At 40.0% G+C, this 71349-nt stretch overlaps 5 protein-coding genes across 8 annotated transcripts; 4 read left to right on the top strand and 1 right to left on the bottom strand.

Annotated features, from left to right (window-relative positions):
- Window positions 1-25221: 25221 nt before the first annotated feature.
- On the bottom strand, window positions 25222-29510 carry LOC147864958 (uncharacterized). Its single transcript, XM_087317633.1, has 10 exons — window positions 29338-29510; window positions 29083-29212; window positions 27292-27430; window positions 27007-27219; window positions 26788-26926; window positions 26399-26549; window positions 26197-26303; window positions 25935-26032; window positions 25789-25858; window positions 25222-25548 (listed from the first exon to the last, which is right to left on the bottom strand). The coding sequence occupies exons 1-10, from the start codon at window positions 29428-29430 to the stop codon at window positions 25456-25458; spliced, it is 1233 nt and encodes a 410-aa protein (XP_087173759.1). The 5' UTR covers window positions 29431-29510; the 3' UTR covers window positions 25222-25455.
- Window positions 29511-31430: 1920 nt separating this feature from the next.
- Window positions 31431-32661, top strand: LOC147864957 (uncharacterized). Of its 2 annotated transcripts, none has more exons than XM_087318617.1 (2): window positions 31431-31936; window positions 32620-32661. In XM_087318617.1, the coding sequence occupies exons 1-2, from the start codon at window positions 31450-31452 to the stop codon at window positions 32628-32630; spliced, it is 498 nt and encodes a 165-aa protein (XP_087174743.1). In that variant the 5' UTR covers window positions 31431-31449; the 3' UTR covers window positions 32631-32661. The 2 variants fall into 2 exon arrangements, with proteins under 2 accessions (XP_087174743.1, XP_087174742.1); XM_087318616.1 differs by having other exon boundaries at window positions 31431-32263.
- Window positions 32662-46687: 14026 nt separating this feature from the next.
- LOC147864956 (cell wall integrity protein scw1-like) lies at window positions 46688-50304 on the top strand. 2 transcript variants are annotated; one of them, XM_087317632.1, is made up of 10 exons: window positions 46688-46872; window positions 47535-47597; window positions 47708-47792; window positions 47886-47960; window positions 48166-48212; window positions 48379-48432; window positions 48875-48990; window positions 49082-49151; window positions 49451-49533; window positions 49944-50304. In XM_087317632.1, exons 1-10 carry the CDS (start codon window positions 46714-46716, stop codon window positions 50032-50034), a joined length of 843 nt encoding a protein of 280 aa, XP_087173758.1. In that variant the 5' UTR covers window positions 46688-46713; the 3' UTR covers window positions 50035-50304. The 2 variants fall into 2 exon arrangements, with proteins under 2 accessions (XP_087173758.1, XP_087173757.1); XM_087317631.1 differs by having other exon boundaries at window positions 48166-48217; window positions 48381-48432.
- A 2715-nt stretch (window positions 50305-53019) lies between these two features.
- On the top strand, window positions 53020-62878 carry LOC147864955 (ubiquitin carboxyl-terminal hydrolase 7-like). Its single transcript, XM_087317630.1, has 18 exons — window positions 53020-53101; window positions 53244-53389; window positions 55473-55508; window positions 55588-55698; window positions 56620-56720; window positions 57490-57613; window positions 57730-57792; window positions 57865-57935; window positions 58978-59028; window positions 59627-59735; window positions 59836-59924; window positions 60015-60084; window positions 60167-60247; window positions 60345-60419; window positions 61982-62030; window positions 62181-62294; window positions 62378-62452; window positions 62533-62878. Exons 1-18 carry the CDS (start codon window positions 53092-53094, stop codon window positions 62589-62591), a joined length of 1434 nt encoding a protein of 477 aa, XP_087173756.1. The 5' UTR covers window positions 53020-53091; the 3' UTR covers window positions 62592-62878.
- A 1566-nt stretch (window positions 62879-64444) lies between these two features.
- Window positions 64445-71124, top strand: LOC147864954 (GPCR-type G protein COLD1-like). Of its 2 annotated transcripts, XM_087317628.1 has the most exons (13): window positions 64446-64753; window positions 64868-64968; window positions 65658-65765; window positions 66035-66155; window positions 66662-66791; window positions 66891-66969; window positions 67326-67414; window positions 68562-68654; window positions 68781-68807; window positions 68911-68997; window positions 69320-69391; window positions 69468-69598; window positions 70585-71124. In XM_087317628.1, exons 1-13 carry the CDS (start codon window positions 64539-64541, stop codon window positions 70736-70738), a joined length of 1407 nt encoding a protein of 468 aa, XP_087173754.1. In that variant the 5' UTR covers window positions 64446-64538; the 3' UTR covers window positions 70739-71124. The 2 variants fall into 2 exon arrangements, with proteins under 2 accessions (XP_087173755.1, XP_087173754.1); XM_087317629.1 differs by lacking the exon at window positions 65658-65765 and having other exon boundaries at window positions 64445-64753.
- Window positions 71125-71349: the final 225 nt, after the last annotated feature.

The raw sequence follows: 71349 nt of genomic DNA, 5'->3' as shown, positions 1-71349 counted from the left end.
GACATCAAATCTGTTCGCTAGATCTGGGCTATTAGTACTATTAGGACTATCAGATATCCCTACTGAAATAGGCTCGGGTTTAGTACAATTAGAACTAGCGACTATTTGGTTTACTTGTCTTCTTGGCATATGGGGGCAATTTATTGCAATATGTCCTGGTCCACCGCAGTAAAGACATAGTCAATTTGTACGGCGTCGCTGCTTTTCTTCTTCGGATAATGGCCCTCGACGACGTGTAGTGTCAATCTCCATCGGAGTCGGAGTATTCGCTGGAGGCGCATTATATGACTCCCTCGGAAAAGGTCTTGCTACCACTGAGGCGTAGGTGGGCTCTGATCTTGCCCTCGGCATCTGTAATTGTCGTTCCGAATGTCGCTCAAAGAGGCGGTTGTCACATCTCACTACGTGACTGATTGCTTCTGTTAAGGACTTTGGCTCTTCGGGGAAGGTCAAGAGTAAATCATTGACGTCGTTGCGTAAACCATAACAGAATTGCTCCATCAACGCTTGATCATCCCAAGGGATATCAGCGGCGAGTAGGCGAAAATCTGCAGCATATGCGGAGGCTGGACGATCACCTTGGCGTAATCGCCGAATTTTGTTGATTGCGGTCCTAATGTTGTCAGTATCTCCGAAACATTCTTTAAACTCACCTAGAAACTCTTCAAAATTGTTGAGTAACGGGGATTCCTTTTCTAATAGTGGAGCGAACCATGCCAACGCTGAGCCACTTAACAAAGGGCCTACTAAACCCACTCGTGATGCATCGGTGGGATACCGGGAAGGATGCATTTGAATAACTAATCGTACCTGGTTAAGGAACCCTCTAAACTGCGATCGCGTTCCATCGAACTTCGTGGGAAGGCCAATCTTGGGTTCTTTATGAATCCCTTGTGTTCCAGGCCCTTGTTGTTGCATCGCTACGATGGTTGCTTCGAGTTGTTGCACGCGTAACGCAAGTTCCCCATGCTGTTGTTGCGTTTGCTGCTTTTCTAAGGAGATTTGCTGAAGATCCCCTAGGAACCGTTGGTTTTCTTGTTCCAAAGCATGGAACTTCTCTTTCAAGCATTGAAATTCTGAGAAAACAGATTGATATTCTTCAGCGTTAACAGTGGCCATGGGATGAAAGAAAAGAGGAATAAGAGATTAGTAGGAAATGAGAGAGACAGAAAGTAGGAAAATCGGTTCAAATTGTCAGGAACAGTACTAAGACAGAGAAGGAATTAGTACTAAAAGAAGTATTAGTACTAAGAGAGGTGAAGAACTCTCGAGAGAAGGAAAGAGTGAGTGAGAGGGAGAGAGAGAGAGAGAGAGAGAGAGAGAGAGAGAGAGTGATGATAAGAAAAGATATATATTATGTGAAGAAAATGTACAGTAGCTAGGAGGCTTAAGACTGGCGTTGAACCGATTTGGTTCGAAATAATTCCTTGTGCCTCCTTTTATAGTGTTCTAAGGAATACTCCTGAAGTTTCTAGAATGTTCCAAAGAAATCTGGAATATACATCAATTTTCTATAATAAAACATAAATGAAAATAATATTCTACGTATTACAATGTATAGTCTAATGGTCAAGAGCTCGACCCATGCAGCATAAGGTCATGGGTTCGAGTCTTGCCATATCATGACACATCGTGAGTAGGGACATAATTGCTATTGAACCGGATAAAGTGAAGGCCATCTTGGAAGCTCCAGCCCCGGAAAACGCTAAAGCATTAAGTCGGTTTTTAGGGCAGATCCAGTGGCACAGCCGGATGTTCTGGTATTTGGCTGACTTCGCCACCCTATTACATGTTGTCGTACACCGAACTCCATTCCAATGGACAGAGCAAGAAGATAAGGCATACCACGTGTTGAAGGTGATGTTGTGCAACCTCCGGATTGGACCAAGGATTTTCATGTGATCGTGGACGCGTCCGATATAGCTATCGGTAGTGTTCTCATGTAGCTTACCGAACCAAGACGGCACTGGCTGGTGTACTACGCCAGCCAGAAACTCTCGAAGACCAAACGGAACTACTCGACTATGGAGAGAGAGGCCCTCGGGATGATCTATACCGTAACAAAGTATCGTCATTACCGCCTAAGACAGAAATTTTCTTTTCATGTGGATCATTCGGCGCTACTATACTTGATCTCGAAAGAATCCTTAATCGCGAAACTAGCGCGGTGGACATTGTTACTACAAGAGTTTGAATTTGAGATACCATTGGCCAGGAGTGCAACATGTGGTAGCCAACTATTTGAGCCTATTAGAGTCCGGTGAAGCAGGAGACAGAGTCTGGGATGAGTTCCCGAATGCAGAGCTATTCAAAGTCACCGCGGACCCAGCCATCGACGAAACGATGGCCAGTGACGATAAATGCCTCACTAACATGCAGCAGTTCTTGAGCACCAGATTGCCTTAGGAAGAATTGAACCGGGACAAACGAAAATGGTTGGCAGTCCAAAGCCGTCATTTTTGTTTATTACAAGACACGTTGTACCACAAGGGAGCCGACAGAATATGGCGACGCGCAGTCCGGAGCGACGAAAAGGACGCAATCCTAGGGAAGCCCATTGCGGAGTGACGAGAGACCACTATGTTGGGGACGCTACAACAAGAAAAATTTGGAGAAGTGGATTATGGTCGCTGACAATCCTGAAAGATGCGATCCGGTATGCCAAGGAATATGAACTCTGTCAACGGATAGGCCAACCCACAAAATAGGCACGGATGCCTCATCAACCTGTCTTGCCATTGGACCCTTTTCAAAAATGGGGGTTTGGATTCTGTAGGACCATTCAAGCCATCGGCAATGCGAACCGGCAACCGGTATATTATTGTCGCGACCGATTACTGTTCAAAGTGGGTAGAAGCCAAAGCTCTGAGAAACAACACCGCAGCATCGACAACAAAAATTTTATATGAATACATTTGGTGCAGATACGGTTGCCCGATCGAACTTATCAGTGATTAGGGTGGTCATTTCCTCGGCCAGGTAGTGGAAAGATTGACAACGTTCTACGCGGTTGTACATAAACAGAGCACGCCGTACTATCCACATGCCAATGAACTAGCAAAATCCACCAATAAGACACTCCAGAATATTCTCCGGAAGATCATCAATGAAAACCGGACTGACTGGGACACAAAGTTACAAAATGCGTTATGGGCATACCAGACGGCGTACAAGACAAGTATCTGGACAACACCGTTCCGGTTAGCATTTGGGTTAGAAGCGGTCATGCCGATGGAATTCCAAATTCCTAGCTTATGAATACAAGTTCGACAACGGTTGAGTGAAAAAGAATCGGAAAAAATCTGGCTGACGGCATTGTGCGAATTGGAAGAGCACCGAATAGCGAGTATCTTACAACTAGAACTTGAGCAACGACGAAGAAAAGCTTTCGTGGACTGGCACCGACGGGGAAACGAGAAAGATTTCGGGATCGGCAAAGCCGTCTTAGTATTCCAGACCCAGATGGGGAAAATGTCGGGGAAGCTACGGTTCCGGCAGACCGGGCCATATTGGATAAAGAGAGTTTAAAGGGTCCTACCAACTGGGCACTTTAGCCGATGAAGTACTAGAAAAGTGGGTTAATGGGTTCCGGTTAAAACCCTACTACGGACCAATGCCAAGGAATCTATTGGGGCAACAGAAAAAGAAAACGGAAGACTGTGAACTTGCACCAGAGTCGGCATCGCCGGTTACTACAGACAAATAATAGTACTTTCAACAGCATGGAAAGAAAAAGAAGGAAAAGGACGGTCACCACGAAACGACGTGATGTCAGTCATTTAAAAGTGCACCATGCAATGTACAAATACTATTATGGTACACGACGTGCATGCGGAGGAATCAAGAAAAGGCGGCTGGATAAGATGGGGGCACAAAACATCCAGTTAACAGAGGCATCGTCATTTCATGAAAATAGGATATTCAGAGAGCAGAGACGCTTACAAATTTCTGAACGAGCGCGGGCAAGCAAAGAAGAAGACACGAGACCAATGGCTCTATCCGATGCGACGAAAGCTTGGCTCAATAGAAACGGATTGGAGGGATTCCTCCGGATAGGAGAGGCGCCACCACATGAAGAATCGGAGAGGGTCTCGTTACAAATCGACCTTGAGGAAATCACAGAGAGCATGGTGTAGGCCCTTACCGGTCTACCGGCATGAGGCCTCTACTCCATTGAGAACCCCTCCACTGAGACACTGACGGAGTACTTTGGAGAGTACTCCATAGCCAGCAAAGCATACCATACACAAGCCAGCGAGGACCCTCTGCGGGAGGTGGCACGGGTGTTAATCGAATATGGATTTGTGCATCCTCGTCCACCGGCCATGCCTACAAATAGAGCTGGTTTTATCATTGCGATGTACGAAGGCGTCAAGGTGGACTAGCCGGTTATAGTGGCAGATTCCTTGCGGACGACCGTTCACTCAATTGTGGACGAGAAGAAGGCCTAAACCGCGGTAGCGCAATGGCTCACCCTACTGGTGCCCTAGCCACCAACCATTCAAGCAAAGAAGCGGGGCCAATCGGTAGAAAGAACGCCGAATAAAACAACAAAACGGCAGTAGCTCCTCGCCAAGCACACCCCCGGTTGGACAGAAGGGGGCTCGTCTCAATAGGAAACGGAGCAATCGGACCATAAGAAGCCGATGGAGAAAGTGGTGCCGGTGGAAAAGCAAGCCAAGCCCATCAAGATCAAGATGCGCCGGCAAGACCGAGAGATGAACACCTTGGTCCAAAGAATGAACCAGGAAACCGTAGAGGAAGACGCGGAGGAAGAACCCGCAAAGACCCTCCAACGTCATCAGAGAGACGCGATAGGGAGCAACACGGTGAAGGATCGGGCCCAAGTCTGGACAGCACCCCAATTCTCCGCTCCGCGGTAGAGGACACAAGGTCGAAAACCGTCTTTGTAAGACTAGAAATGGTGGCATTGGTTCTGCAAGAACCAGTTATGACAGACCATATCTCACCGGGTCAACAGGCACAACCAGACGAGGTACGACTTCTGGAGTTGGAGGCACAAGGGCTGCAAGGGAAAGATCCAATGCCGGAGCCAATGCCGGAGTCAGTGGCACTGAGACAACACGACACATGTAGTCAATGGTTGAGATGGCTAGGGGAGTAGGTATCAGGAGTTGTGAACCGGATGGAGGAAGAAGAAAGGATGCAAATGGACCGGTTGTTCGCCATAACTGAAGAATTAGGAAATTCCCGGACGAGGATCTAAAGCTTAGAAGAAGAGTTGGAGAAGGCCAAGGAACACGCAATCGGCATGGCCAAGGTAGGGCCAAACAAAACCACAAAGCCGGTGGCACCGACTAACACACAAGCACCAGAGGAACCGATGGCTAGCATAGCCCCGGTCAATAATACCGAGCAAGAACAAGAACTATCAACCTAGAAAGAGGAATTGGTCGCTCAAGAGGCCCTAAGGGGCAGAGAAAGAGAGCAAAAGAAAGTAGCTGAGGAGGAGAAACGGGGAATAGAAGAATCTCTCCGGAAGAGTCAGACCACTAACGACTGGCTGAAAGAGGAACGCGACAAGTTGCTGCAGGAAAAGGACAAGCTCCGGCGTAGTGTGGAAGTAGAAATAGAACGACTGGTGGAGAAACTCTGACAGTAGAAGGATAGGGAGGATCACGCTCGCTCTCAAATCAACCGCAAGCTAAAACAGAAAATGGAAGACTTCGATAAACTGCATCAGGACCACAAGCAACTAGCGGAGCACAAAAAGCTTGGGGCAGAATTGGACCAGCAACAAGAGAAGTTGAGGGAACTCCATGCGGAGGTAGCTGAAAAGTCAGACACATTGGTAGAAGAACAGCCAAAGGCGGTTGAGTCGGCAAAAGTGTTGGAGGAGGCGGCGAGAGAAAGGACGCAACTAACCCGGCAACACTATGAGGAAATGGAACCAGCCAAAATGGCTCTGAATAGGGTTCAGACGACTTATTAGACCCAACTAATTGAATACGGGGTACATGCCCAGGCTACTATGGCATTGATTAAGAAGCTGAAAGAGGAGAAGTAGATAGCGGAAGATAGCACGAAGCTGGGAGTAGGCTCGATCCGAGCAATACTGGCGGCATGGAAAGAACGGACGAAGAGGAATATTGACGAAAGCTCGATGGAACTCAGTGGTCGCGGCAAGCGGCAGAATTACAGGTCCTTCGAGTGGACGCCGAAAACCGGAAGAAGGACGGGAACAATTTCTACAAAATGGACAAGGAAAGCATCGTCACCATTTGAGAAGAATTGTCCGACTACTTCATGTCCTTAGCGGGAGCTCATCTTAGTGCGGTCTGACAGTTGATCGAGAGACTAGATGACGATCAACTCAGCACACAACTCCAATTCGAGCGATTCGAACGAGAGCGGTGGCGGCTTGAGGCAGATCGAATGATGGTGGCAATTAATATTAGTGATGAGGAGTCATCTATGAATCCATAGTCGCAGCCGGACCAGCCACCGAAGGAAGTCGGAGGAGAGCAGCAAGAAGAATCTGGTCCGGAGCAGACTAGGGATGCCAGGACGGAGTTACCAGCTAAAGTTGATGGAGAAGGGCATGCGGAACAGCAAAGCGAGGGACCGCTTGAACCCCTGGATCAGAGTATATTGGACTTACTCAATGAGGATTAAGGGAGCTACATGTGGGTTCGACGTACAATGTACTATCCCACGGGCGTCCCATGTGTTGGCCGATGGGACAGTACATGGCTGAATGAGGAGTTGAGTCAAAACGGCCAACCATTTGTTGGCCGGTGGCCAAAGTATGAAATGTAGTCTGGGGAAGAGCCGGTTTCGTATTTATTAAGATTGGTATTAATGAGAATTATAATAGGAACAGGCGGATCCGGAAAAAATGTACCGATCCGGATCCGGACCGGTTCATAGCCGGTTGCCGATTGCCACCGTTTTGTAAACAGAACCGGATACCTATAAAAGGATCCGAAGAATGATGTATAAGGGTGTGAATTAATATAAGAGAGTTTTGTTACTATTGTGTATCTGTTCAATTCCGTTTTGTGCTTATTGTCTTTACCTTACGTGTGTAATCAACTATATGTGATTATCTATTCGGAACCGATCCGGAAGTGTTGGTGATGAACAAAGTGGAGTCGGATCCTTACCCCATAACCACCCTTTGGTGACGTGATCCGGAAGGACACCCTATGTTAGAGGCTAGTCCAGCCCGGGAGTAACACCATTTGACATGTTGGCGAGCAATGAGGACTCGGTTGTGCAATCCCCACATACATAGCCGAAGAGATGGCTAACACGCAAGGAGAAGGGGACAAAGAAGATAAGAAGATGCCAAAATACGGCATAGAAACAAGCATGGATTGGAGTGAATCCGATGGGGTCGTGACTGATGGAGGTCCTCAAGAACTAAGGACAGATTCGGCCAAAAATGCCTTGAAGACAGCCAACAAAAGGTTGCACCGGTCAACTCGCGGTAAGAACCCCGTCATCCTGTACGAGTATAATGAGTACATGGCCATCATTATGCATACATGAAGAAAGTGGCAGAGATACGCAAGCCGGAGAGCTATGCGGAGGTGGCACATGATGCCAATTGGATATCGGCTATGGAGAAAGAAATGCATGTGTTGCCCGAAAACGAGAGTTGGGACTTGGTTGATCCCCCCAAAGGTGTGAAGTCTATCAGTTGTAGATGGGTATTCAAAGAGAAGTACAATGCTGATGGCACCATCAACAAGTAAAGGCCCAATTAGTGGCCAAGGGTTACACACATCAACACAAAATAGACTATGATCAGACATTTGCGCCTATATTGTTGGCCATTGCTACATGGCGCCTGCATCAGACGGATGTAAAGAACGTGTTCCTGCAAGGTGAGCTTGAGGAAAAGTGTACATCGTACAACCCCCGGATTTCAATCTGAGATGAACAACTCAGTAGTGTACCGACTAAAGAAATCCCTTTACGAACTCAAGCAAGCCCCCCGAGCTTGAAACATCAAAATTACGCAGTGCTTGCGTAGATGGGGTTTGCTCTGTCAAAGTCAAACTTGTCCTTATTCATCCGGCCAGGTTAGAATAGGCCGGTTAGAATTTTGCTATATGTGGATGACTTGGTCATCGTCGACGCTGACCTAAAGGAAATCGGTCACGTGAGGTCTCAGTTGGCAGCATCATATACTACTTCCTCGGGATCAAAGTGATACGCACCTCGAAAGGCATATTGATCAACCAACAACACTACGTGTTGAATATGCTCTTCAAGTTCGGCATTACGAATTGTAAATCCATCTCAACTCCTCTTCACAAGAATGTCAAGCTTTGCCATAAATCAAGGACAGCTTGCGATGTGACATGGTTCCGGTAGATTGTGGGAAGCCTTATCTATCTGACGATCACCTGGCCAGACCACAGCTATCACAGTCGGCTTGATCAATCAATTCATGTCGCAGCCAACGTCTGATCACCTTCAATGTGCATATCGGATATTGTGATATGTCAGCGGCACGAAGGATTGTGGGATGTTGTATCAGACAAGTGTAGCCAAACATCTAGTCAGCTACACAAACATTGATTAGGCCAAAAGCACAAGTGATCTTCAATCGACATCGAGATATGCATTCTCCTTAGGGAGTGTGGCAGTCACCTGGTGCAGCAAGAAGCAGCTGATATTAGCATTGTCGAGCACCAAGACCGAGTACAGAGGAGTGATTGTCGCAACATGCGAAGCCATTTGGTTAAAACGGCTATTGAAGGATCAATGGGTGGAGGTTGCTGATCTGACGACGATCTATTGTGACAACCTGAGCAGCATCCAACTTGCTAAAAATCCCGTCTTCCACGCTCAAACAAAGCACATTAAATTGCATTACCACTTCGTGCGTGAGCATGTTCTCTCTGGTGGAGTGGAACTAGTGTATGTTCCGACAAATCAACAGATGATCGAGGTCTTCACCGAACCTCTAGGACTTGACAAGTTGTGGCAATTCCCTGGTATGCTTGGTCTATAGCACCTTGACTTGTCGAACTTTAGGGGGAGACACGAAGTGAGACTTTATGAGAAAGCCAAACACGAGAGAGCCAAATCGGACAAAAGAATGACTAGAAGAAGATCAGCTAATGGAAGACAAGTCGATTGTAGGGAGAGCATCCAAACAAGCGAGCAACAACCAACTGAACATAGGTGCATAGTCGGAATGGAGAAGAAATCCGGGAAGACTTGGGCTGAGATAGCCAAAGGTTGATTCGAAGATGAATCGGAGACAGCCGATTCGCTTGAGGGGAATAATTCGGACGAGACGAGCTGAATCATATCAAGGCCAAACGTATGAGGGAGCTGAACCCGAAGCCGATATGGAGGAGTTGACAGGTCAAAGGGCACTAAATCCGTAGAGGCAAGGAGAACCTCTAGGACTTGACAAGTTGTGGCAATTCCTTGGTATGCTTGGTCTACAGCACCTTGACTTGTCGAACTTTAGGGGGAGACACAAAGTGCGACTTGATGAGAAGGCTGAACACGAGAGAGTCGAATCGGACAAAAGAATGACAAGAAGAAGATTAGCTAATGGAAGACAAGTCGACTCTAGGGAGAGCGTCCAAACAAGCGAGCCACATCCAAGTGAACATAGGGGCATAGCCGGAATGGAGAAGAAATCCAGGAAGACTTGGGCTGAGATAGCCAAAGGTCGATTTGAAGATGAATTGGAGACAACCGATTCGCTTGAGGGGAATGATTCGGATGAGACGAGCTGAATCATATCAAGGCCAAGCGGATAAGGAGGGAGCTGAAGCCAACGCCGATATGGAGGAGTTGATAGGTCAAAGAGCACTAAATCTGTAGAGGCAAGGAGAAAGCCGACAAGGGCCTTGAGAGCAGACAATACGACGGGGCAGGTTGAGGAGCGCGGGACCAGACGGGTCATGGAGCACGAGCAACGAGGCATGAAGCCATGAGAAACTGAAGTAGTCGACCAACTGAAGCTTATAAGCAACCTCAAGTTGAGCTTGAGGGGGAGTGTTGAGAGACAAGATCAACATGAGCCAGATCAGCTAAAGGTCGGGAGGTCGGATCGGTTGAAGAAGTCGACAGGCCGACAGAGTTGTTAGGGCCGAACATAGTATTACGAATATTATCTTCAAATATTGTCTGACACTCATTTATGAGCATTCAAGTACTTGTCAGTACTTGTGTCAATTTCCTGTCAGGGATTGTATTTAAAGTGCTCTGTAAGCACATTTGTATGTACTCAGTGTTAGGAATCGACCGGCCACAACCGGTTACATGTTCGTATTCTTGTGCAGAAACCAAGAGCTAGTACGCAGACGAAAAACGTGAGGACACAGAGAAATCGATATTTTACATGGAAAACCCGAAATGGGAACAATCATGGGGGTCCACAAACCTCGAGAAAAACAGATCACTATAGTAGAGAGGAAGTACAAATACGGAACTCAGAGGCAACGACCTCGAGTTCTCCTTCGTCTGACACAAAGTTATGCTCTCAATCTCTCACTCACGATTACAGAGGCAACTACCTCACTCTAACATTACAATAATGATCAACTACACTTACTAAAGTTTGCCCTAGTTGTTTATAAGCAAACGCAACTTTCTGGCTATTTACAAGTATAGCCCCCAAGGAGCATTTTAGACTATTTGCAATTATAGTCTTCCGAAACGATTTCGATTTTCGATTTCGATTTCAGTTTCGGCCTCGGCCTATCAACCTTGGCTGAGATACTCACCAACACGATACTTCTCTTCCCATCCAGAGGGACATCTTTCCCAACAAACTCCCCCTTCACTCCAGCATGGGGTATTTCACCAAACCGACTCTCTTTCGGCACGCGTTTAGCTTTTCAGCTGACAGCACCATCGTCAACATATTCGATCCATTTTCAGTCGTGTGGATCTTCACTAGAGCCAACTCTTTTTCTTCTACTCGCTCTCGGAGCCAATGATATCTTCTCTGGATGTGTTTGGTCCTCAAGTGGTAGGTGGCATGTTTCACAAGGTGGATCGCACTATGGTTATCACAATGAAGTTGGAATTCCTCCTGTCGAATTCCCAACTCACCGATGAACTCATTCATCCATATGATTTCCTTGTCGGCTTCCGTTGCGACCATATATTCGGCTTCCATGGTCGACAACGCCGCAACCTTCTGCAGCCTCGACCGCCACAAAACAAGTCCCCCTACATAAGTCATTACGTACCCAAACATGGATCGGCTAGTATCCACATCAGCCAACATGTCTGAGTTAGTATAACCTTCCAGTGTGGGGTTACCCAAACTGAAATGAAGACACACGTTCGAGGTGCCTTTTAGGTACCGAAGTATCCACTTCACGGTAGCCCAATGCTCTCTTCCAGGGTTGCTCATATATCGGCTAACCACGATGACTATGTATCATATGTCCGCCTGGTACATACCATCACGTAAATCCGAGGCATAAGGAACTTTTGACATTTCGGCCTTCTCGGTTTTTGATTTCGGACATTGTTCTTTGCTTAGCTTGCAGTTCGTCAACAGTGTCGAGCCGACTGGTTTCACGCTTTCCATGCCGAATCTCTGGAGCACCTTTATCACATATTTTTCTTGTGACAACCACAACAATTTCTTTGTTCGATCCCGAACAATGCGCATCCCCAAGATTTGCTTTGTCGGACACATATCCTTCATCGAGAATGATCAGCTCAAAGCCTTCTTCAGCACTCAGATCTTAGTATGGTCCCGTCTAACAATCAGCATGTCATCCACGTACAATAGGAGGATGAGGAAATCTCCTCCGTCGAATTTCTTCACAAATATGGAGTGATCCGCCAGCGTTTTGTGGTACTCGTTGTCGGTCCTGAAGGATTCGAATTTTCGATACCATTGCCGAGGTGCTTCTTTAACCCATACAAGCTCTTCCTTAATCGGCATACTAGGTTCTCTTTACCTTTCTCCACAAATCCTTTCGGATGGTGCATATAGAACTTCTCTTCGATATCACCATGTAGAAACGTCGTCTTAACATCCAATTGCTCGACTTCGAGATCCATGTTGGCCGTGATGCTCAGCACAGTTCGGATTGACGTCATCTTTATGCCTGGGGCAAATATTTTGTCAAAATAGACACCCTTCTTATTCTGAAAATCTTCAGCCTCCATTCGGCACAGTCGGTTCTTCTTCGACTTCTTCGGTTGATTCAAATTACGTTCCTTGTTCAATTGTTTCCCTTCATTCTTCAATCAGTTCTCGATTTTGCTGAGTATTAACTCGGCCGACTGGCCCGGATTCGATTTCGGTCGATTCGGCTTCTACTCGATTTGGCCGAGCGTCGACTCGGTTCGATTCGGTAGTTGGAGACTTACTCTCAATCTCCTAGTCAACATTGTCTTTTCCACCATGAAGACAATGTCACAGCTCCTAATCACTTTCTTCTCGGCTAACTCCCATGGCCGATAGCCAAATTCATCATTGTCGTAGCCGAGAAATATGCATGGCCGAGATTTCGGGTCCAACTTCCCCCTCTGGTCCTTTGCCACATGCACATAAGCAAGACAGTCGAACACCCTCAAATGTCGATACGCTACATCTTTGCCACTCCACACTCTTTATGGAATATCACCGTCCAAGGTACTGAGGGTGATCAATTTATCACGTATGATGTCGTCATCAACGCCTCAGCCCAAAACAACTTCGGTAACTTAGCATGCACAAGAATACTTCGGACCCTTTCCATTACAGTCCGGTTCATTCTCTCGGCCAGCCCATTTAGCTCCGGTGTCTTCGGCACGGTATACTCGAGCCGGATTCCTTGATTTCAGCAATATTCCTCAAACGGTCCACGGTACTCTCCACCATTGTCCGCTCGGACTACCTTCAGTTTTCAACCGGTTTCTCTCTTGGCCCTCACTTGGAACTCTTTGAAGACAGATAACACTTGGTCCTTCATCTTCACCACAGAAACCCACAACTTCCAGCTACAGTCATCACCCATGTCGATTCTTCGCCTACGAGATTCATTTTGTTTGCTCACTGATGAGCAACAACTCCTCCTCACTCACAGTGATTGTTGAGGTGTTCTTCCTGTCCGGGATTTTCTTCGGATCTACACCATCAGCTTCCCCTTTCTCCTTTCGAAAGTGTCGGCAGTTTTTCTGGAAGTGCCCCCACTGTCCACAATAGAAGCACGTGGGTCTCCCCCTCGACTTCAACATGGTCCCTGACTTATCTCGGTTTTGAGGACTTCGATTTCAGCCTCTTCCCCACATCGTGTCACCTTCCGTGACTAAGGCCTTTTGGTCGGTATTGGACTCACGATCCTTCCGGCGAGCTTCTTCATTTAGCAAGCTCGACTTCACCTACTCTAGGGATAGATGCTTCCCTTCCGGCCCGGCATTGCCCAAAGTGACAACGAGCGTCTCCCAATTGTCCGGAAGGGATCCCAGCAACAACAATGCTAATACCCTGTCGGCCAAAGGTACTTCTAGAGAGGTGGTTTGGTTCATCAATCCTTGGAAGGCATTGATGTGCTCCGCCATACTGGAGCCATCCTGATACCGGAGCCTCACGATTTTTCGAAATACTAAGTCTCGGTTCACGGCGTTCTTGTTTTCGAACATCACGCCGATCTTCTTCCATAGGATGTCTGCTTCTGATTCTTCGCCGAATTTGTTGTATAAACTCATGTCTATAAAACACCTTATGTATGTGGCTACCTTCAGATGCAACACTTCCCATGTCGCTGCATCGATCTTGTCTGGTCTTATATTTCCGAACTACACCAGCAGCCAGAGGTCTTTGCACACGCGCATGTCTCTCATCTTCGGCTTCCACACTGAGTAGTTGGAGCCGGTTAGCTTAAACATGGCGTCGAACGAGTCTTCCATCGCTCTGATACCACTTTGTTAGGAATCGATCAACCACAACCGGTTATGTGTTCGTATTCATGTGCAGAAATCAAGTGCTAGTACATAGACGAAAAACGTGAAGACACAGAGACACTAATATTTTACGTGGAAAACCGAAATAGGAAAAACCACGGGGGTTCACAAACCCCGAGAAAAACAGATCACTATAGTAGAGAGGAAGTACAAATATGGAACTCGGAGGCAACGACCTCGAGTTCTCCTTCATCTGACACATGACTATAGAGTTACACTCTCACTCTCTCCCTCACGATTATAGAGGCAACTACCTCGTTCTAATTTTACAATAATCATCAACTACACTTACTAAATTTTGCCCTAGTTTCTTATAACAAAAAGCAACTTTCTGGCTATTTACAAGTATAGCCCCCAAGGGGCATTTTTTTATTTGCAATTATAGTCTTCCGAAACGATTTCGGTTTTCGATTTTGGTTTCGACCTCGGCCTATCGGCCTTGGCTGAGATGCTCACCAACACGGTACTTCTCTTCCCATCCAAAGGGACATGTTTCCCAACACTAAGAACTATTATTTTGAATAGTAATTTTTTGTTATCTATTGTACTTAGTCTCTCCCTCTCTTTCTCCCTCTCTATGTATACCTAATTGTCTTGTGGTGTCAGGCTGAGTTGGTTGTGTCTTGTGTACTAGCTTCCGCACGCTATTCTTTTACAATGGTCAATATGATGATCTATAGGGTTCGGCCAATGTTCCATGGCAACAACAAGTGGCCTTTAAGAATTGATGGCAAGGACTTCACTTATTTTCAGATACAACTTCGGGTCTATAGTGGAATTATGTCATACCTTCTTTTATGTTGCAGAGCTAATATTTATTTTTCTACTTGTTTAATATATGACATCATTTGTTTGATCAGATGCTCATACTAGCCTTTGTATCACAATAGAAGTGAGATGAAATTTCTTGACCTTCTGTTTTCTCTATGTACAATTTTCAAGTAATATACTAAAGTGCATCTTTCTTTGAAAAAAAAAGTGGGAATTGACTAATCATAAGATTTGAAGCAACCCATAAGGACATGGCATAGAAAGCAAGATGTGGCAATCTTGGAGCCTAAGGATCAAGCTACATAAAAGCAACTAACAACACTCTTGAGCGTGACATCATAGAGACTTTGTTGATGAATCGAAATTTTTGTATTTTGGGTCTGTATTTTGATTGACTCCCCGAGGTATAATACAAGGCTATATTTGGTTGTATGGGATGCCATGGTGTTTCTTATTCGTCTCTTGTCCTTTTCTCAAGGGTGAATGGCTTAAATAGACACACTTAAGCCCAATGTTTTCTTTGATTTCTCTAACTTATTGTTAGTCCTTTTTTTTAGTAACACTTTTATTACTAGTGGGAAACCTCAATGAGAGATGAAACCCCACAAAGAATAAAGAGAAATATACAAGTGTCAATCAGACATCAAAGAACTTCGAAGCACTCAAATTAAAGAGTGTAAATTTACAGTGTGATGTCTCTAAGTTGCAGACAATCTATTGAGCGACAAGCTCAATTGGAGCCGGATCGGCTGGATAAGCCTGAGCTGGTGAGCGAGACGGATCGGTGAGCCAGTGAGCACCCAGTGAGCAAAAGAGTCAGTGACTTGGGTAGCCGGTTAGCCGGATCCATCAGTAACCGGAAGCCTAGTAGCAGCTAGACTACTAGGGAGTTATTACTCTCGTAGTTAGTGTCAGACGCTCGAGTGAGCATTGAAGTACATTGTACTTCTATCAGTCTATATGGACTTGTATAAAAGTGTTTGCTAAACACATACGATGTACAGAGTGTTGATATAATTTTTGAATAGAGATTCTTGCTCTGCTCTCTCTGTCTCTCCCGCGTACTGTTAAGCTCTCCTTTAAATTTGTTCTCTGTTTTCTGTTTTTTATTGCTTCTGCACGCTATTTGTTTTTACATGGTATCAGAGCGCGAGGGTTGAGAACCTCTGCAGCCGATATTCGCTTTCCCAAGAAGAAAACCTAACCTTTGTAAAGAACTGAAAAAAAAAAACCAATGGATAGAGGAATGGCTAGCTCGCTTCCGGTGGAGAAGCTCGACAGATCCAACTACGCATCTTGGTCATACAAGTTGCACCAGTACCTGCTTGGGCATGGTTAGTGGAGCTATGTCGACGGAGCTAACGACACAGCACCTAATGTGGCACACAAGGACTTCCCGGTGTGGGAACAATCGTTAAGCAGAGTGATGTACTACTTTGCGTCCAGTGTCGAAGACCAGCTGCTGAGCCACGTCCGAGATGCCAAGATGCCGAAAGAGGCTTGGGGAAACCTGAAGAAGGTGTTCGCCGCAAGCACTACAGCCCGGAAGCTGCAACTCCGACAGGAGTTGAGCAATGTCCGACAAAAGGACATGTCAGTGGTTGATTACACGGCCCGAATCAAAGAGATCTGTGACTCGCTTGCCTCTATCAACGTCACTGTAGAGCAAGACGAGATGGTACAGGTCTGTCTTGGGGGCCTGGCATCTAAGTTCCGAGCCTTCCGGACAGCAGTATGTACGAGGGAAAATACGCCGTCATTTTTTGACTTACAGTCGATGCTCCTTGTAGAGGAGAACCACGCCGGTGCGTCAACAAGTGCACCCACCGACAACCGGATGTTGTACACGGAGGCGGATCGGCCCCGTGGGCGTGGTGGACGAGGTGGGTCGGCACGCAATGGAGGCAGCCGGCAAGGGCAAGACCGACGGCACAAAGACCATGCCGACAGCAGTTTTGGGACTTCCACAAGCAGGGGAAGTCAAGGTGGAGCCAAAGACCAGCAAGACAAATCCACCACGAAATGTTGGTACTGTGGCAAAAAGGACCACAGAGAAAGCGAGTGCTGGAAGAAGCGTGCCGATTCGGATAGATCTGGATCTGGCAAAACCAATCGGGAGAACCGGCAAAGCTCGCACTACGTGCAAGGATCGAAAGGATCCGGAATCGGGAAGACCGGTAAGGGGCCAGCCTTGGTGATGAAACACGAGGCAAACTCGATGAAGAAGACCACTTCCAAATCGGAGGAAGTGTGGTACGTTGATTCTGGTGCGTCAAATCACATGACGAGCCACAAAGAGTGGTTCTCCTTCTTGGAGAAACCGGAACAACCAGGAGTTGTCGAAACCGGAGACGACACTCCTCACCCAATCATGCATGTCGGAGAAGTTCTTCGAGCCACGTTAGATAGAGGGGGAAGCTGATGAACGTATTACATGTTCCAACTATCACAAAGAACCTAGTGTCGGTCAGACAGATCGTCGACCAAGGAATGCAGGTGCGGTTTACGCACCTCGGGTGCTTCATCGAGGAGGAGGGCCAGATTATCGCTCAAGAGCGCAGAGATGTGAGGATGTTCATCCTCGACACCAATGACGTCGGCACCGCTTTGTTCACCAAAGGACAGAAGGTCGAATCGAACATCGACCTGTGGCACAAGTGGATCGGCCACGTCAATTACCAGCGGCTTCAAGACTTGCAAACGAAACAAGTTGTTTTCGGTTTGCCGAAGTTTAGTGGCCGGAAGGCCCAAGTATGTGAATCATGCCAACTCGGGAAGCAACACCGGCTTCCATTCCCCGCCGAACAAAATCGTAATCGTAACAAGCTCAACCTTATTCATTCGGATGTATGGGGACCAGCACAGAACGTGAGTCTTGGCAAGAGTCGATACTTCGTCTCCTTCATCAATGACTATAGCCGGCACACATGGATCTACCTCATTGAGCGAAAGAGCGAGGTATTCGATTGTTTCCAGAACCTCCAAAGCATGGTGGAACGGGAATCGGAGAGGAAGATCAAGTGCATGCGGTCAGATGGTGGAAAAGAATATTTTTCCAGCCAATTCAACAGTTATCTGCAGCAAACAGAAATTTGGAGAGAGTTCAGCTGCAAATACACTCTGGAGCAAAACGGTGTGGCCGAAAGGAAGAACCGATCGCTTGTCGACGCGGCAAGGGCAATGCTGGAAGAGAAGAGCATGCCCCATTTCTACTGGGCGGAGGCGGTCCGGACGGCCGTCTACATCCAAAACTGGATCGGTGACAAGGTGTCCGCACATGAGCTGTATTTCGGGCGCAAGCCGAATTTGAGACACCTTCGGATTTTCGGCAGCATAGCATATGTGTATGTGCCGGATGAGAAGCGGAGGAGGCTGGATGCAAAATCAGAGAAATGCATCCTCGTTGACTACTCACATGAGCAAAAGGGGTATAAGTGTTATAACCCCCGGACGAAGCAGGTCTGAGTTAGCCACAATGTTGAGTTTGATGAGACGGCATCATGGTATGCCTTACCTGCTCCGACTTCTGACCCCGACCCGATACCGGAGGATGAGGCTAGTGAACCTGAACTGGTCCAGTTAGAAAATAATGAATCTGGGACTCAAGAAGAGAGTCCGGAAGCGTTTCGGTTGAGTGGGCCGAACGAGAGATTGGGTCAATCCGACCAGTCAGAAGAAGAACCGGCGAGTAGTGAAGACTCTGTCGTGCTCTCCCCGCGCAAGGAACCGAGGAGATGGTTCACGCGCAAAGAGAAGGGGAAGAAGAAGATGTCGGATTATGAAACCGGTATTGATGAGTCAGATCGGAGCGGATTCGACTCCAGAAAGGAAAATGACGGTTCTTCGGCACCGAAGACCGAATTGGCCAAGAAGCGCCTCAAACCGGGTAACGGTGGGTTACGCCAGTCAACCCGCCAGAAGGAACCTGTTAAGCGGTACGGGTACAATGAGTACATGGCGCATCACTATGCGTACATGACCAGGGTGGCGGAAGTACGTGAGCCAGAGAGCTACGTAGAAGCGGCAAAGGACACACATTGGCGTGCCGCTATGGAAGAAAAGATGCGGGCACTTGATGCCAACGATACATGGGACCTGGTTGACCCTCCCCATCACAGCAAACCGATCGGATGCAAGTGGGTGTACAAGGTAAAGTACAACGCTGACGGTTCAGTTAACCGGTACAAGGCCCGATTAGTGGCGAAGGGATACACACAGACCCACGGAATCGACTACGACGAGACCTTCGCTCCGGTAGCCAAGATGACGACGGTTCGTGTGGTGCTGGCGGTTGCAGCGGCAAGGGGGTGGCATCTTCACCAGATGGATGTGAAGAATGCATTTCTTAAGGAGATCTTGAAGAAGAGGTCTTTATGATACAACCCCCCGGTTTCCAGACGGAGATGAACAAGTAAGCAGTATGCTAGTTGAAGAAGTCACTTTATGGCCTGAAGCAAGCCCCCCGAGCTTGGGATGCGAAGATCACACACTGGTTGCATCTTGTTGTATGTTGATGATCTAGTCATCACCGAACCCGGACTCGATGAAATCAGCCGAGTCAAGTCCCAGTTGTCGGATGCGTATGAGATGAAGGACCTAGGGGACCTTCATTATTTTCTTGGGATCGAGGTGATCCGAACCCCCGACGGCATATTGCTCTCACAAAGGCACTATGTGTTGAATATGTTGTACAAGTTCGGCATGACAAAATGCCGACCTGTCTCTACACCCTTGGACTGGAACCGGAAGCTCTGTCCCAACTCCGGACCGACCTATTATGAGAAACGGTTCTGACAAATTGTCGGAAGCCTTATATATTTGACCATCACCCGACCCGACATAAGTTATCCGGTCAGTGTGATTAGCCAATTCATGCAGAAGCCGACCGTAGAGCATCTTCAATGCGTGCACCGAATACTGCGGTATGTGAGCAGCACGAAGGACCGGGGATTGTTATACCGGCGAGGTATAACCGAAGAGCTGGTCGGTTACACAGATGCCGACTAGGCCGGCGATGCATCAGATTGCCGATCAACCTCCGGTTATATGTTTTCCCTAGGTAGTGCGGCTGTTGCGTGGAGCAGCAAAAAGCAGCCAACAGTTGCTCCGTCGAGCACTGAGGCTGAGTATCGGGGCGCTACCATTGCCACCTGTGAAGCCATTTGGCTTCGGCGACTGCTACAAGACCTATGGATTGAGGTACCGACCCCAATTCTGATCTACTGCAACAACATAAGAAGCATGCAGCTTGCCAGGAACCCTGTATTCCATGCTCGCACAAAGCACATAGAAGTGCACTATCACTTCGTGTGTGAGCATGTCCTGAGCGGTGAGGTTGAACTTTGGTATGTTCACACGGATCGGCAAGTTGCCGACATCTTCACCAAACCACTTGGATCGGACAAGTTGCAGCACTTCACCGAAATGCTTGGTGTTCAGCATCTTGATGTGCCACACTTGAGAGGGAGAACGGGCAAAGACACCGGAACGGGCAAAGGCAAAGAGACTGCCGATTGCGTCGGTGAGGGAAGAACCAACGAAGGGAGAATCAAGAAGAAGAAAGGAGTCGAGTCGACAAAGGAAGTCGACACATCTGAACAAGTCGGAACAAGCGGCAGCGGCAGCAGAGTCAAGAAGGACAGAGCCGACCGGAAGAAGAAGGCCAAGACCCGGACATGGTCCAATGTGGTGAAGGGCCTGGAACCAAAAGACGAATCGGGAGCAACTGATTCGGACAAGAGCTAGAACAAATCGGAGACAGTCGATTCGGTTCAACAGACAGATTCGGAAGAACCGGATCAATTCAAGGCCAAGAGGACGAGAAGGCAGCAAAAGTCAACGCCAACATGAAGGAATCGGCGAACCGCCATGCGCCGAAGTCACAATAGCGAGGGAGCTGAATTAGGCATATTGAGCAGACAAGCCGACCGAGGAGGACGAGGTGCGCAGAACAAGAGGGGTCGCAGCAAACAGAACCGAACCGAACAAGGAGCGCGAGCAAGGCGGAGTGACGCCAAAAGGTGCCGGGTAGAAGGACCGGTTGCCACAGATGTTGACACTACGACGGGACCTCAAGTTGAGCTTGAGGGGGAGTGTTGAGTGGCAAGCTCAATTGGAGCCGGATCAGCTGGATAAGCCTGAGCCAGTGAGCGAGACGGATCGGTGAGCCAATGAGCAAGACGGATCGATGAGCCGGTGAGCACCCGGTGAGCAAAAGAGTCGGTGAGTTGGGGAGCCGGTTAGCCAGATCCATCAGTAATCGGAAGCCTAGTAGCAGCTAGACTACTAGGGAGTTATTATTGTCGTAGTTAGTGTCAGACGCTCAAGTGAGCATTGAAGTACATCGTACTTCTGTCAGTCCGTATGGAGTTGTATAAAAGTGTTCGTTGAACACATACGATGTACAGAGTGTTGATATAATTTTTGAATAGAGATTCTTGCTCTGCTCTCTCTGTCTCTACCGCGTACTGTTAAGCTCTCCATTAAACTTGTTCTCTGTTTTCTGTTTTTTATTGCTTCCGCACGCTATTTGTTTTTACACAATCATATAGAGATTGCCTAAGGGATTGCTCAAAGAAGCTAACTTCATGTAGTTGGTTTCGATCAAAGACCTTACTATTGTGGGCCATCAAAATGGTCTAGAGTGACCAAAATCTTGTCCATTGGAGAAAATAGGCATTGTTGGATACGGTGCTTCCCAAACCTTTGGCCAGGAAATCTGTGAGAAAGAGATGCACTTAGTCTTTGTACAAATGTTGTAGTGAATGAGCAAGTCCATAATAACTTATTGCTAGTCATCATCAGTTCCTCATTACAATAAGTTGCATGACTCTAGAAAAATCTATATAAAGTCTCCAATCTCGCATGATTTCCTAAAAAGGGAAAACCATATAATAATAGTAAACAATGGCATGCCCGCAAAAGAGTCATTAATCCCAAAATCCAATATCATTAAGCTTGCATGTTGGGAGCAGGTGTAGGGGCATACACATATAAAAGAGGCAGGGATCAAGCAGGGGCAATTAGGATGTACGGATATCGAAGAGGCACAGACCCAAGAAACAAACGTAGCTAGCTATTACAGGGGCATGAGATGATGATGATGGTGGTGGTGGTGATGAAGATGAGCGGATTGAGAACAATGTGTGCGGAGCGGGAGCATTTGAGATAAGAGTCAGAAGTAGCGCTCTGATCGATGCAACACGAACCCAAATGGCCTCTCATGGGCCAAATTTGGTCTTAGAAGAAGTTAATAGATCTTTCTTTCTTTCTTTCTAATGACCCAAGTGTTAAAGATGTGTGGAAACGATGTTATTGGGCAAGGAGGGGCTCAGTGTGAAACCAAATCGCTCTGCTCTACTCTGCTCTGCTCTGTTTCAGACGGATATGGCTTCTGCTCCGATCCTCTGCTCGCACCAGCTCACCCCTTCTTCTTCTTCTTCTTCTTCTTCTTCTTCATCACTGTGTCCCTCCGATCGACAAGATTATATTGCTCTCAGATCTTCTTCCTCCTCTTCTGATCGACGACATCTCCATCAGATTAAACTATCATGTGGAAAAGAGGAAGACAATCCGCTCCCTCCCCTTCCTCCTCCTCCTCCTCCTCCTCCTCAGAATAAGAAGAAGAAGACGACAACGAAAGGGAAGACGATGATGATGAAGAAGGGTGGGTTTCTCATCATGCTCAAAGACCTCATGGCTCCTCGCCAAAAAGGAGATATACAAGATGTCATCCTCATGAGCATCTCGTTCGCGCTCTATATCTACATCTCGCAGAAGCTCGTATGTGCGTACTGTGTCTGGCAATCCACGTTCAAGCATCACTGAATAAAGGTTTGTATGGTGGACAAGTAGCGTTGGTGCCCATGGCTATGGTGAACAGGTGAAACAACTCATTTGCATTCTTTATATATATAAAAAAATGTATATATGTACTCACTCTATCCTCATTATTGAGGTTCATCGGAAATTTCGTATTGTTTATGTATGTACTCATTCTAATTCATTGTCGATGCGATGCCTATGTGTTATTGCATAAATTCTTCTCACACTCCCAACATATATGTATGTTGAATGAAGAATGTTAGGATGGAATATTGTTTAAATTCCTTAAGGTGTTATTCATGAGATTAGGATGGAATAGCGTTTAACTCCCATTGTCTTTATGGATCAGTTTTTTATCTTTCCCTGACACCATTGTTCTAATGGATGTGTTTGGGAGAGTGTCTTCGGGAGTGATTTGATTTCTTGGAATTCCATTATGTGTTGTTGGACTGCGTCCTAACTGACTTATTCATTCCCCGCGATGAAAAACATTCAGTTTTTGTGGCATAGTTAAAAATCAAGTTATCTGAATTCTTTGCATAATATATATATCAATTGATGAGAGAAAGCTGTGCTTCATACTGGGACACTGCCATCATTCATTCCCGATTCCAACTGGTATATTTCATGGTGATCTCAACTTCTGTCCCAATGTCTTTGTTACTAATGAATTCCATTGCTGAATTTATCTATTTATTTGTAGAAGTCTTGCATAATAACTTATCCATCTTGATGTAACAATGATGTGAATGTGTAATATTTATATCATCTTGTTTCGTCTATATTCATATATTCACTCGTCACCGAATCTGGAAAATAAATTACAAGAGTAAGGGGTATTATGACATGAGTCACATGTATTATTTGGTAAAGGCTCCTCCTATGTGCAAGTTGAGAGTGTATATATGTGCAGAGATAAGAATGGATATATCCAACTTGAAGATGTGCTACCCATCCTTGACAGCGTCTAACTAGAGCAAAGTGTGGTAATGTGTACCACAAGCAGTTCATACTTCCAAGATCACGAGTACAAGTGTAACTGTCCTTTCAAGAGTATGAGGATGGCAAAACGTGGTTGGATGAATCCACCTTTTCATTTGCAAGTGTCCGAACATGTTAGGTTATATGGCTGCAATGGTATTGCAATTGGCTATTTGTTATGGTCGCTCACTTTGGTTGTCCAAAAAACAAAGATCAAATGCTTCTCGTCAGCATTTCATCAGTCGATATGTCAAGTCAAGTACATTGTTCAAATTCTATCTGTGAACGCATCACATATAATATTGATAACTCCAAAGCCCTTCTTTAAGAAATCATGTTTAGCTTGAATTATGTTCACATATGTATAGAGTTTAATTGTTCTTCTGTCCCAGCCATTAGCTTGTGGAACCATTCCGCTGTAATTCTTGCTTTATGAGCTGCTCCAAATTATATATTTGGATATTGGAAGTAAAGAGCCAATCAATGGCTAAGATTGAATTTGCTGTTAGTAAATTGATCAGTAAAATTAATTGATTCTTGTGTAAACAAAAAACTTACAATCAGATTAAGATTTATATTCCCATCAAATGACGCATGGAAGATGGATTTCACTTCAAAGCAAAATAATAAACCATTTGGATATTGGAAGCAAGGAGTCAATCAATGGCTAAGATTGAATTTGCTGCTAGTAAATTGATCAGTAAAATTAATTGATTCTTGTGTAAACAAAAAACTTACAATCAGATTAAGATTTATATTCCCATCAAATGACGCATGGAAGATGGATTTCACTTCAAAGCAAAATAATAAACCATTTGGATATTGGAAGCAAGGAGTCAATCAATGGCTAAGATTGAATTTGCTGCTAGTAAATTGATCAGTAAAATTAATTGATTCTTGTGTAAACAAACTTAAAATCAGATTGAGGTTTATATTTCCATCAAATGATATCACGGAAGATGGATTTCACTTCAAAGCAATAATAAACCACTTGATTTTGTCATTAAATGCATTGATTTTGTTATCAAATGATAACCATCAAATGAAATCTTCGAAGATTGATTTCTGTTTAAGCTGACAGTAGACACCCCCATTCTGTTAATAAACGTATTGAATAATTCAACCATTTCATACAACAGGAGTGGTTACAGAATCACTTCATACATTAAAATAATGTATCAATGCTGTAAGCACACAAAATGGGTCTTCTGATCACAGCTTTTCATAATCCTTTTTTCAACTCATGTACAAGAAAATTATAAAACAGAACTTGGGCAAGAGAAAAAGTTGGACATGTAGCCAGTCTTGTACACCAAACAATGAGGCTCTTCATAACATTTAGGATCTAGATTACATTATGAAATTTTCTGGTTCTCAAATTTGAAACTCCAATAATGCATTGGCAAAAATAAAACACAAGTTCAATGGCAATTGAATGTTGGGCAACACATTGTTTCAGTTGCCAAACACAAAGGTATTGAGTTTTGGCGAAAAAAAAAATACCTACAAGTTCTATTCCAATTGAATGTTGGGCACCACATTGCCCGTGTTGCCAAAGGGTGGCTCAAAATTTGATCAACATTAAACAATTTAAATAACTAATATCACTCATCATCCTAGAAGAATAAAGACAACCTCCAACAATTTTAGTGACATAATTTTTCATGCATGTGGTATGTGGTATATATAAATAAATATAGATAGATAAAGAGTGTGAGAGGTCAATAAGTGACAGAGAGAAAAAATCACAAAAATGAACCCAAAAGCCTAGCACCATAACAATACTCTTACAACATAAGCATTACCTACAAAAATCACTCAGCTCGAAGAATAGATCCCCACATGAGGCCCACCCGATTGCTCATTGAAAGGCAAATTTTACGATTAGTATGCAAGAAACTTGCATCTAGCAAACTAAACTTGAAGCTGGCACCAAATGCTAATGTTGCATTTGTTCTACGTTCTCTACTAATGTATAGCAAGAGCCTGTAGTGCTTGAGGAACGTCTCCGCCCGTTGCTCGTGCATTCTGCACAATTCTAACAACATTTCCAACATTTTCCTGACCAAAAAGATCAATATTAAGATTGTTAATTTACATGGGAGCATGGCAAAACATCAAAGGAAAGGCATATAGACTAGTAAGTTTAATCGAAAGATGATAAAGCACATGAATGAACTGCAGCAATATATATTTAAATCCAGATTTACATGTATATGTATATATGTAAATATATAAGTATGTATATATGTGTATAAATATATCAAGACAGGGAGAGAGAGAGAGAGAGAGAGATCTTACTTTCCACACTCCTAGCTTTGAATACAGTTCTTTCCATTGTGCTAGTCCAAACACCCTCTCAGTACATCGACTACAAGAGCTCAGTATCATCAAGTTAGTTCACAAATAATATTTTCTCATATGTGCTGAAGTGAACTATAAAATACCTTATCGCTACCACTTCATGCATTTGGTCCATTTTGCCATCTATCAATTTCGAGCTTATGCCACGAACAATCCAGAACTCAACTTCATCCGCAGATATCTTTCAAAATAACAATATGAATCAGACCTTACCTAAGGGATTCCTTACATGTAATCATAGAAATATTACTTTAAAACCTCGAAGAAACGGTGGGAGATGTCTAGAGATAGCTTCTTGAAATTATAAATGTGAACTTGCTGAAAGATGGTAGAAAGAAAGACTACCTTCAGTGTCTCCTGAACAAGTGCATAAGGTATTTCAGGCATTTTGGAGGCCAGATCACCAAGGGACATCAGCCTCATTTTAGTTATGCAATCTTCATGTGAAAGCCCTGTATACAGAGAAGCAACATATTTATGAAAATTAAAACAAATTAATGCTTCATAAACAGAATTAGAAATGATACCATTGAATAGTTAAGTGTACCATAAGTTGTAAAGAGAGATGAATTTGCTGCCTGAAATTCCAGATATGCTTCCAAACGCCTTGTCAAGAAAATATCAAGCAGCATGTATACAGATGCAAATTTTGGATCCTTCTCGAGCTGGCGTACAGCCGGCAAGTCCAGAAGATCACACTACAAAACATAATTGAATGTGAATCATGACAGAAAGGGAGTTCAACTAAGGTTCTTTTAGATGTCTGATGATTAGTAACTAAAAAAATATGTGAATGTGGAAGTGATTATTCCAGAAAATGAATAGACGAAAATATTATCAAAAGGTATAGTTCATCAAAAAAACTTCAAACTGTGAAAGAGAATCCACTATGAGAACAACCTTCAACTTAGCCTCAGAAACAATCAATTTGATTACCTGAAACATGTCTGCTGCTTTGACAAACTCAATAACAGCCCTTACAGCTTCTTCTTTTGCCTCATTTAATGTCACTATATCTTCATCAGCAAATGTTTCCAGATACTTAACAAGGAAATTGAACGACTCTTTTGCAGAGCTGCAATAAAAAAAGCTTGATTTCATAAATCACAACTGTTCAAAGTGCACCTGAAATCATAAGATGAGCCTTTGGGTTACCCTTTGGTATCCTTCAAAATGTTTGTCATGCCATAGTAGAGTTCTCGTTTCTCAGCCGGTCCAATATTCCATTCCTTCAGAAAGGTATCAATTCTCTTAAAAGATGGCTGAATTAGATCAGTAACTTTACCATTGATTGCCAGCTTTAATGCTCTCTTGTATACCAAAAACTTTCCATAAGGATTGCTGAGAATATTGTACAAGTTGAACAATCTGCAACAGGATTTCATATCAGCATTCTAAAATATTTTACTGTACTAATAACTGATATGATATAGAACTAACATTCTCAGTCGAATGGATGGCTTATCATTTGGATGAGCTGTAAGTTTTGTTGTAATCTGATCAGCCATTGCTAAGGCTTCATCAGGACTTTGAGCTTTTGAAACGAGGTTACAAATGACTGCAAAAATACACTCTAGATCTGCAAAAAAAATGCATGTTAGCATCTTAATAAAATTGTGTTACGTAAATCATGAAAAACACAACAAATAATGTTTTTTATGAAACTCAAAGCCTCCTCCATTCCTATAATTTAGGAGTCTAGCTATAGATAGATAGATTGATAGATAGATAGATAGGTGTGCAATGTTTCCAATCCTTCATTTCATGTATGTGTAGAAACAGTGTCAAGGATTCTCCACTCAAAAATGAATTTGAAATTTGAATGATGAAGCCCAATTGAATGCAAATAATTGGCATAGATTTCATAAGTTATGTAGAATTAGTGTCATACAGTACTAACATCTAAACTAGTTCATACACTTCATTTTGAAGAAGAGTAATTATAAAGAACTTGGACTTCTATCCAATTGCACAAAGCCTTGTATTTGCTCTCAAGTCTTTTGAATAATGATGATCATATAATATGATCAATTAGTTTAGGTCACTTAAAATACATTGAATTTCTGTGCTGTATAGAACCAAGACCTGTGCTCATTCAAAACAGTTCGTTTTTGAGGAGAGTAGCTATATGTAACTTGGAATTTTTATCCAATTCAACCAAACCGCATAACTATTTGATGTTTTGGCAGTATTAGTTCACAACACATTGTTTCTCTCTGAATGTTTTTACTCCCAAAAGTATAATTGTAGACATTTAAGTAAGTACAGTATTGGCCCCCAAAGTACCACACACAACCCCTAGACATATTAAACGTTACTTCATCAGGGTTCCAAAACCGCATATCATAGTTACCCAAAATTACAGATGTTAATCAAATGCTACTAGTGTAAGGGACCCATTTTTTGTTCTTAAATTTGAGTTAGTTTCTTTCAAGCATACTCCTAATTTGACACAAAGTCTCCTAAACTTTTTCTGTTTGTGAATCGTAATATCCCCAATGTTAACACCAATGTATCCTAATTTTTCAATTCCATTCGATTATAAATATGATCGATTTCTTGTTCACCATCTCTCCCCCTTTTCTTTGAATGTTATTATGTGGATAGGTTGAGGTTGCAAGTTGCAGGATTGTTTATTCATACAATTGCAAAGCCCAATCCATCATACTGATCTAATTGTACAATTGTATCGATGACAGGAAATACTAAGTACAAACCTCTTTACAAAAAAATTTAGTTTGACTTTATGAAATTTTATAAGTTTGCCTATCTCAGTCATTAACATAGAAAAAAAACTAAAATGTGCTATATTTCTTACTCAAATCATCTTTTTTCTTCCTTTACAGATTTCCTCTCCAGCATCATCATTCTCACTTCAACATTGAGAAATATCCTTATTCTCTTGCTAGGACATAACGAATGGAACCTCTATGGGTGAGGTCAAGAAGCATGCTCTCATGAGATTTTAGACATTTTAATATTTCCATCTACTTTCTAATAGAGTATTGTTGTTAATGACTATCGCATCTTAATCGTCTATTTTGGGGCATAAATTTAGTGATTTGATTATTTCCTCCACCATGTTTACGTTATTACATGTATCTTGCCCTGGGTATGTTGGCAGCAGTGGCTTTCATCAATATGAAAACATGATATTAAATGAAAATGGCATCGCAACGGTCTCTCTCTCTGTATATAGATAGATAGATACACACATATACAACAATGCACCTTTCTCTGGAGCATTTGCGAAGACAAGGTCGAAAGAAGTAAGGAGAAGCGAAACTAAATCCGACCATCTCCCTTCCTGCATAAGGCCTTCAGCCTCATCGCAGATACGAGCCACTCGAGTCTCCGCCAGCTAAAAATTAGAAACAGAAAAAAGGAAAAGGTGAGAAAAAGCAATGATATTTCAGATCCGCAAACAGAAACAGCGAACACCGGCCTGGATTGAATGAAAGACGAAAGCAAAGAAAATACTGGTACCTCAGGGTCTGCTTCGGCCCAGGCCATTTCTGCAGTGAAGCGGGCGACGGCGAGAGTTGCATTCTCTTCAGAGGTCTCCACCACGATCGACATGTCGACGTGAGTGCCGATGTACCTTCTTCAGGAGAACAAACGCAGCGATGGCGCTTCCTCCGATCGCCTGTCGCTTCTTCGCTCGACAGTGTCTGTGTCCTGTGTCTGTGTGTTTCCTAGGGTTAGCGGAAAATAGGAAGAGAGTGTTACTAGAGAAACTATTTTCATCTTTTATTCCTTTATTTTATTTTTATTTGTATTTTTTTTCTTTTTTTCTTTTTTTTCTATTTTCTTTTTTTTTATTTTTTTCTTTTTTGGTTTTTTCTTTTTTCCTTTTTTTTCTTTTTTCTTTTTTCTTTTTTCTTTTTTCTTTTTTCTTTTTTCTTTTTTCTTTTTTCTTTTTTTCCCTTTTATTCCCTTTTTTTCTTTTTTTATTATTTGTTTTCTTTTTTCCCCTTTTTTTCCAAATTATTTTTTTATATTTATTCTTATTCTTATTCTTTGTTTTTTAGTTTTTTACTTTTATTTGTATTTCTATTTAAATTTGTATGTAACCCCCCATCTATGGAACCTTGCGAAAAGATCAAGCATGGGAGAAAAATGATTATTTATCATATGCTTAGGAACTGCTTGGGTCAATGTCGATTTGTTTTGTGCCGTAAGCCACCGATTCTTCACGATGATCTTCATGTTATGAATTTGACTTGTTTATGGTTTATGAGTGTTTTCAAACTACATTGTGTCACATAGTCATGTAATCAACATTACCATTACAAACATTGTTAGGCAATTATTGCATATGTTTCTTCTCATCACTTGCTTTCAAGTTTGGAATACATTGTCTACTTGTTGCTGGATACCAAACCTAGGAGTCTTTACATAGCACTTAAGTGTAGGTGAAACAAGGGACATTGTTGTGTCGATTCTGTGCAAGTTACACTAGGCATATGTGTTTCTCTTTCTCTCAGCCATAGTTCTATATCCATGCCCAAGGTCATGTTGCAAACTCATATTATCATTTATCATGTGTCTACCCAACTGGGTATGTGTCTACTATATGAACTCCTTATCCTCGTGCCAATTGAAATGTGTTAATTGCAAACTTGGATTATCATTTACCCTATTTCTATCCAACTAGGTATTTGTGGCTCTGAATCACTCCTAGGCTACTAGAAATCATGCTAAGAAACTTATGAACTCCTTATCCTCGTGCCAATTGAAATGTGTTAATTGCAAACTCGGATTATCATTTACCTTATTTCTACCCAACTGGGTATTTGTAGCTCTCAATCACTCCTAGGCTACTAGAAATCATGCTAAGAAACTATATGAATTCCTTGTTCTCATGCTAATTGAAAAGTGTTAAGTGTTTGTTGTACACTTCAAGTTTCACATTTTGCAAATAGTGGTGATATCAAGAATGCAAGCTTGTGTACAAGGGAAATAATATAAAAGAAGAAAAACTACAATGTAAAACATTGTCATCACCCCTGTGTAATAACGGCCAGCACAATGTAAAAGAGTATACATGTCATTTTTATACCTTTTTCGTTATTCTTCCTCTTTCTTAACACTTAGGCTATGGTTATTTTGTCTCTCTTTCTTCCCATGCTTTCCAACAAACTTAGCATTAAAGTGTTAATTTTCTCATATTATTATGATTTCATAACTGATTGAAGCATGTTGTGTTTTATGCATTATGTACTTTCGTATATTGCTTAACTCATCACAATGCAATGGTTACGCCCTTTTGTTGCATTACTTAATTTCTTAATTGAGTTGGTTATCTAAGAAATTTACCTAATTTCTTATTTGAGTTAGTTATCTAAGAAAGGAGAGGAAGCTTTCCTCTTTTCCAACATGGGAATCCTCCCACATATTGTGAGTGTTGGTCTTCACCAATACATTATTATCTATCCAATTGATATTTTATCTCCCCTATAGTCATGATTATCAATTGAGTGCAAGTACAATTTTGTTTTATTAGATCGTGCCAACACAAATTTCTTAAACCAATAACATTGGTTGGCATTGAATAATGATGGTGATGGTAGCCGTCCTCGGTTGAATTGGGCTTCTATGGATGCATCAATAGCAGGTAATGTTCAAGCATGGGGATGCTATGTTATGAATCAACAGTTACAACCTTTGTCGAGGCCTTCAGTTCGAGGAAGTGCTATTATGTGCGATAATATGCAAGTGGCATTGGGACAATTTATGGCTTCATGGTCCCCCTCTAGCAATCAGATTTGGTTTGGTTATTTCTCTCCTCTAAAAGTGATTTTAGGAGCTAAAGTAACTAACACTATGGGTGATGTAATATACTTTAATGTGGATGATGATGGTAGGTTGTGGCATGTATTTTCTGAATCAGATGTGTGGATATCCGCCAATGTTTCAGCGATTCGAGTAGTTGCAAGATCGGGAAAAAAATGGCTCTTGGATCCACCATTTCAAGAATGCTTACGGTGTTGTTCGTTGTGGGTTTTTCAAAAAAAGCCGCTTTATAATTTGGATTGGGATCCAGCTGATTATCAATGGAAAAAACCGAATGCTAATGGAAATGGTAAACACTTAGAGTTCTTTCAGTATTCAGTTAAGTTAGGTAGAAATTTATTATTGCAATCAAAGTATAAATGCCCGGCTGCCATGAAGCATTGGATTGCAAATAATGTGAATGAACTACAACTTACAAAATTTTGGAAATGGTTGTGGAGTATGCAGTTGCCGAAAAAAGTTATTTGTTTTCGTTGGTTGTTGATACATTATGCTCTTCCTGTTGGTGATTGGTTGAGGCAAAATCAACAATATGCTTGTGGAATGCATTGTGGTGAATCTACGGAATCTATTTTGCATTTGTTTTGGATGTGTCCCAAAATCAAGCAATTCTGGAGTAAGTTGTTTTTATTACTAAGAAACCACTATGCTCGTTCTACTTTCTCGTGGGGTGCAGTATTATGGGGTGTCCTTCATGGAGATGTTATGAATTACGAACGTATGCATGCTTCTCATGTTTTTTACTTTTCCAATGGGTACATCTATCTCACTTCATTTCCATCTGTTATTCCTCGGTTTAGAACTGAAAATCTGGTTATTTGGCGTACTGTTACGTCACTAGCGCTGTGAACAATATGGAAAACGAGATGCGATGCTGTTTTTAATAATGCTCACATACATCTCAATAATATGCTTATTGAATTCTGGTGGTTATTTGTCCACACCATACGTGGACAATATGATGATTTGCAGGGTACAACTGATGCTCAAAGGCAACGTCAAGTGGACTTTAAGAAACGGTAGCGAGGGCTTCACTTATTTTCAGATACGTCTCTTGGTATGAAGTGGAATTATTCCATTCCTCCTTTTTTATTGCATAGCTTGTAGATGGTGTTCCATTTGTTCCTATTGTGATATCATCTGTATCATCAGATGTTGGTATTAGGTTTTGTATTACAATAGAGGTGAGATGAAATGTCTCCCTCTGTTTTCTATATGTACATTTCTCAAGTAATTTACTAAGGTGTATCTTTTTAATAAAAAATAAAATAATGATGGTGATGTTTATGTTATGTTTTGGCAATTCAACCTCTCTTTGGTTATTATCGTGAATTGGGGCTGAACATGACATTGACATTTGATTCTATCACGATGTCCCATACAAACTCGTATAACAATTGGGTGCCCACTCCCCATGGCAACTACCTTACTTCAATGATTCCAACTTCCCCTCACCCCCCATCAATTTGCAACAACCACGCATTCTTCTCCCTTCTACGTTAATGGGTTTGGCAAGAGTTTGTTATAGAATTAGAGGATGTCTCCCAATCTCCTATTTAAGTGGTTAGAAGTCTCGCCATCACCGCAAATATAGCCCACATAAGAATATATGCTTATGATCACTACACTCTTCATCAATCAAGCTAAGAGTCTTTGATGGTTTGGCTGAAGCCTAAATGAGTTGTTTAATCTTTATTGATTGGTTTGGTAGTCCAGTTTAGACTTGAGTTTCTGTCACTAGTTTGAGCTCAATTTGAAACAACTTAAGCCCTACTTAATCAACTCAAGTTGGTTAAGTCATTTATATATATTTCAATCAAGAAAGAGACGTGCCATTGAGAGAGAAATAGAAATAGAAAAAGGTGCCATTAAGAGATAGATAGATAGATAGATAGATATATTCTATTCTCGTCTTCGGAGGTAAAATATGACCCATGAGAACAAATATATTACATTTCACGTGATATGTGTGAAAGTGAGTAGCGACTCTCAATGTTCAAGAACTTTACCAATGAATGTTGCAATCGAGAGTGCACATTGTGGTTGTGAGAGAAATTCGTGCAAGGATTGGGCTCGGTCGAAGATGTGTGCAAAGCATGGTCGAATATGATCAAAGGCAGAGCATTGTATCAAAGTGTGATACTCAAACTCTCGAACTTGTTTAGGGCAAATTGTGGATAGCCGGTCACTCTCATCACTTGTGCCCCAACACACCGTCTCACATCGAAATGCATGTGACCTAAGTCGCATGGAAGCAATGTTTCAAATGGCAAATAACGGGATGGGCTCTAACATGTATCGATGTGTACGGTTTCCCCGTTCCACGAAGAATATGGTTTTGTAATTAGGTGCAACATGTGTGGTATAATGTGTGAAGTGTGAGCCTCCACATTTGTCCCATGTCATGGATACATTGGCATTGCAAAAATGGCTCATTTATAGAGGAATCTAGTGATGCATCATGAAGCAAGTGTCTTGCATCCCATCTACCAAACCATTTTTCTATATCTTGCATCCACCGGAACACAAAAAATTTCTTTTATGCGTCTTTTGGATCTTTTTGCTTGCTTCCTAGACAATGATATTGAAGAAAGAAGACAATATTTAATGGATGAGGATGGACCTTGGATTAAGGTGGCCTCTAAGGTCAATCATTCAAGGTACCAAAAAGAGAAAGTTCATGAACATCATGGGTAAGAGAGGGCGAGTTCCTCTAGAGATCCTATGGGTATCACACGTATCTAATTATGATAAATTGAAAGGGAGGTCAAAACCGTGGCAAGGGTCCCATTATAAACAATCTAATCAAGGGACACGACCTTTCAACCTTAGGTTTGATAAGAATGGTAAAATTAATTTATCAATAAAGAAACAACATTGGAAAAGAAATAATTCACGGGTTATAATGGCATCCACGGATAATCATCGACCATATGTGCAAAATGCATCTGCAATCTTAAGTGATTATTTCGGGGATATACCAAAGATATTGGCACAACGGGAAATGGAATAGGCTAAGAAGCAACATAATTAGCGAGTGATGAAAATAGTCACATGGAATGCAAGGGGAATTTGCTCTTTGTGTAACTTGTATGGTATGTGGAAAAGTATTTTTAATAGTCAAAGGGATATATTATGTGTAGTAGAACATAAGGAGCATGCTAAGTTTGGGTCTTCTCTTTAGCAAGAACAATATCATGTCTTTTATGCTAGAGTCAATGAAGGCCTTCATTCAGGCATGTTATTTATTGTAAGGGAGAGCTTGCAACCAATAGTGGTTCATAGAGATGTAAATGGTTGATTCTTGGTTGTTGAAGTTAACCATGAAGGGGAAAGGAATTGGGTGGTTAGTATTTAGAAATATATATTTAAGTGACTAAGGATGAGTATGAAGTCGAAACCATTCTAGACTCGTGTTAAAGCCGACGGAAGCTCCAGTATCTGGTATTGTGGAAAGGATATCCCATCTCTGAGGCAACATGGGAGCTCGCTAGAAACTTACTCAATGCCCCGGAAGTGGTTCATGATTTTCCTCTCTGATGTCCTCACAAACCCGCACCTTCTTGAAGTCGGCGCTTAAGGGGAGGATAATGTCATGAACATCGACTCAAATTCTAGCCTTAGGTCCTTGTATATATATATTTCTCCTAGACAAACTTTAGACTTTAAACCTTTGTATAAAGAGTGGTATGTAAGACTTGGTATGTAAGACTAGACATGCAAGAATTAGTATGCTTGATATTATCATATGTAAGACTTGGCATGAGCATGCTTATCATACATCACTACATGTATAAAAAGGGTTGATCTCCCTTGTTAACATCGAGGAGATCAACACCAATCATGGAATAGATATTATTACTCATTGTCACCAACTTCTCCATCTCTCTCTCATCAACTTCCCATCTCTTTATCTTCCAATTGTTCATCCGTGACAACAACACCTTTGTCAGCATGTCCTATCCGTTGTAATTCGTATGGACCTTCACCAGAGTAAAGTCCCTTTCTTGTACCGTCTCTAAGCTAGTGATATCTCCACTGGATGTGCTTAGTTCTCGAGTGGTAGGCGACATTATTGGCAAGGTGGATGACACTATGATTGTCACGGTGCAATAGGAAACACTCTTGCCTTATTCTTAGTTCATTGATGAAGTCTCTCATCTAGATGATTTCCTTGTCGGTTTCAACCGCAACCATGTATTCAGTTGTTGTGGTCAATAGAGCCACAGTCTTCTATAACCTCGACTACCACAAAACGACTCCCCCTACAAACACCATCACGTATACGGACATTGATTGGCTGGTATCAACATCAGCCGACATGTCATAATCCGTGAACCCTTCCAACACGGGATTACATAAGCCGAATTGGAGACACACACAAGAGGTACCTTTTAGGTACAAAAATATCCATTTTACTGCTGCCCAATGCTCTTTTCCGGGATTACTCATAAATCGGTTGACGACTCCGACTGCATGTGCGATGTCTGGCCTGGTGCAAACCATTGTGTACATCAGGCTTCTGTTGAGGCAAAGGGAATCTTATTCATCTCTACTTTCTCTGCTTTCGTCTTCAGACATTGATTTCTATTCATCTTGCAGTTTGTCGGCAATGTTGAGGCGACTGGCTTCGCGTCCTGCATGTTGAACCTCTAGAGCACCTTCATCACATATTTGTCTTGTGAAAACCATAACAACTTCTTCGTCTGCTCTCGGAAAATGTGCATACCGAGAATTTGTCTAGCTGGACCCATGTCCTTCATTGCAAAGGACTTTCCCAAAGCCTTCTTCAAGCTTGCTATCTTTTTCATATCTTGTCCAACTATCAACATGTCATCAACGTACAACAAGAGGATAAGGAAGTCTCCTCCATCATATTTCTTCACAAAGACACAATGATCGTCCTGTGTTTTGTGGAGTGCATGTTCCATCATGAAGGATTTGAATTTTTGGTATCATTGTCGAGGTGCTTGCTTCAATCCTTATAAGCTCTTCCTCAACCGGCGTACCAGGTTTTCCTTACCTTTCTCTTCAAATCCTTTCGGATGCTACATGTAGATTTCTTCTCCAAATCTCCATATAGGAAAGTTTTGACATCCAACTGTTCAACTTCGAAGTCCATGTTGTCATCTTCACTACCGGGGCAAATGTTTCGTTGAAATCCACACCCTTCTTATGTTGAAAGCCTTTCACCACGATTTGGGCTTTGTATATGGGTGGATTCCCACCTTCTCCCGGCTTCAGTTTATATACCCACTTGTTCCGGAGTGCTGCCATTTTCCCTTTCGGCAACTCCGTCAATTCGTACATGTGGTTCTCATGCAAGGAAATCATATCATCTTGCATGGCATGTAACCACTCTTTCCCATGGGCATCTCTCTTAGTTTCCACGAAGGTTTCTGGCTCCCCCTCATCGGTTAACAATACATATTCTCTACCCGGAAATCTTCGGGGGGCCTTTTGTCTCTCAAAGGGTATCTCCAGCCTCCATTTGAAGCAATCAACTCCTGTTCGACCTCTTTAGTTGGCTCTTCATCCGAATTGGTTTTGGATCCTCGTTCGGCCGACTGTCTTCTTCGGACCGGCTCTCCTTGTGTGTCTATAGGAGATCTTGTCTCGGTTGACCCCCTAGTGTTCCTTGGTCGGCTTTTGATTTTGCCACCTATCTACTCAGTCAACTGGTTCATATCCGAATTTGGTCGGATCAACTGATGTTTGATTCGGCCAACTATCGACTCAGCTTGAATCGGTTGAGTAAAGTCGATAGCCGGTTGATTGGGAGGCCGACCCTATCTTCTCTATCTCCCAATCGACAATTGTCTTCTCTTATAAAAAAAAAAAACTCAACTTACCTTGTGGTCCGTGTTACCCAAGGTCACCACGAGTGTTTCCTAGTTGTCCGGAATGGATCCTAGCAACGTCAATGCCAATACGTCGTCGGCCAAGGTTACTTCTAGAGAGGTAGTTTGATTTATCAGTCCTTGGAAGGCATTCAGGTGCTCAACCATGCTTGAGCCATCCTGATATCTCAGTCTCATAGTCTTCTTGAAGACGGTGATCTGTTTATGGCATTCTTGTTCTCGAACATCAACGCGATCTTCTTCCATAGGACATCAGCTTTTGTCTTTTCATTGAAGTTGTTGTGTAGACTCGTGTCTATAAAACACCTTTTGTATGCCATTGTCTTCAGATGCATGACTTCCCACGTCGATGCATTGATCTTGTATGGTTTCTCTTCACCATACTGCATCGGTAGCCATCTAGATCTTTGCAAACGAGCATATCTCTTATCTTCGACTTCTAGACTAAGTAGTTGGAGCTAGTTAGCTTGAACATCCCACCAAGAGATTCATCCATCACTCTAATACCAGTTTGTTATAAATAAGGCCGGCCACAACCAGTTCACAAGTACAAATGAGAGAAGATAATAACCAAAACAACAACCATCAAACATAGGCAAGGCACAAAAAAACGAGACAATATATTATCATGGAAAACCCAGAAAGGGAAAAAAAACACGGGAGCCCACTGACCCCAAACATAATTACTATATTAAGAGAGTACAAGAAACTCTAAGTCAACGACCTTGAGCTCGACTTCGTCTTACAAACGACTACAAACTCACACCCTTTGCACACTTAATCAACTCTTTACATACGTATATGATTACCCACTGGTAATCTCACTTCTACATTTTAACACTTTTGCCCTAGCTATATTTATACCCATATACATATATGACTATTTACAAATATAGCCCACAATAGACACATTAAGGCTATTCACAAATATAGCCCCGAGTCGATTATCGATCAATTGTCGGCGAGTTTGCTATTGACTGATTCAGCTTATCTTTACCTAGTCAGTGATTAGTTGGCTCCTGACGATCCACCTCCTTGTGCAATATCCGAATTCCGATTCGGACAAGCCGACTATCATCTGGCTCTTCAGTCGATTGACTTCCGCCTAATCTAGTTGGTTCTCCATCCCATCCGAAGTCACCAGTTTTTCCCTAATAAGTTTTTGTTAGGTGATTTTAATAAGTGTTCTGAGATGGGTCAATCTACCTCGATACATATCTTAATGGATGCCCCTGAACTAGAGGTTTGGATTTGTTTATGATGGAGGTCGTAAGGTAGATAGATAGATAGATAGATAGATCCTATTATCGTCTTCAGAGATCAAATATGACTTATGGACGAAAATGATTAGATTTCACGTGATACATGTGAAAATGAGTAGTGACTCTCGATGTCCAAGCACATTACTGATGAATGTTGCAATTGAGAGTGCACAATGTGGTTGTGAGAGAAATTCGTGCAAGCATTGGGCTTGGTCGAAGATGTGTGGAAAGCATGGTGGAATATGATCAAAGGCAAAGCATTGTACCAAAGTATGATACTCAGACTCTCAAACTTGTTTAGGGCAAAGTGTGCACATGAGAGAGACAGAGAGACAGAGAGATAGAGAGTAAAAAAGGACATCAATGTAGTTTTTTTTCCTCCAAAAAAACACTACTTTGCATTAGTTAGAAAATAGAATACAACAGAATTTACTCAAATCCACAATGGGATCAACAAATACAACTTGGAGAAACAACTCCAAAACTATCAAATAAAAATAGCAAAAACCCACCCGACCCTTAACTCCAACAAAACTGAAATAAACCCCATTTTACCCCAACTCTATATCTCCCAACTAACTCTTTTCTAGCAATATTATCTAGGTAACATGACTATACTAACCCACTTTTGCTTCAGACATCAATGTAGTTCACCTAAATGCACAATAACTTTAACGGTCGAATTATAAACTTCTTTACTTCTTCATTCTTCACTTTTAGAACTAAAGTTTTAGTTTCTCTTGCTCATCGAGCTTTGACCTCCTCACATAACCCAAGATTTAGTCTCAATTCTTAAACCTTATCCTTTTGTAATAAAAGGTTGGGTGTAAATTTAGGTTTAATAATAAACATTGATCTACTCTATTTTTTTATCATGCTTCAATGTTAGAGTGAGGTTAAGATTAGAGTTTGCACAATGATTTCATTTGGCTAATACACTAATGCACTCGAAGAGAGATGCTCTCTCTTGCTTGACTCGCCATCTAGAGGGTGTTGCTCCATTTGAGCCTTAATTCAATTGTTGACGATGTTAATTAATATTCACATTTTCAATTAAGTATAAGAGGCACCTTATTCTTTATAGTTTCTCTCATGACATTTATGGTTCTAAGCGAGGAAAAATGCTAAAATAGTTTGTTGAGGCATATCTTCACCGTTTTGGCCTCGTCAAGTTTCACTTCATTGAGGCAAGAGAATTGCACAATTACCTAATCTTTAAGGTGTAATAATTGTTGTGAAAACATCATTTGTTGAGCATTACTCAACCTTTTTTGAAGTTAAAGTCTACAATAGTTGATAGGCTATACCTACTTCCTTTGTGCTACGTATGTAATTTTTTAATTTTTTTCCTTCAAAGATTTTCTTCAATAGTATTAAAAAACGTCTAAAGACTACAAGTTGAAGTTATCTACCCATAGGCTTACAACGTACAATAAAAGACAATGTATGTACACCAAAACCTGTACATACAAAAACAACTTATACATGGGTGTTGAACCTTGATACGATACATTAGCATGATATTTTTATATTCAAGAAAGGGTCCATGGAAGTTGATAGTTCCATTGAGGTCCTTGATTTGACACTAAGAAGAGGGGCAACTTCCTCCATAAGTGAAGAAGCTTCATCCTTCTCTTATGAATATTTTCTAGAGAACCGTTCATATTATCATGTTGCCCACGGACTAATGTCAATAGTGTTTCCCATATCTCAAGTAGTACATTTCAAGGACCAAGCTTTATTGCACCATAAAGTCGATTGCATCTACATTTCCATAATACCCATAACGTTACTGTAGTCACAGTTTTCCAAACCTAGACAGATCACACTTGCTTTTGAGGTTGCTGAAACGGACTATCTGATATCAATCTTCTATTGGGTACCGTCATGGCCTCTTGAATATCGTCTGCCTCATACAACATCAAGCTAGAATGTAAAATTCCCCACACCGCTGCTCCCCATGAGAACAAGCAACCAACATTGATCGTTAGGAATAAAGAAAGAGTTGTATTCCATACTTGTTGAGCCAAGGGATAAGACCAGAGGGCATGCTTAGTAGTCTCCTGAGTTGCATAACAAAATCCACATTGCATGAGATTAGGTGCTACATTCCCTTTCAATGATTGGCCAATTGGTAATGTTGCATGCACTAATAGCTATCTAAAAAGAATAAATTTAGTGGGCCCCTTGAAAGACCATATCCATCTCCAATAGATTTTCAATTGCAACGTTGAAACACCCCAATTAGTCCAATGTTTTTGAGTTGTTGGCACCATTACATTCGTAGAGATTAGTAATGACCTTCCAAGCTCCATTGAATACTGAAAGAAGGGAACCTTTATGATATGTTCCCCCAAGGAATATGTCCAGAACCAACCCCCCAAATCCCATAGCAACCTTGCAACATGTTCTTTTGTGTACAACCACATCATATCACACATATGAGCGATGGAAGGGTAAGGATCAAGTAACCACTTCTTTCCCATTTTAGCAACAACTCTAACTAGTGCATTTCGCCCGTGTTGTAAATAGTTGCAGTCAAAGGCATGATGCTGCAATCTATTGTTATCAAGAACCTCAAAATAAGAAATGCACCCATTAAGTGAGATACCCTTGACAGCCAACAATGTGTCATTTATGAAGCATCCAAACCAAAACTGTTCCTGTATGGGTTGGAAGGTCGCCGCCAATGAGGAATATGATGTCAAAATGGCAATCATCATTATCTTGGCACCATGAATAACTTGTAAATGTGCAAGACGATCTGCTGGAATTGAACTTACAGATGCAGCTGGCCCATTATCCAATTTACCCCAGGCAAGGTGAGTTCTAAGACCCAACACTTTTCCTACATTATCTCGAAATAGAGAATTTGCAAGAAGAGGTTGATTAATCCCATCCCATGCCCTTATGATTTCTATCACGGACACACCAACCGTGGAGCTATAAGTGACGAGGCTAGAAACTCAGGAAGTTGGGAGCGACAAGGCGAGGAACTTAAGAAGTTGGGCACAACACAAGAACATGAAGACAATGATGAAGAAGGAGACAAGATGGGGCGAAACAAGAATACTAGATTGATGTGTCAATGACTGGCGTTGAATCCCTTGAAAGGGACCAAGGAGGTTACAAGTATTTATACATGTTTCGAGATTGAATATCTCTAGAATATACTTGAGAAATATCTCTAGAATATACTCGTCTAGAATATGTCGTACAATATTTCTAGAATATACTAACGACTACGATATTCTGACTATCAAATATATTATATGCTAGAATATAGAATACTAAACTATTATATACAAATGCGTACTCATATCAAATTGGTTGAGCATGAATTCTTGTAGATGTGAGGTTGTAGGTTCAATCCTCACTAACTATGTATTTGACGTCATTATGTCGTGACAATTACTAACAAAAATTGATTATGTCATGGCATCCCAATATAGAAATTTATGCTTGATTGATAATAGCAGTGGGGATAACATAACTTTTGATTTTAAATCTATACCAACTAGGCATCCCAAATACCGAACAAGTTCACCTTGGTGAAGCCATTAGAAAGTAGGACCTAGATAGCAAGCGAGACGAAGCTCTTCACCCACCCATAACCCTACCAACTTGTTCCAATTAAGTGAGGCACGTGTGGCTTCTGATAAATTCCTCATAGCATTCTGTACCTGCCCAAGATTACCAATCTCCCCATCAACATAGAGGGTTGTATCATCTGCAAACTCAACATCCAATACATTAGATTGTGCAATAGGTAATGTTATACCTTTTATACAAGCCAAAGAATATCTTAGGTATGAGGATAGAGCTTCCCCGAACAAGATAAAAAGAAAAGGAGCAAGAGGACATCCTTGCCTAACCGACCTGGAAATTGGAAATATTGACCCATAACCTCCAGCGAACAAAACTAAGCTAGAGGCCTGCCTAAATAGGGCAGAAACACCAGTTATCCATGCATTAGGAAAACCTAATCTTGGCAACACTGCCTCAAGAAAATCTCAGTCTACTTTGTCATAGACTTTTTCAAAGTCCAGTAATAATACTACCATCTGCTGTTTATTTTCTTGAGCTAATGCAACCATTTCCCAGAACTAAAAGATATTATAAAAAATGCTTCTGTCTCGTATAAAACCAGACTGCGTATCATGAATAATAGATGGCAACATAGATCGTAATCTAATGGCAATTGTTTTTGCCACAACCTTAGAAACATCATTGAGCAATGTTATTGGATGCCATTCAGAGACTTCATCACGTTGAGCATCCAACTTACGAATCATTTATATTATTTCTTCTGTCCATTTCACCGGCATAGTTCCCATTGAAAATATTAGATTAGTCACTCTAGTGAGGATAGGGCCAAGAAAATCCCAATAAAGTAAGTAGAAGCCAACTCATATTCTGTCTTTTCTTGGACAAACATCCTTACCCAAGGATTTAGTTGCAAATAAAACCTCTTGAAACATAAATGGTTGTAGTAAATGAGATGCCATTTCATTTTTAATCTTCTGCTGAACAGTTGCAAGTATATCTTATTTCTTATAACTACTATCTGTTGTAAAAGTTGTAGCAGACAAGAACTCATGATAGTAATCTAAGACTATACCTCGCATCTCAGCGTCATATGATGTATATGATCCATTAGACCGTTTCCTGAACAATTGACATCCGATGGCTATCATCAAATAGCAAGGAAGGAGGAATACGTCATTGCTTAGAGTATTGTTTCTTATTAAATGTAACATTTAACTTCAGCGAGTCATGGTCAGATATCGTTGATCCCGGTGTCGTGAAGATTTTCGGCAATACTGTGAAAATCCCATAAAACGTACGAAATCGAGTATGAATCACATAATACAATAATTGTGAAGATAACATTTTAAATAAATTTAATATCTAAGTACAAAATGATGGAGGTTTCGAATGCACTTTATTACACGAGAAACGGACAACTAAATGTCAAGATATGAGGGTATAAAGTTTGTGAAAGGAAAAGAGAAAATTGTGAGATATCCCACATAGGCACGACAAATACGGCTCTCATCATATATAAGGTGGAGCAAAAGATATTATCTTTGTGTCTATGTGTGGAGCATAGAGAGTTCAAGGTAACTTGAACTAAGAGTGGAGGTGGGCTAGCTTCTCGTAAAGGGTTTTGGCCAACCAAAACCGGACCGACGATGGAGTCGGTGATCCGGCGGCGGCATCCGGCGAGGCACCGGTATTCGGCGACAGCATCCGACAACGCACCGGTAACCGACGAACCGGCGTCCAGTGACTAGATAAATAAATATATAAATATATATACATATATACATATACAAGGAGGGCAAGGAAGGATTCAAACCTTGCACCTCCAAGTTAGAAATCAATTGGCTTACCATTAAGCCATGCTATTTAGTTGAAATTATATTTCTATCATTGTACTTTTACATATAAATTCTCATACATGAGAGCTAAAATGAGTGACATGGTTATCATGCACCACATGTAATACATAAGCGCCAAATGGTAAACATGCAATTTATGCATGTCTTGTACCCTCACATGCATCATATGCATGAGAGCATCTATAAAAGAAGGAAGGGGGAGGAGAAAAGACACGGTTTTTTTTATGAAAATTAAGAAGAAGAAATTCGTTATCAAATTGATGGTGTAACTTGTTTCTTAGATCCAAAGATAAAACTTCAATCAATCTTTCTCAATTGTTTAATCTCAACTTCTCTCTTTCCCAATCTATCTTAAGTACTTTCTCGTCAAAGCTTGTATCGACTTTGAATCATTCCGGTCCAGAACCCTGGCGGTTCCGCCTCACGATCCGTGCGTAGTAACGGATCTTCACGACACCGGAATAATGCCAAGGAATCCGCTCGCATCCCAAAAAAAATTGTTGGCATAAAATCTATCCAGCTGAGACAAAGTAGCACTAGCCACACTCCCATCTGATCTAGAAAACTGTAGGGATCCTTGTATATGTGAGAAAGAATGCACCTTCCATAAATCAAACAGATCAAAGGTGAAACAAAATGAGTTCCAACACTTAGCTTCCCAACCTGGAGACCATACTTTTACAATAAGAAATTGTGACCGTTTATTCATAATAGTACATGCTGGCAAGATAATAGATTGCAAGTGTTGTTTAAGAGCAATACATAATACGGCCTGGTGGCCATTTGGACCAAAGGCAGGAACCCAAAAATGAGTCCACTATCCTGGTAAAATGGAGCCATACTTCTGAATCCTATCCCTGCACTTGTGATGCTCTTGCAGAAAGAGAATATCAATGGTACCAATATTAGAAGTACCTAAATCTGAATGTATGAGTCCTATAAATATGCGGAAAGCCTGACCACCAAAACCTTGCACATTCCAAGAAAGAAAATGTAGGGCATCCATATTACATAGGGTTTAGAGATGTCTTTTTCTCAAGAAGAGCACCTTGACGTTCTTTCTTGGCACCCTCCGGAGCTCTCAATTGTCTTTTCAAAAGCAAATCCTTCCATGCATACTTATGCAGCCTATGTTCCTTGACCAACTTTTCAGAATTTTGGATTGTCAAAGGGTCATGTGTAATTGTAAATTGAAATCCAACATGAATGTGCTTATCTACATCTTGGTTCATTTCAATATCCATTGATTGTCCTTTGGACTTATCCGAATAAACTTGTAGATTAGAGGCAACTTTTCCTTTAAGCTTATCAGAAGAATCAAAATTAGCAAACGTGACCAAAATTTGTTGATTGTCAACTATTTTTAAGGGTGGTTGTCCTACCACCAACTTTAGAAATGATGCATTGAAGTGAGTAGAGTGTTGATCTATCTTCTGGGGGCAATTGCTCCTGTTTTGCGGATGTGGCGATGAAGGTTGAAGCAATGGAAGATTCAGAGGGATTGGGCACAAATGATGTCTTGATATTAGTAGGTAGACTACTGGGGGCCATCGATTTGCTCGCGGCAAATGTGATAGGTGCAACAACAGAGGCTAAACAACCAACAAACATGTGGCCAACAATCGACCCATGCCTAATAGGGGATGATCCGGTTGTGGCGGCAAGCTAGGCGGCAAAAGGCAAGGCGGTGATAGGTTGCGTGACTGTCTTCATCACTTTCTTCTTCTCTCGTAAATAAAGGATATGAAATAACCGCTACATATGTAGTTGATATATGATCATACATGAATGTCACAAGACAATACATCACATGATTTGTGTGTTATGACAAGTGTTACATGATTTATTGCTCATACGAATGTCCTTAGTTTGCTTGGTTAATTTTTGTTACTAACCCTGTCTCCATTCTAGTCCAAAGACAAGGGGTTGGTTTTTCCAACCCTATATTTGCATTCGAATAAACAAAGATAGTTCCATTGTCTCTCTATTCATTGTCTTTGTTTATTGGTTTGTTCTCCCTTTCGTCTTCAACACATGTGTATGTATACTTGGGAGTCGGGACAATCTAACCCGCGACTATTGCCTCTACGTCTTTGTCCACGTACTAGGTATGGATCCAAGATTGTCTCGCCATTGGACACTTGGATTAGGCTATAGTTTCTTTGTCCAACACATTGTCATTAGATGTTTCCAATTCCGATAGAAGGCTACGAGTTTATTCGGTTGCTTTGCAGGTTCAAACAATAGCTTGCCCTTCATAGCTTCGAGTTCGGCATGCCACCAGAATTGATAGAAGCTCCAATGTCCATAGTCTCATATGTACATAAACGTATAAATCGATATACATATACGTATACGTATACATTCATACACGATAGATCTCTGTATATTGAAATTTGATATGCATATACGAATGCATGTGCATCCATCCATCCGTATATGCATGTATGTATACGCATACACACACATATGTATTATGTATACAGTATGTATATATAAGTATATATATGTATTCATACATATGTGCCATATGCATACATGGCAGAGGGCGAGGTGTCTCCTTCTGCAGAGGAGGTGAAGACCCTCTTCATCTCTGGCCTCCCCAACGACATCAAAGAGAGAGAAATCTACAATCTCTTCCGATCTCACCAAGGCTATGAGTCCTCTCAGCTCAAGTATAGTGGCAGAGGCCACCAGGTACACATTTATACTACGTCTTCCTCTGCACCCCAGCCATGATCTGCTTGATAGTTTACATCATTTCATTCAGTTTTGTTTGTCTTTAAGCTTTCAGACGAGGTATGGTATGTTTGTGCTGAATTATACCATTTCCATGCCACGATAACACCAGGACCACGACTTTGACCATGGAAACTCGAAACCCTGAAATCATACATAAGAAATGTGAAAGTTGGTGTTTATTATATATTTTTTATTATCATTTATAAACATTTATGATTGAATGATAGATGTAATAGGGAATCTCAGAATTTAGTGTTTTCATAATTCTTTATGCTTCTCCATACGAACTTCTTCCACAAGAACCTTATTTTTGCATGCTTGACCTGTCAACATAAGGAGAATGGTTTAGCTTCTAAGAGTTAGTTGATGATGATGGAATAAGTTATTTCTTTTTTTCAGCCTGAGTTGAAGAACTGACAGAGTTGTTTTTAGGAAAGATAGATGATTTTTGTTACTATCTTTATTTTCTATATGCCCTCAGGGAATTTCCCACAATTAAGATAGTTGTCTATTATTAGAATTAAACACACAGTTAAGATAGTTTTGTGTTACATTTTTTACACCCAATTGAGCTCCTATGATCGTCACATCTCCTCTAATTTGATTTCTTCTTTCAGATTGTGGCATTTGCTGTATTCTCTAGTCAAGTGAACGCCTTAGCAGCAAAAGATGCATTGAATGTGAGGCTATATTAAAATTTCAAATTGCTATCACAATTCAAAGAAGATTTTTTTTTTGTCTGTATTGTTAAACAACTGTTCTCTTTGCATTCATTTTCATCTTGGAACAGGGCCACAAGCTTGATCCTGAACTTGATTCCACTTTGCACATAGAACTTGCACGTGCCAATTCTAGGTTGAAGAGACCTCATTCAGGTGTGATGTGAAAATTTTGTAAAAAATTATGTATTATAGACTTGAGCTCTGACATTCATTGAAGATTTTGGGCTACTTTCCTTGCATATGTAGATGAGAGAGGTCAAGGTCCCATGGATAAAAAGTTCAAAGGTCATGCACAGATTTCATCGGCATATTCTGATGGAGGTTGCAATCTTGTACCTATGTGAAAATTTATATGCTTAATAATGGTGAATTTGTGAGCAGCACCATAAAATATTCTAATTCTCTCAAGCATTCGTGTTCCCAAAGAAACTCTTGAAAGTTGAGATTCAACAAAGGAAAACCATTTTATGTGTATATGGTCACTCTTGCACACTCATCGAAGTTTCACACTGTGTTCACATGCCAGGAAGGGTGCACTCCGTTTACAACAATCTGCATGGCTATCCACCTTCACAAAGGTCAAAACACATCATGTTTGGTCCATATGCCATGGAATATGCTGTGGCTATGGATTCATAAGTTCTTACACTTGTGGTGCATTAGATCTTGCAATTGCTGAATTTATAAGTAATAGTTGTAAATAAACTAAATTGACAACAGTAAGGTTTGATGTGTGGCCAGTGCTTTAATGGGAGGATATGCAATGCTAGATGGATTCACGGGATCAATGCTGGTAAGGTGGATATTAATGCTATTTTTGCTTATTTGCATTAGTTTCTTTGTCTGGGTGTCATTATTTCAGTAATGTGAAACATTTCTTGGTAAAGAAACAATTCAATGCTTACATCTAACAACCGACGAAATATATGGGTAGACCCTGCATAATTATAATGATGGTTGAAATTTTTCGGTCAAGCTTATGAAGGCAGCGGTTTAAAACATTGAATTCACATGAATCATACTAGAAAAAATTATCATTCAACAAGTTGTTATTACTACTACCAAGAAAACAGAATATGGAATACTTGCATGTGTAGCATATGTGGGGTCTTTGATCTGTTATATTGATTTCATGACTTTTCGATGCACTTTTATCTATGTCAAACTGTATCGAAAACATTCTCTAGTATGGTGTTGATTTGAATGAGCAACTGAAAATTTTAGTTTTTTTCCAGGCATCAGCAATACCTCCACCCCCTGCACGAGGAAGCAATACACCTTGCTCCACTCTTTTCATTTCAAACCTTGGATATACTTGCACAGAAGATGAACTCACACAAGTTATTTCAAGGTATATATATATATCATATTCAGTGATGTTTTCAAGATATCTATAGTGAAACATACTCTGATTGTGTTATGGGTTTTCTAATTTCCCTCAGGATCCCTGGTCTTCGAAAGGTGAAGATGCAAAGCAGAGGTGGCATACCTGTAGCATTTGTGGAATTTCAGGTGGGGACAATTTTAAAATTCCTTTTATAACTCGTTTGAACACTGTAGAATTTGTGGAGTTTGAGAATAGGGCAAGTTTGTACTTCTGAATATTCATTTGAAAATTGAGCTCCATTAAGCTCAAAAGAAAGATTAGGCTGTATTTAACTTTTCTTTATTGATTCAGCAAAATGGTGCTATTACAATTTTGTTAATTGATTCAAATATGCGCTTTGGGGTCACTGAGTGTATCATGATAACAATCAAGATTTGAATATGGAAAATTTAATGTAAGGTTTTTTGTGAGGCTGGCCTTGTAGGATACAGGGTGTTCTACCCAAGCTATGAACCAGCTACAGAATGCTATGCTTCCATCCTCGATACATGGTGGCATACAGATAGAGTATCCTTGCATATTATTTTGCATTCTTTCATTGCTCTCATGTTTTGTTTATGGGAATGATTGCTGCTGGAAGTTTTACGTGATTCGAACAACTATCATTCCAATGATAGATGAGATCACTGATGGAGGAAAAAAAACAATAAAATACTCCCAACTTTTTGATCTTATTATAAACTAGCTGTATGGCTATACAAAATACTAGCATACCCCTCTCTCTACTAGTAAATTCCTGAAGACCGAGTAGTATTATGGTAATTGCTTAGCATACCCCTCTCTCTACTAATAAATTCCTGAAGATCGAATAGTATTATGGTAATTGCTTTGGAAACCAAAAGGCATTCTCTGGAAAATTTCCAAAAAAGATGGGGTATTCTTTTATCCCTAGTATTGTACCCTTAACATAATTGTAGATATGCCAAATCAAGAATGGGACAACCTGGAAGAGAGAGGTTGCAACAGGCAAGTTTTGTTCTTATCCCACCCAGTATTCTATGGCATTGAATTTTCTTGTTCATTTTTTATGACATTTTGCTTATGTTTTTCATGCAGGCTTTTGGATGAATATAGTCTAATGTGCCGTGAATTGTGGAAATACATGATTAGTTGTGGTTTGAGATAGTGAATAGTTCTTTTAAGACAAAACAGGCGACATCTCTGTTTTATCCATTACCAATGTTTTAGCAAATGGTTATTTGAAGACTAAAGCTGATCCTAGTTTCATCCATTGTGGATAATGGAATGTGCTACATTTTTTGCCAATGTTTTTTCTTATATGATTTGTAGAGGTGGGCAGCATAATATTCAAGACTTTTTGTTTTTATACCATACGGTTAGGATTACATATAATCAGTCAGCTGTCTAACCAAAGACTTGTTTTTTTAATGCCATGTATATTGACCTGCAAAAAAGTGTTCATCTAATAGATGTTAACACTGGATTTGTTACCCTTTCCTCCCCATTATCTAAGACCGAAATTGAAAATGGATTATATACTTGAATTGTTTTGCTTTGGCACGTAGGATGCTCATCCATCAATGTTTTTCTGTATTTTGGTGAAGCGTTATATCCTGTACAAACCAATGAGGAATGCAATAATTATAATTAATTAATGGGTTGTAGATGTAGGAGACAATCTTACAATGGGTAGGTAACTCCCTCTACAAACTCCGAGAAGTTGTACTAGAACCAACATTATATTTGCAAGTTTCGGTAAGGAAGAACGAGTGACGATCAAACTCTACTAGGGATTACAATACATGATTCCGTGATCAGCTTGAAAGTAGCACAAGGTTCATGATAGTCTCCCCGTTGAGAAATGGGAGAATGAGTGATGGTTGAGGGGGAAGTAAGAATGAATGTAGGGCTACAAGGGCCTACAATCACCTCATTCTAATTCTAACTTCTTCCGCTCTTTGCAAGTTCCATGACCTTGATCATATGTCTCCATTCTCTTATCTGTTCCTCACACAAACTCATAGAAGACAATTGGTGATGATGTTGACACTATACGTTTTTTACCTATGTTTTATCTCTTGATTTAATCTTGATCCCATGGAGTAATAGGCTTAAGAGAGAAAGCATTTGTGTTGATGTCTTTTAAGAAATATATTGTGAAATGCACATAAGAGATCAAAACCAATCTACTTAGCTTCTTACTTCTTAATCAATTTATAGTTGATACAACGGAACCCATTTGGGTTGGCTTGGGTAAAAAGGGTGGGTCATTTTGGGCACACGCATCCTAAAAAGGGTGTGCTAAAAGGGCGGGTCAACTTGGGTACGTGCATCCTAAAAAGGGTGAGCTAAAAGGGTGGCACAAAGGAACACATGCACACCACAATATAATATGAAAAGAACATTGGAATCTTCTTGACATCATTAACCTACATTGTTCTAGTGTTTGCTACATAATTTGATTAGCTCTTACAAAAAGACATTGTTATAGGGCTTACGTAAGATTCCAAGGAGTATCTTACGTACTTGGCACAATATAAATTAAATGAAGATGAGTGCATGATTGAACCATTGACTATGACAACTATAATGGAGGTAGATGGTTGAAATGGGGGCTAACAGTTTCATGAACAAAAACAACAGACAATATTTTTTTTACTAATAAAAAAAGTTCAACAATGATCCACAATTCATCTCACAAAGCAACTCTCTTTCTACGTTTTTTCATGTCCAATGATTGCATGCCAAGTAGCTTGGATTTCCAGTTAGGCACTCAAATTGAACCATGCTCATGTTCCTTGTTTTTAGAGGGACAAATAGTATATTGCAAAAGATGAGGAGGGGGCATTTTTGAAATCCCAAAGCAATACATGATAATTGATTTTCCTAAATACGTCTAGTCAACAAAGTTGTTGTCTAGTTCCACGCAAAATAGATTTTCAAATAAGCTATTTCACTATATTCTATGTTTTGTTTATACCATATACCACAATTCACCAACTCGATGAAAGTTGCAATGTATGCGGCACTATTTATGGGAAAACTATACCAAAGAGACTTTGATCAAGCCAATAGAACCTCTTCCTACAATGATGTCATGCTACAATTAATTTATCTGGAGACCAATGTACATGGATGTTTTGCATGTCTATGCGGTGCAAGGCAATAAGAAAACTCAAGTTTTCTCCCACCATCAAATCACAATGAGCACTTAACATTCTTATGGTTGATGCACTATATGTGAAGGACTGGGCTGAGTTGCATCACTTTGCTCCATGCTTGCTTGACGTTTAAAGGCATAGGGAATCAAAACTTATATTCACGCACCTGGCACGTACACATCATGGGCTTCGTCCATAGAGACTTGGATATCCATGACAAAAGGTGCAGAGGAGTCACCTTGATGAATGTCGATATGATCATAGAGTCCACAAATATCAAGACACAAGGTACACAAGCCGTGGCCCATACAAACACTCTTATCAATTGTTGGCAATTGTGTCTAATCCATCCAAGGACACATAGATGCGTCACAAAAAGCGACGATATTTCATCAGTAAATGTGTGATATGGATCGAGTGCAAATTTAGGGAAGCATCATGAGTAACGAACTGATGTGATCCCACTTTAGATTAAGAGGGAGGGCATAATTTGGATCACGACCATATTTTCCACGAGTGACTTGTTTAGTTCATGCTCTCAAGGACGAATACTGGGATCGTATTAGGAGCCGAAAGGATGCAAACCAGGTAGAAGGGATCGATCGGGTAAGGTGGCTTGAATGAAATATAAGTGTTGTCGGCCATGTTACTACGTTAAACTTTCAGGGAAGTAGCCACTGGCCTCTAAGGGGCATGTATGCATGCATGTATGTAGTAGTTATTATTATTAACCTATGCTCTTGGGGGGTAGTAAATAGCAGGAGTTCTTCAATTCCTTTGAAAAGAATGGAGAAGGCCACTTTTGTAAATTCGGAAAACTATAGGCCTATATTTAGGTAGCTTTCCTTCCCACTTTTGGGCTGCACTTCCTTCCTCCCTTCTCATTCATTGTTCTCGAAGGAGCACCTGCGGACGCAGAAGCCATTCCTCCTCCTCTTCAGAAATGTTGAAAGGTATGCTTCTGATCTTCTTCTTTTTGTTTCTGTTTCTGTTTCTGTTTGATTCCTCTTAGAACGTTTTCTGAGTCGATCCTGTGAACCTTTGGATGATGGTTTCAAAAAACAACAAAACAACAAAAAAAAACAAAATCTATAGTTAGCATCAAATGGCAGAAGGAATTATTTTCGGATGTTGAGATAGACACAACGCAGCCTCCTTACGTCTTCAAATGCCAGCTCTTCGATCTGACAGGGGTCCCTCCAGAAAGACAGAAAATCATGGTGAAAGGCGGCCTTCTTAAGGTGCTTCTTCTTCTTCTTATGCATTCTTCTCTATGGTTTCTTCCTGAACAAGTGAATTTCGAAAGAACACCCCCCCCCAAAAAAAAAAAAAAAAAAAAGCTTTCTCTTCGGTCAAGAAGTTATGGTTTTATGAGTAGAAAAATAAATATTTCCAAGGAAAATTGTATCTAGATTTCAGAGCATATTCTTTCTCTGTTTTATTAGCAGTGAATGGATCAGTAGGAAAGAAAAAAACAAATTTACCATAGATTTAGAACATTTCTAGTTTGTTTTATTCAGTCTAACCAGTATATCTATCCTTTTATGAGAACATTTTAATCCTTATTTCAAATCAACAAATTCCTGAGCTGTAAATTTATCCCAAAGAACTTTGAAAACCCAATATTTTGCTAGGAATGGACAAGGACAAGTATCAATTTATAATTTTTACAAAATGCGATCTGCAGGGAAAGTAAGTCAAGCACAGTGTTTTTACTCCATGTGTGAACTCCTTCTTGAAGTTATTTTGTACTTTTCCTGCACCTCCTCAAGCTTTCCTGTCCATGCATATGAGCATGACCCCTCATTTACTCCCATGTTGCATGACATTTATCTTGTCCTACCAAACCCATTCTTTTGAGGAAGTGCAGTATTTTAAGGCAACGAGACTAGAGACATAGAAAGATATACATTTGGCCGTCTTAGGAAATGGAAAGACAGATAATATGTATGGAAAATAGGCATGGATAGCATCCATGGGGCTCTTGCTGTTGTGCGTTGGGAAGAGGGGCAAATAATCATTGTCATAGAGATACTGAGGCAGGCTCTGTGTGGGTGAATATCTTCCAGATAGATATTTTCTTGCAGGCCTGGAGCTCTGGATCCATGTGATTTGTTGTTATCATAGGTTTAACTGCAGTACTCAGTCATGATATAGGTGATATGGTCCTCAAAAACAAGTTGATAATCACACATGGCCGTCTTAGAAAATGGAAAGACAGATAATATACATTTGGCCGTCTTAGAAAATGGAAAGACAGATAATATGTATGGAAAATAGGCATGGATAGCATCCATGGGGCTCTTGCTGTTGTGCGTTGGGGAGAGGGGCAAATAATCATTGTCATAGAGATACTGAGGCAGGCTCTGTGTGGGTGAATATCTTCCAGATAGATATTTTCTTGCAGGCCTGGCGCTCTGGATCCATGTGATTTGTTGTTATCATAGGTTTAACTGTAGTACTCAGTCATGATATAGGTGATATGGTCCTCAAAAACAAGTTGATAATCACATCTGGTTCCCTACTCTCTGTGTGGATCTTGAGGATGAAAATTCTAGGGATATCAAAGTGTCAGATGCTCCAAAAGAAGTTTCTCTGGTGTCACAATAACTCCATGGCGTGTTGGATCTATCTATGCGTGGCACACTCACTGAATAGTGTATCATTCTCTCTCTATAGGCTCTACATTTGTAGAAGCGCTTCTTCGTAGTTTTTCTACCTCCTCTATGTAGTGTCTGCATGTTCTCTGTTCATGGGAGTATGTGCTGCCTCTTTTCCTGCTCCTTCTCTATGTTTAGCTGTTGGAAGGATACTTGAAGCTACCCAATTGCCAGTTGAACATTATTAAGCATCTACACATATACGTATCTCAATCGCTCTATAAATGCATCCTCAGAGGTGCTTGTGAACCAGTCATTCTAGAATGCCAATTTATGAGTGGAATGAGCGCTTGCTTGTGTTTGAATTCTCTTAAAGTATAGAGCTGATCTAAGTTCCGTCTCATAATTCTATTCCCTTGATTTTCTGAGAGGTGAATGAGGTTATGCTCAAGAAGTTTAGGTGCCCTAGAGTGTATATGTAATCTATGTCTACAAACACACGTAATAGACTAATCTCAGTCACTTATCAACTCGCTCACATGCTCGCACTTAATTTGTAAGCCCAGAATATCCAAGTCTTAACTATCTATCTGTCTAAATATACATGCATATGTATCAGGTATCCCATTAATGGTTTTTTATCTCTGTGTCACGGGCGACAATACTCATCTACTTATTGAAATAGTGCTTTCATTAACGTGTGCTATTATACTATATATTGTAGGATGATGGAGACTGGAGCAAGCTAGGTATTAAAGAGGTAACATTGTGTTGTGTTTGGAAATTTCATTTTTCACTGAAAATAGTTATGTTGTTGCTTATTAGTTTATTCTTTATAGGGTCAAAGGTTAATGATGATGGGTAGTGCAGAGGAGATCCCTCAAGCACCACAAAAGGGACCTGTATTTGTGGAGGATCTTCCAGAAGAGGATCAAGAACATGCTGCTCTGGTCTGGATCTATTCCATTCTTTCTTTATTCCCTGAAAGGCGCCCTCACAAGTGGAATTATTGTATTCACTATTAAACTTGCTAATTAGCTGAAAGAAAAATTGCAAAAGATTAAGCTATCTATTCGAAAAAAAAATGTTGAATGGTTCAATGAAATATCATATATTTTAGATGCAGCTCAATTTTAATATTTGTTTGATTATCGGAAATAATTCTGTATTGAGTTTATTGTATATCAGTTCTTCTTCTAAGGATGTTGATGCTATGCTGTCTGTAGTCCAGGAGCTGTATTATGCATGTTATCTTGCTATGATTATTATCTTTGTCATTTCTCTTTTTTTTCATTTGTTTTGTTGCTAATGTTTGTATGTGATGACCACGTTTTTTATTAATATCTTAATGTTTGATTGCTATAGATTGGGTTCATGCTTTATCTCATAGATTTTACTGATACACTTGTTTTTGCCATTTGGGCCCGGCTAAGGGAAATACTTGATTTAATTTTTGTTCTGCTTCTAAAATCAGAAAAACCCTTCTAGAATCTTTTAGTTGCCGCTTCTCATGATTATTTCAAGATGGCAGTGTGCTCCTGGTTATGCTTATTTAACAATGTTTAAGTTCTATCTCTGCTGACTGTTGCTTCTAACATTAAACATAGTGAATTTGGAGAATCCTGGATATGCATGTGTTATCTGTGTTTAGCAATTGGCCAAACAGGTTCCTTACTATCCACCCTTTGATCTCAAGCTTACAATTTACAATAATTTGAACAATTTGCATTTTTTGTAAGCCAAATGTTTTTTGTTAAGCTTCTCATGTGTATTCTACAAGGTATGATTTTAGTCAACTATTCAAGAACAGTGTCATTGTTTTATGATGTGGGGAATTTGGTCTCTTAACCAAGCTGGATTCATTGCTACAGGGACACACAGCAGGATTAATGAATTTGGGAAATACATGCTACATGAATTCTACTGTGCAATGCTTACATTCAGTTCCAGAACTCAAGAATGCATTAACAAAGTAAGCAATATTGTAAAGACTTTCTATTGCAGTTTTTTGTGTGGTGATGGATCCGTATATTTATGTTATTATTGCGGCTGGTTACTGTTGAACAGTGAAGTGTATTATAAGCTATTCTGGTGGTGTAGATGCAACATCTTCAAAATGTAATAGATTATAATACCGTTAGTACTAGCAAAATTAGTCCATTTTAAAGCTGATCATGTACTGCTTGCTTTTGATTTATGACTCACTCTTTGATGTCTCTACTAGAAAATCAGAAATTTAGCAAGATCTAATGCCTGTACATTTCATGTCCCCTTATGGAAGGAGGAATAGGAAAACGAAATGAAAAGATACCATTTCTTTGGAAAAACCTAATCGTACTCCTTGCTTTTGTTTTGTAAAGCACTCTTTGATGTCTTCACTAGAAATTCAGAAATTTTAAGAAGGCAAGACATAACGCCTACATAATGTATGTCCCCTTATGGAAGGAAGAATGGAAAACGAAAAGAAAGGATACCATTACTACCTGTTTGTGGTGAAGTGGTTGTAGACACAGTTGTATGTATGGTTGGCCTGAACATTGTGCATGTAAGACTCAAGTAAACATGAATAAACAACGAAAGGTCAATAGTTCATTTCTGTCTGAGGTCTTACATTGATTTTAGTGTATTTTGTATATTTCAAGCACTTTTTTGTGTGAATATGGAAGATTAATGGAAAATTTTAATTTCATTTATAGCTAAATGGTATGCTTTGTTCTCAATTTGTTTTTTGGTGGCCTAAGGTATTCTGGTGGTGGAGCAAATGAGCTTGACACTTCATCACATCTATTAACCCTAGCAACCCGTGAATTATTCAATGAATTGGATACAAGTCATCGTGCAGTTACCCCTGTTCGATTCTGGACGGTCTCTTTCAATCCTTGTGTGCTTAAATTCTGAATTTATGTTTATTGATGACTTGAGTATATCCCAAGCTCTAGGGTGCTTACTGAGGTAAGGTCTTATCCATCTGGTTTAGACAGGTATTGAGAGGAAAATACCCTCAGTTTGCTCAGCAGACAAATACTGGCATGTACATGCAACAGGTAAAGATTTCAGCCCTCTTTCTCTATTGGAAGATCATTGGTATCCCCATACTGAATGTAATTGACACACAGGACGCAGAAGAATGTTGGACACAGTTATTGTATACTTTGTCTCAGCGCCTGCAACCAACAGAAGATGGAAGGTACTATGATGCTTGCATTATTCAAACAAATTTGCTTGTGATTTATTATTTGTTATGGTGGCTCAAAGTTTAACTCTTAAAATATTTGACTACCAAGTAATAAAGAAGTTTCTTGTATGAGAGATGGTGGCGAGTGAGGGTTCTACTTGAAAAGGGAAACTGCTGACCTAAGGTGTAAAAGTATGAACCAAATTCTCCCCTAATAACATGTCATTTTGTTGGCACTGAGGACCACCAACTATGACAACAATACAAGTCACACATGTGATATTGTATCTAGTTCCTTTTCGTCATTTTGACACTCTCATAATATGGGGACTCTATTGCCACTCTCACAGTGCATAATCCTTTGCACAACCTATGTTTTCCTGCTAGTCCAATCTGAACGTCATTTTCAAAACTCATAAGGTGAATTGTTTGGGAAATAGCCAATTAAGTGGAACCTGCATGTAGCAGAAGTAGGTGAACTGAAGCCAGCAGCTAGTGAACCTTGTCCTCTATAAGAGATGTGAAGATGCTACATCAAAATATCTTGGTCACTTGTATAGACTCATAAAGATACCATTTCCAGCACCTGGAAGTGATAGTGTCTAACACTTGCTGTAAACGAGAAATGTCGGTTCCATGTGGCAAAGTTTTCAAAAGATATGCTGCGTCAATTAAACAGGAAATTTCTGCCCGCATTCTTTTTTAATTTTCCTGTCTTTCTTGACTACCCAGTGGAAAGTCCTATTGATTTTGATCACTTTGACTGGTTTGGTCTAGATGTCTTGGATAATATATACTCAACAATAATGATGAAAGCAATAATGTGGGTACATGCAGTAAAAGTTGGGGTTCTAGACCCCTATAGAGTGATAAGAAATGGAAATAGTGAGGAAAAAGACAAAAGCTGTGTCTTTGTTTGCAATGATGATTAGAGACTACTTTGTCCTATCTGTATAGCATTCCATTCCAAAATATATTCTCACTTGGAATGATCTGTTTTACTCTTGTTATGCTTATGTATTTTTGATGTCTAAATAAGTTTTTGCTTCCCCAGGATATCCACATCGATTGTTAAGGACTTATTCAACATAGAGCTATCAAGCAGGTATTGTTATTCTTGAAATTATGTGGGAATTTTTTTTAACACTGCATATGATGTCAATCCATCTATCCCTGTAGATGAGATGCCAATATTGAAAATTTGGTCTCAAGCTTGATATAAGGACATCAAAAAATTGTCGTGTCTATTTCATAACTTCAAATGCAGAATAAAATGACATACGTATGTATGTTGATCTCAAAGTTCACTTGGCTTTAAGATTTTCTTCATGAAGCTAATGGTTATTATTTGAATATGAAGGATGATGCTATCAAACTTCACCTTTGTTTACATTAAGCTGTTGATAATTGTGAAAGAAGGCCGTGTAGTTCAAAATTGGAGGAATGAGTGAATGTGCTTGAACTGAGTTCTTCAAGTATTGGGAATACTGTTTTATTTCTTTTCAAGGGTAGTTTAATATGTCATATTTCAAGTTGTTATAAAGAGGGTTTAGATCTTTTATGGTTTACTTTTTTCACCTAGCTCGGGTTCAGTGAAGGGACTATACATTTTGTTTTAAGTTTAGCCGTTTGACTTTCTTAATGTAATTATTCTTCAGTTTATTCTGCCATCACAGTCATTTGTATTCAATATCTCTTTGCAGGACATATTGTACGGAAAGTGGAGAAGAGTCAACAGAGACAGAGAAAGTTTATTCCCTCAAGTGCCACATATCACAGGATGTGAATTTTTTGCTTGATGGGTTAAAATTAGTAAGCCAACTTTTGAATATAATCATAATACTGAAACTCTGTGGCCAGTTGACAATATCATTTTTAAGAATATGAATGAAATGACAATGTTTGTGGATAGGCTATGAAATCAGAGCTGGAAAAGGTATCTCCAACATTGGGCAGGAGTTCTGTTTATACCAAGCAATCAAAAATAAATGCTTTACCATCGTAAGGAAAAAAGTTATTATTAAATTGTACAGTATTAGTACCAAGTTTCTTTAAGATACTATAAGGTAATTGAACAGCTTTTCCTTACAGATACTTGACTATTCAGTTTGTAAGGTTCTTCTGGAAGCGGGAATCTAATCAGAAGGCTAAGATTTTGAGGGTAATGGTTTAAGGAAATAAATTTATGGAAGAATATTTTGAAGTCACCACAATCCCTGTACATTTCTCTCTCTGTGCTACAGAAAGTGGACTATCCACTACTGCTGGATGTGTTTGATTTATGTTCGGAGGAGCTCCAACAAAATCTGAAAGAGCCGCGCCGGGTTGGTGAACCTTTTTTCCTGAGTTTTCTCTTTTCAGTGGAAATTCTTTTAAATCTTCAGTATACATCAGTGGCAACTTTTGCTTTTATCCTGGCAGGTCCTTAGAGCAGAGGATGATGCTAAAGCAGGTCTTACAAAAAATGCTAATGATACAAATATGCAAGATACCAAGGTAAAGTCATGCAATTTTGCTGCTAAACTTACAGAAGTCATTTGAAATAATACGATTCACCTCCTAACCAGTTGTGGGAATTTCACTTCAATTCTTATACGAGCCCTATATGCCATGTCTCCCACGTTACAGTCTTTTGGTCAATTCAAGTTTCTGCATCAAGCTTTCTTGATTGTATCATAGTTCAAGGCAATGTTCAGTAGAGTTGCCATCCTTCACAAGTAGGGTCTTTGGCCACAGCATTTCTAGAGATGGCCTTACATATTGTCTCCCACGTTACAGTCTTTCAGTCAATTCAAGTTTCTGCATCAAGCTTTCTTGATTGTATCATAGTTCAAGGCAATGTTCAGTAGAGTTGCCATCCTTCACAAGTAGGGTCTTTGGCCACAGCATTTCTAGAGATGGCCTTACATATCCATATAGAACTGTTTGAAGAAACAGAGATTTCACAAGGGGCCAAAAAAGAAATATTTGTACCTTCTACATAAAGTCTACAGATATTGTCGATCCTGGGAGAAGCTGTATAAAGTGGAAGCTTCAGCTTAGGTACCAATATGATTATTGATTTAGGCACCAAAATTTTGGGCCAATTCCCTTAAATGCTACCCAAAAATGAGATTTGTGCTGAATCTGAGTTTGCTATAGCAATCACAATCAAACCAAATACAAAAAAAGGGTTATGTTAGATCAGGCAATAGCAATTTGTTGTGCACGTAGGCCATGGCCGTTTTGACCATGGCTCTATCAACTCCATTATTCACAAATTAAGGCCATTGTCACCCAGCACCTGAACAGGCTTATACTTGCTTTGGAGATCTCTCCATCTTGGATAGCTCCATTTTGAAGACCATTTGAAATCAGAAGTTTCAGTACATCTAAGCTCAAAATGAGACCATCTGGTACCTTACGCAGTTCTACTAGTTCTAATAATTTTGGTTTTTTGTTCTTAAAGAGGGAGACAACATATAAATGTAATTTATTGTTAGGTCTCAATTTTGGTTTTGATTTCTTAGAAAACGTTAATAAAGCTTTATTTTTTTCTTTCTTTACCTGGGCATCCATTCTGCTTCCATTTCTTGCTGTGTCTCCCCGATGTTTATAAAATTTTCAGACTTTTCTTTTGTTTTCTTCCTGTGCATTGCTTATAGTATCAGGAATAGGTTAAGTGCTTAGGTAATGGTTATATCTGGTACCGTACTTACAAATCTACTTATATTTTTATATTTCCCAAAGGAACATACTAAGATGTAATCTCTCCTTCAGTCTCATTGGCTATTCTGGGATCATCAAAGACATGAATATATTTTTCATTCTTGGTACAACTTACCATTTATTTAAAGCAGCTACAACAATGTCTTGGTGCTTCTTCCTTGCTCAATGTGCAATTCTATACACTTTCGTTGATATTTTTGTCCTATGTGAAATGCAGATCATTAACGCTGATTCTTTATATATGATCTTCATGCCACCCGTAATGGCAGAAGTCATAAATATTTGTGATTTGACTTTTACGTATGACATTTGCTGACATTATTGTCATGTGTTTTCTGCTGTAAAATCAGGATCTTGCTATAGATGGATCTGCTATTTCGTCAAGCAGTGGAGTGTCAGGTAGAAAATTGAAATCATAAAATCAAGTTGAGCACTGAAAAATGTAAAGTAGTTTAGGTGGGAAAGCATGTTAGAATGTTTAAAATTGAAACATGCTAGATTCTTGAGCTTGAAATCCTAAAAATCTTTAATTCCCCTATTTATGAATAGGCAATGAGGCTCAGTTGCAGGTGACTGGCTACTATGACTTGGCAGCAGTGCTTACCCACAAAGGTCGCAGTGCCGATTCTGGGCACTATGTTGCTTGGGTCAAGCAAGAGAGTGGCAAGTGTTAAATTCAAATTATATCACAATAATAATCTGCTATTTCGCATATGTGGTTCTAAGTAGAACCATTATATTGGCAGGTAAGTGGATTCAATTTGATGATCATCAACCCATCCCTCAGAAAGAGGAGGATATCATCAAGCTTTCAGGGGGGGGTATGTTTATTTTTATCTACTTCATCCTTAAAGTAGGATGATTTGTGCAGTTTGTTCATACTGGATATGTGATACTGCAGGTGACTGGCACATGGCATATATTCTTCTTTACAAGGCAAAGAAAGTAGCATGTCCATAAGGCAGATGTGTGTATTGGAACCTTATCAGCTCTCAGCATCGCTATTAATTCTTAGATTTAATTTATTTTAAACAAAATGTTGAGGGAACGGTACACAATGTGCCTCTATAGGGAAATCGGAAAAACAAAGGTTCATACAATGTCTTTGGATTAATTGGGATTTTGCAAGAAGAGATATTTACCATATTTGGCCAATAGCGGATTATGTTGTGTACTATCTTAATATGACTGTTAAGACTGGATCAGTCTTTATCTGGTTTAATCAGAACAATATTGATTTTTCTGCCTTTTCATTGAGTTCCATCTGGAGGAATTTACCGATGCCTTAAAGATGTTTTGGTGGTAAATCCTTAAGCGTGTATGATATAATCTAGTATAGTGACCGATAATATAGATGTTTTGATGGTAAATCCATAAGCGTGTATGATATAATCTAGTATAGAAAATGTTAATATATATTCCTATTACGTATTTTGATATCTGGTGATGGAGAATTACATCTTGAGATATATTGGTGATCAGATGTTCACATTCTCTGGAATGGTGAGATGATTGGTTGATGTGCTCCGAGTAGATTAGTCAAAATCATTTGATAAAAATTCAGTTATTGCATATTGCCTAAAGCTGGGATTAAGGATTTCAGTGCGCATATTCTCTAAACCAAGCCTTCTAAAATTTTGAAACTAATGCATCTACACTCTAAGAGTGAAGCTTTCAACAAATCAGGATGCAAAAACTTTTAACATGTGATATTTTGTCAGGAAGTTGGAAGCTGTGTATTTTATTAGAGAAGTATAAGCTGATGGCCTTGTGGGTTTTTGGTATTGACGTTTGTTTCATCTTCAGAAGGAGAATTGTCTATCTGTCAACACAAGTTCACTTCTGTAGTAGAGTTCTTGAAATGAGTGATATTGCTCTTTAAAATGCTTTGAGCAAGGAAAGCCAAATAAACACTCAATCTCATTTTAATATTTATGTGGGAAAGATTGTTGTGCTTTGCCATTCTGTCTAATGGAGATTCTTGTGAAAAGTTGCTCTAATAATCCTTGTGCAAGTAATCGTCAAATTATCATTGTTTGTTGAGCACATTCTATTCCTCAAACTTTGTTTGACATGGGAGTTAGTGTTGTTTTCCCTTGGAATACTCGCAATGGTTTTACTAACTTTAGTGAAGTGATGTAAGATGTTGCAACAGAAAATGAGATGTTGCACTGCAGAGTGAATGGTTCATGTGCAAGAATTTGTTACTAACCATATGAGAACCATCTTTCCTACATTGGAATCTATCGGCAAGAAGCACCACTTGGCAATAAGAGGGGTCAAGCAATGTACTTAATGCATTGGTTTTCTCTTATGTTGCTTATAAACCACACACAGAGAGACATGAGACCAACCATTATACGCATTTCTTCCGATCGGTATGTTGCATGAAGTTTTATTATAGATCGATGGAGGTGTATTGGACCTTGGTGGTGGTAGATGTACCTAGGTATAGGGTGTTCCAGTTGTGAATTGGAAGGGCATTCTAAGCTCTTTACAGACACCACCAGATGCTAGCTAGCTAGTAATTACACTAGCAAAAACATAATCGAAACACCCGTGATGTTTCGAAACATCCGAGAGTCCGGAGTGGTTTCTTCTTCTTCTTCTTCTTCGTCTTCTTGTTATGGAATTCATCAATCCATGGCCTTCAAAATATGTATATTATAGATTATGTATGTAAATATGTGGAATGTGAAAACCAAAGGTTTTATGAAGAAATTATATTCTCATCTCTTTCAAAGTGGGAAGGAAGGAATTCATTGAGTCATCCATCACACATTTTATCATTTCATTTTGAGCTGAAGCAGAAGAAGAAAAAGCAGAAGCAGAAGCAGCAGCAGAAGAAGAAGAAGAAGAAGAAGAAGAAATCAGCAGATGTTGTGAGAGCCCTTAGGGTCTTAGGCCATGTCGATGGTTTCTGTGCTCGCGGAGACCCTCGTCATCGCTGGATCCCTCGCTGGCCTCTCCTGGAGTGGCCTTTGGTTTCTCAACCGAAAGCTTTACAAAGAATATGAAGAGAAGCATGCCCTTGTTCAGATCTTGTTCAGCATCGTCTTCGCCTTCTCTGTTAACCTTCTCCAGCTCGTCCTCTTCGAAATCGTTCCGATTCTTTCCAAAAGGTATATACCCTCCTTTCCCTTCCTTTCCTTCTTTTTCCCGTTTCAAATGGTCCCTTCTTGTCTTATTAGAGCTGTTGTGTTGAAATGCCATGTTCTCCTCTTCTCTCTTGCCAGCGCAAGATGGATGAATTGGAAGATAGATCTCTTCTGTTTGGTCACTCTTCTTGTCTTTGTGCTGCCTTACTACCATTGCTACCTTTCTCTTCGAAATACAGGTAAGGGTTTTTACGTCAGGAAAAATGCTTTCTTTGAAGTTCTTCAGTCTACGAATATGCGTTTTAGATTGAGTATGCATATGAACACTTTATAATGCTTTGAACGCTTTCATCCTACGTATAAGTTGAAGTTTTAACTCATGATATCCATATAAAGGATTTGCAATGATGTTTCCTGGAAATCCTTGATTTACGTTTATTTGTTTTGATTTCGTTATCTGGATGAAGGCATCCAATACTGTGGAAGCCTTCATTCTACATGTATGTTTCAATTTCAACACATTGGTTTTGCAATGCCTTGAAATACTACAGGCTGTTCAAATTTTGACTGTAGTGTCCATTGGAAAGCACTCTAATGATTTGTTAGATTTTGTTGAAAAATGTGAAATACCCTTGAGATTTTCTTGATTGTCACAAATGCCTCTTAAGTTTTTGCAACAAAGACACATGTGTTTTCTTAATGACATATATGTTAGGTTTCAAGAAATATTGAAATCTTAGGGAATTTGGGCAAATAATGAAAGCTTAGGGAATTTGGGAAAATTAAAAGAAATTCAGGCACATTTTACAGTATTACCCTGAATCACGTTCCATAATATCCTCATGTAAGGGTTCATTTTAACAAATTTTACAATGCTAGTTAAGCCTTTAAACAACATCTGATTAAAGTCAGTTCATGGTATTTCTAGGCCTCAGAATTGAAAGAGCAGCTATGGGAGCTGTACTATTTTTGCTGGCTTTACTCTATGCATTTTGGCGAATGGGTATCCACTTTCCAATGCCATCGGCAGACAAAGGTTTGGGCCCTTAATATTATAAAGGATGTTGTCTGCCTTCATTTGGAAATCTTAAATTCATTATCAACGACTCAGAAGCACGAGTTTACTTTTATTAGCCTTGTTAACCCTTAATTTACTTTAAAGAAGCTTATAACCCTTTATTGAATACCTGAAAAGTATTGTCAATAGTTCATAGACACTCAAATTTTGTATTTATGTGTCTAGTTTGCATCCTTAATCTTCTGGAGGAGCACGTATCTGATAATTCATTTATATTGTGTATTCAGGTTTTTTCACTATGCCCCAATTGCTTAGTAGAGTAGGTGTCATTGGTGTGACAGTCATGGCAATACTATCAGGCTTTGGTGCAGTTGATCTTCCATACAGTTACTTGTCCTTGTTTATCAGGTTTGTGCGTCCAAAAATAGCTTTATTTTATTTGAATGTCTGAATTGTTGTACATGGTTGGAAACTTGAATATGTATGCTTTGCTGTAATCTGCAAGATGTCAGGTTGTAGCATCAAAATACTTGCTCCAAAATGAAAACATGAAAAAAGTGTGCTGACATTGCTGTCATATGAGCATATGATGATCACACTGGTTTTGCTCTCAGGATGTGTTTAATGTCTCCAGAAAATTAATCTCCAAGTGAATTGCCTAGCTTTATTCTAGATGTGCATGGTAGATTTTCATACTATATGTTTTTATTTCGTGCCTGTCTAAGGCTTACAATTTAAACAGAGGAGAGCTGTATCTTCCCTTGGCATAAGCATGGGAGAGTTTGATTCTTCCCCTTGCATAAACATTGTTTGGATATCATTGAAATGCCTCATGTTTCGTTGATGTTCAATTTTCCAGTTTGATCTTGTTTGGACTTTTCTACTCATAGCCTTTCTATACTTCCCACATGCAGGGAGATAGAAGAGGCAGATATTGTTTCTCTTGAAAGAAGGCTTTTGCAGGCTATGGATATATGCATTTCGAAAAAGAAGAAGATAATCCTTTCACGGATGGAAATGGAACGTGTGCAAGGTACGCAAAAGGTATATTATTGCTATTCATTGTTTGTGCTGGCAAAATTTTATTTCCAAGGTTTGATGATGTGCTGATGTAATCAAGTATAAAATTATTTGCTGTCTTAGGAATTAGAAGCAAGATCCATTTTCAAAAGGCTTATTGGCACAGTGGTGCGCACTGTTCAAGAAGATGAACATGAGCAAGGTAAAAATTTAACCTGACAAATCTGAGGTTTGACTTGTAGGTTTTACATTAACTTATAACCCAATAGATTTTGTATCCAATAAACCTAACATCCTATAAATATACTAGATGAGGCATTACAACATAGCAAAAGTCAAAAGTATGCATTTCCGAGTCATGGACAATGTGCATACAGACACAAATTACCTACAATGAAATATTTTAACCTTTGAAGGAAACTAGATTACCTTTTTCTCACATGGTACTTGTTGTAAATATGCAGTAAGATTGGTGACTACATAATACTCGATAATCAACTGGTATGGCTTGAACATATTCATGGAATTGTAGTTGAATATTTGTTTTACTTTGCCCAGATATAAAGAATATGGAGGCAGAAGTAAATGGATTGGAGGAATTGTCAAGGCAGCTATTCTTAGAAGTGTATGAACTAAGGCAAGCAAAGGTATGCTGTAAGAAGCAGCCGAGTGATAGTTCTGTATTCACTTCCGTTGAATTGTGGATTCTAGACATAGTCCTAGAGAATGACAACCCCTATCTTTGAATTTTGAATGAACCCAATTTCCAAACTCTTGTTAACATCAAGTCTCTGGTTTTGATTAAGTTTGAAAATTATTGGATGCTTCCAAGAAATTGGTTTTGTCTATGATTCAAAGAGTATTGGTGTGATGTCAAATCCAAATCAGGTATCTACTTGACATTATTGTACAAGGTTGCTAAAGGTCCAGCTTCTGACCCATATTACAGAAACATCTAGAACTCTTACTGTGCCTCCTTAAGCTGTCACGCAAGAGAGGCTCAGTTATTATGATAATATTATAGCGCTTAATTTCTTTATTATTTATTGCATCTATTTAGATCTATTTTCATATATGCATGACGTGTGTATTTTTGGAAATTTCTCAACTTTATTTTCTAGCCAATCAATAAAGTTAAGCTGTATTCAAGTTTATTGAAATCGTTTTGAAGTAAGTCAAATTTTATATGTTCTATATTTTCTTAGCATTTGTGTTTCCACCAATTACTGTGACTAGAAAGTAAAATTGGCCCATGAGACAATTGGTTTACAACAAAATTGGGGTATTTACCCATTCGTTGAAAGTAAAAATTAAAATAAAATAGAACATATCTGCTGTCAAGTGAACAATCACTTTACCTTAAAACATGTAGATATTGCTGTCAAACTCCATCTAATTTCATTAGATGGATGATACTGGGATAATTGTAAATGCACATTATTTTCAACCGCAAAATTGTGCAAGTCCTATGTGTGGACAATATAGGATTGTTTGTTTCAACTTACTATTCCCAGGATGTTAATTTGTATTGCTTAACTTGTTTATTCAAAGTTTCTTAAAATATGCATTTAACGCTAACATAAGTAACCATGAATTGTATATTTTCTCTACTGCTGCTTTTGATTATGCACTTTCTATTCTTTGTAACTTTACAGTATTTTTCCTCATCCTGTGTTACAATTTAACAAAGCATTTTGTGTTCAATGTCATCGTATTAAACATTTGACTGTTGTGGCAATTACTTTCGAGTCTGAAATATGTGCACTGATTACAATTTTCATGGGAACCATCTAGGAAGCAGCAGCATATTCTCGAACTTGGAGAGGACATATGAAGAATCTAGTTGGCTATGTGTTCTCTGTATATTGTGTTTATAAGATGTTCAAGGTAAGCACTGTTATATTCTTGCTTTGTTGTAATGTATCAAATACAGTTTTTTGTTGTGTTCTTGTAGTATAAATTTTCAATATTGTATACTGATGAAGGGTTCTTATTTTTATGTTATGGAGTTAGTCGATGCAGAGTGTGGTCTTCAAAGAGGTAAATGCATTTTTATTCTGTTCCACTGGACATAACAACTGCATCAGCATAGTTTGTATTTTACTTCTCACTACTTATTGGTATATGGTATAATGTGATACAGTCAAATTCGGTGGACCCGGTTACCCAGACACTCAGTTTTTTCTTGAACTTTTTTCACATTGGCATTAATGTTGCAGTTTGGTCTCAGGTTTGAAGCTAACCATTTATTGCACTATATCAGAAATTGGTGTTTCCTCTATGCCAATAATATTGCTGAAAAGCCTATGTTCTATTTTGTATAGATTGAAAGCCTTATTTTACTCTGGTCAAATCTGTTTGTAAATAGTAAAAACAAATGCAAGATCGAGTCTCTGCAAGTAGATGATAATTGTGATGGATTTTTCATTGTTGAAACTGGGACATGCATGAATTACGTTTTCATACTGTAAAGTGCTGATCTATCATGTTGCTATGTGTTTTGAAGTATATTTTGAGCATCAACCTTTGATGGCTAAAATTTTCATTTGCAGTATGTATCCCTTGTATTTATTGGAATGCTGATAACAATGTCAGTGCGAGGTTTTCTCCAAAACCTGACGAAGGTGACAGAATGCTGCTATTTCACAAAGTAAATATTGTGATTTTTATTTTTCTCTATATTGACATATTTTCATACAGTCCTTTTACTTCCTATCTGGAGGAGGAAGTGGCTCTTCGACAAGTGTAGTTTTGCTTCTGTCTGAAGTGATGGGAATGTATTTTATCTCATCCATTTTGCTGATCAGGAAAAGCCTTGCAAATGAATATAGGTGAGCAAGCTACTCATTAGGCCAGTAGAACAAAAATGTATTAATGTCATCTAAGCTTAAGAAAGTTTTCGCCAGAATTCGGCATAATGTAACAATGCTTTATATCTCATAAGATTGTCTACCTCAGAGTGTTGTTGATCCGAAACTTAGTAGCACTTAAACACTTATGTAAAACAGAAATATGTTGTGCAAGATTTAAAAACACAACAAATTAATACTCAATACACCACAAACTTTTTAATGTGGAAAACCCTCAAAGAGGTAAAAACCACGGGACCTAGTCCAGAAATAATACAATATCAATTTAAATCTGATACACCAAAGTTCTACTCTAAACAAGTTAGAGTACTATGAGAAAGCAAGGAATATTATGTTTCCTCAGAAACTAAACTCAACAAAAAGACACTCAAAAACCCACCAAAACTCACAGCACGTGGTTGATGATGGAGGCGGCGATGTCCGGATGTCTGAGTGTACTGGTGTACTCGAGAGTGCTTGAAGGAATCATCCAAGAAAGAGAGTATGAGCTCTCTGAAAATCTGTTTTTCTCTGCTGCTCTAGAGAAATGCACGTTTTCCCCTTTTTAACTCACCCAAAAGAACGAGTTACATAGTGTAGATATGTAACGTCTTCTTGTGTGAACCCCTTTCACACTATATCTTAAAATATACAATTTTTGGGCGTCCAAGGCCAATTTCATTTACATACTAATGTGGACAGAAAAACCTAACAGTTGTTACACTACATATCCTCATTTAGTGCATTTTCCCTTTCACTTGCAATCCAGATTAGCCACCATCTGGTCCAGAGCCTTGATTGTGTGATATTATTTATTTAGTTTGGCTTCGTGAGGCTTGAACGGTATTCTTCCAGGTTTAGATTAACTAATTTGTGTGTATTTCATAGTGTTTAAAATCATTTAGATTGTCTTTCTGAATGGTCTTTATCATCGAAGTGTCTCTAACAAGAGCTTTGGTATGTTTCAGGCTCATCATAACGGATGTTTTGGGTGGAGACATACAATTCAATTTTTATCATCGATGGTTTGATGCAATATTTGTGGCAAGCTCATTTGTATCACTATTAGTTATTGCGGTGCAGTATACTTCTCGTCAATCGAATAAGCATTCCATCGAGTAACTGATACTAAACAGCGAGGACCACAGCTTGAAGGATTCGAAACTGTAATGATGGTGACTTGTTTCCCAAGCTTATGAATACATGCATAAGTTTTAACAGCTTTATCACTGAGGAGGTTGAGTATCGTTTTCTATTATCTACAAGGATAAATATCCACCACCCTAAGAAAGCTGATAATATTGTTCCAAAAGACCCAATTGAGATTGGGTTGTCCATTCATGTAAAGAAAGATCATCCTTCATTTGAACTTTTCATTGGACATTAATAAGGCCCTTGTGAATCTAAAGTGGCCCTCTCTCTCTGTGTATGTAAAAATGTTTCAATTTTGGTCCTAGACTAAGAGGTCATATTTGACCATATTGAATGTGTAAAAATGCATTTGCTTACCTAGTCTCTTGTTTACTTTTCTCTTCGTGATGGAAAAGGAGTCAAATTAAGGGATCTTTATTCATGCCTCTGCATCCGAAGTATTATTCAAATTTGTTTGCGGATTGAGTATATACAACAATGTGTGGTGTGTGAGGGGCAATGACAATCTCATTTGATATTGGATGGTTGAAAACTCTCTTGATTGTACCCACCTCAGCCTAATAAAGCATTATAAATCCATG

Source organism: Azolla caroliniana, unplaced genomic scaffold, assembly GCF_043228905.1.
Source record: "Azolla caroliniana isolate FFs.n. ecotype wild unplaced genomic scaffold, voAzoCaro1.0.p SCAF_4, whole genome shotgun sequence".
Classification (NCBI taxonomy): domain Eukaryota; kingdom Viridiplantae; phylum Streptophyta; class Polypodiopsida; order Salviniales; family Salviniaceae; genus Azolla; species Azolla caroliniana.
The sequence above is the reverse complement of the archived record's forward strand: the minus strand, read 5'-3'. Positions and strand labels throughout refer to the sequence as shown.

Bases quoted from the DNA above. Each gene is read 5' to 3' on its own strand.
- LOC147864958 (XM_087317633.1), bottom strand. From the start codon at position 29,430: ATGTCGATCGTGGTGGAGACCTCTGAAGAGAATGCAACTCTCGCCGTC. The intron at 29,213-29,337 runs GTACCAGTATTT...TCTAATTTTTAG, and splicing joins GGGCCGAAGCAGACCCTGAG to CTGGCGGAGACTCGAGTGGC. The intron at 26,033-26,196 runs GTAGTCTTTCTT...TTATTTTGAAAG, and splicing joins TTGTTCAGGAGACACTGAAG to ATATCTGCGGATGAAGTTGA.
- LOC147864957 (XM_087318616.1), top strand. From the start codon at position 31,450: ATGGATGCATCAATAGCAGGTAATGTTCAAGCATGGGGATGCTATGTT.
- LOC147864956 (XM_087317631.1), top strand. From the start codon at position 46,714: ATGGCAGAGGGCGAGGTGTCTCCTTCTGCAGAGGAGGTGAAGACCCTC. The intron at 47,598-47,707 runs GTGAGGCTATAT...ATCTTGGAACAG, and splicing joins CAGCAAAAGATGCATTGAAT to GGCCACAAGCTTGATCCTGA. The intron at 48,433-48,874 runs GTAAGGTGGATA...GTTTTTTTCCAG, and splicing joins GATTCACGGGATCAATGCTG to GCATCAGCAATACCTCCACC.
- LOC147864955 (XM_087317630.1), top strand. The intron at 59,925-60,014 runs GTAAGGAAAAAA...TTTTCCTTACAG, and splicing joins AAAATAAATGCTTTACCATC to ATACTTGACTATTCAGTTTG. The intron at 60,420-61,981 runs GTAAAGTCATGC...CTGTAAAATCAG, and splicing joins CAAATATGCAAGATACCAAG to GATCTTGCTATAGATGGATC.
- LOC147864954 (XM_087317628.1), top strand. From the start codon at position 64,539: ATGTCGATGGTTTCTGTGCTCGCGGAGACCCTCGTCATCGCTGGATCC. The intron at 65,766-66,034 runs GTTTGGGCCCTT...TTGTGTATTCAG, and splicing joins AATGCCATCGGCAGACAAAG to GTTTTTTCACTATGCCCCAA. The intron at 67,415-68,561 runs GTATGCTGTAAG...GGAACCATCTAG, and splicing joins ATGAACTAAGGCAAGCAAAG to GAAGCAGCAGCATATTCTCG.